Source organism: Brachycentrus maculatus, unplaced genomic scaffold (assembly GCF_059751285.1).
Source record: "Brachycentrus maculatus isolate JH-2025_06_01 unplaced genomic scaffold, ASM5975128v1 h1tg000265l, whole genome shotgun sequence".
Lineage (NCBI taxonomy): Eukaryota > Metazoa > Arthropoda > Insecta > Trichoptera > Brachycentridae > Brachycentrus > Brachycentrus maculatus.
The window spans coordinates 11712-83800 of record NW_028281016.1 but is presented as its reverse complement, the minus strand read 5'-3'; the positions used below and the strand labels follow the sequence as shown (position 1 = coordinate 83800).

General features: G+C 32.4%; 4 protein-coding genes across 4 annotated transcripts in view; 2 read left to right on the top strand and 2 right to left on the bottom strand.

The window, feature by feature from the left end:
• LOC148305691 (uncharacterized) overlaps positions 1-6364 on the top strand; it is a 15960-nt gene extending 9596 nt beyond the window's left edge. Inside the window, exon 2 of the mRNA XM_088266297.1 lies at positions 3935-6364. Within this exon, the coding sequence (XP_088122423.1) occupies positions 3935-4687 (753 nt within the window). The 3' untranslated portion in view covers positions 4688-6364. The remainder of the gene's footprint in view (positions 1-3934) is intronic.
• A 7938-nt stretch (positions 6365-14302) lies between these two features.
• LOC148305690 (uncharacterized) lies at positions 14303-18997 on the bottom strand. The gene is made up of 2 exons (XM_088266303.1): positions 18862-18997; positions 14303-15316 (listed from the first exon to the last, which is right to left on the bottom strand). Exons 1-2 carry the CDS (start codon positions 18877-18879, stop codon positions 14381-14383), a joined length of 954 nt encoding a protein of 317 aa, XP_088122429.1. The 5' UTR covers positions 18880-18997; the 3' UTR covers positions 14303-14380.
• Positions 18998-35891: 16894 nt separating this feature from the next.
• On the bottom strand, positions 35892-43551 carry LOC148305689 (uncharacterized). Its single transcript, XM_088266299.1, has 2 exons — positions 43477-43551; positions 35892-38011 (listed from the first exon to the last, which is right to left on the bottom strand). Exons 1-2 carry the CDS (start codon positions 43492-43494, stop codon positions 36407-36409), a joined length of 1623 nt encoding a protein of 540 aa, XP_088122425.1. The 5' UTR covers positions 43495-43551; the 3' UTR covers positions 35892-36406.
• Positions 43552-49842: 6291 nt separating this feature from the next.
• On the top strand, positions 49843-53386 carry LOC148305688 (histone-lysine N-methyltransferase SETMAR-like). The gene has a single exon (XM_088266304.1). The coding sequence runs from the start codon at positions 49947-49949 to the stop codon at positions 50787-50789; it is 843 nt and encodes a 280-aa protein (XP_088122430.1). The 5' UTR covers positions 49843-49946; the 3' UTR covers positions 50790-53386.
• The last annotated feature ends 18703 nt before the right edge of the window (positions 53387-72089 follow it).

Genomic DNA, 72089 nt, shown 5'->3' with positions numbered 1-72089 from the left:
TTATATTAAAATCATCGTGTTATTACACAAAATTAATGCCTAATATAGTTTATCTAATTTCATTAATTGATTTGGCACTAACTTTGTGGTAATATCTATTTTTTCTTTCAAGGTGTTCTTGGTTAATTGGTCAATACTACTATTTCTTAAAATCTAATATGACACGTATTTCGATGCATTCTGCATCATGTTCAAATACCGTAAACGGTGTTGAAAAGGACGTAGAGTGGGAAAAGAAAACGAAAACTTTATTTTTTCTTTTAAAACTTTATAATCTTAATAAAATAAAACAACTTTGTAAATAAAGAGTGGTTAAAAACAGCAAGATAACAGCAAGATAAAGTTTAACAGCAAGATAAAGTTTAACGATCAAGATAACACTACCCTGTGCAGTGCCCTATGCACCATTGGGGTGCGGATAAGGGTTTTTTTATATTATTTATAAAAATAGAGTTTTATTTTATAAAGTTTATGTTTTTGTTTAAAAAGAGAATTGACCTGAACGCGAGATTCTCGCCTCATTTCCAAACTCTCACAATTGCAAAATTGACTAAATTGAGCTTGTTTTTCCTCCAAATTATATCTTTTTTAAATTATGAAATACACTGTACCTGAAATTCAAGTTATTTGGGCAAGAAGATGGCATCTGGCGAGAATTGGCGCCAAATGAATCCGTCTAGCCCAAAATGTCCAAAATCCAGTTTTCTATTGTCGTCGACTTGAATACAACAACATTGCATGTCGCGACAAGGTTATTCCCCTCACCACAAGGTCAACAGAGGTAACACATGTAAAGGTAAATATCGCTAATGTATACAAGAGTTTGGGTCAGGCCCGACCATGTTTGTGTGTGCTCGATATTTTAATATAAATGGTCATACGTGGGCTTTAAAATGGATATATATTCGAACAATTTTGTTTTGTTTTTGTTTTTATTTTTTAAATTTAAATATACTTACTTTACTTTACTTTACGTGGGGCTTCGGTTTTTTCTTCACCCAAACAAATCACTCACTCCTTTCAAAAACGTTATATATAAAAAAAAAATGATTTTTCAGGGGATCGTTTTTAAAGTTTATAAATATAATAAAATGTATGAAAAATAAATATCAAGCCACCTATTGAACTTTTTACTGTGCAACAGATCTTTTTAGGTTTTTTTTAATTTGAAAAATATTTAGTATATTTAAAAAAATAATTAAACAATACTTTTTCTTCAAAATGTAAAAACAACACTTTCTGCCCTGTAGCGGGTAAATATTATGTTAAAAATATGCCGCTTTTGCTGGGATATAGTACATTTTCTTCTGGGCATTCTGAAAACATGAAAATTTGATTTTTAAATAAAAACGTTTATTTTCATACTTGGTTTAGCGTTTCTTAAAACAGTTCAAAAAATTAAAATTTTCAATATTCTATTGACAAATGATTCAGTGCCCTAAGCACCATTAAGTGCGGATAAAATTTTAAAAATTATAATTTATCATATTTCTGATTAGCGCTTACGATGTTTTGTCTGTAAAGCGTCGATAAGACTCAACAATACGGCTACAATAAAGTATTGTACCACAAAATATTACGAACGTAATCCGATAGATATTGGTTTTGAAATCGGCATTCGCTTCCAAAAGTTCATGTTGATTTTTGTTCTCGATACGTTTCTTACCTTGAATCTGTTAATTGGTGAACATGTTTACATTATAATCAATACACAAGGAATTTTATACGAAATTTCATAAGAAATCGATTCTAGCGAAAAATATATTTACAATGTTTGGTCCATAGCGCTAGAGATTTTTTTAAGATATGTACATAACATAATAAACTTGAATTAGCTATTACGGCCTACATCTTCAAATAACAATGCGCTCGGCCGCGCACAAGACTGCACGATTGTTCAGATTCTATTTTTTTCTAGAAAGTATATTGGATTTTTTTTTGAACATATCGCTCACTCCTTTCAAGAACGTCATAAATCAAAAATCGTAAATTTTCAGTTGTGCATGTTTTCGGAATGCCCAAAAAATGTACTATATCCCAGCAAAAGCGGCATATTTTTAACATAATATTTACCCGCTACAGGGCAGAAAGTGTTGTTGTTGCATTTTGAAGAAAAGGTGTTTTTTAATATTTATTTTAAATTTACTAAATATTTTTAAATGGAGAAAAAACGTTCAGGTTTTACCTAAAAAGATCTGTTACACAGTAAAAAATTCAGTAAGTGGCTTGATATTCATTTTTATTACATTGTATTATATATCAAAACTTTAAAAACGTTCTACTGAAAAATCAAGTTTTTTGATTTATGACGTTCTTGAAAGGAGTGAGCGATATATTATGAAAAAAAAATTGCTCCTTATTTTCAATAATTCTTTTCTTTTCAAATACATATAATTATTTCTAAGATAAACTTATTAATCAATACAAAAACAGTGTTTTTAGAAAAAAAGCAATTTTGTAAAATATTTCCAAGATTTAGACAAAATTATTTTGCAACTTTTCGAATACTGGGTCTTAGCCCCTTAAGCCACACAGAATTCAACCACCGGCCAACCGCCGTAGAGGTAACACGTCTTTCCACGTCCGAATTTTTTAATGGATGGATATCCGATTTTTTTAGAATATATAAAGAAAAAAATATGTTTAACCCCTTACCTTAAATAACTCTTTTTTTTCAAAACCGTATAGTTATTTCGAATAAAAACTATTTTTTTCAATTCAAAAACGGTGTTTTAGGAAAAAATCAATTATGAAAAATGTTACCTAGAGTTAAAAAAATAAAGTTCATTTTTTCAATATATACTACTAAAAAAATCTTATTCCAATATGTATATATTTTTTTAGAAACACGTCTGGCCCCTAGCGAGGCCGGTCGCTTCTGAATTTGTACGCTTGAGATCTCAGCCTTAAGAGTTCAGGGAAGTAACTACGCAGTTAGTTTCGCATAGTAAAAAGCGCATGTGCAGTGCACCATAAAACGCACGGGATTTTATTTTCGATACCGGAAAACTTACATAATTATTTATTTATGCTGTTAACTTCACTTCACTTCGCTTGGTTACATCTTCGTTATCCACTCGCATACCCGGGGAGTCATTTGGGGTAATAATAATGATTCAAAACATTCTGAGTGCGTCTAAATACTTGTTCACAAATCTGGGTTGTGAACTAATTTGTCTTCAAACCCTCATCCGCTCCCGGTGGTGCATAAGGCACTACATCATATAAATGCAGTGTTATCTTGTTCGTTAACACATGGAGGAAAGGTGATCAGCCCTCCGCTTCAGGCACTAGTCTAGGGTAATATTGAATAAATATTAGAGTGGAAAATTAACTTATATTTATTTGACCCCCCCTGGGAATCGAACCCGGGACCTTCAGTACGGTAGCCAAGCGTGCTGACCATTGCGCTACGGAGGCGGACTAACATGTACGGTATATTTATTAATATTTACAAATCTAATTCCCTTTTTCATTTTGAAGTTGTTATGTTGTGTAATGTTTTCTGAAAACTTAGGAGAAAAAATATGCCATAAAACATAATTTTCCATCCTATAATTATGTGTGTCCAAATACTTAGGAGTTATTTTTACGGTTTTTTGTTTTTGTTTTTATTTAACCCTTACTGGTCCAATTTCGAATCTCATTCGACATCGATTTTTTTCCTTTTAGGTCCCATGTTGGATGTTATTCGACATTTTTTTCATCATAAGTATAATTTATTTAAATTCCAAGCTTACATTTTTGTCACTCGTATCTATTACAGCAGTATGTGGAGCAGAAGACAAAGGACTTTTTCCCAATTGGAATGTAAATGTCTACCTAGATTTTTTTTAATTTTGGGGGACCAGAAAGGGTTAAGCCTAGGAGATTTTTTAGTTTTTTTTTACGTTTTAGGTACCTACCTACCAAACTGATTATATTTTCTTTTCAGTTGGCGATTCTGTTCCTGTGTTCCCCGATTCTAGCAGAGCCATACTACTACAACGTGCCATGGCAATCGCAGAATGCCAACTTCAACAATTTACAAGGAATCCCAAAACAGTTAATCGGTCAAGTCAACCAACGACCGACTAAAGTATACCACTATGTTGTTCCTTATCAGAACAACCCAGTTTATGACAGCTACCCCAAGAAGGCTGCAACATACCAGATTTTGAGACAGAAGACCCCAAGGTTTTTGCAGCAGCAAGGATACCAGCAATCCAAAACAAATGATCTGGTTCGACGATCATATCCAAACACTTTACAAACTGGCAACGACCAAAACAATCAAGTTTATAAAACTCCATCAGGCTTTTATAATAAGCCTTATACGTCATACGATGCTCCAATCCACCACGTCCCTGATTCATCGCCTCCGCGTCAGAGCACTTCTGAATATCAAAACTTTTTGAACGGTATTGCCCATCAAAACGGAGTCAATTTCGATCTTCAAGGACAGAAGCAAAACCACGAGAAAGAGACTTTCGTCAGTTCTGAGAGATTAGAACCGGATATTTTCAAAGTCCTTCATGATCTTCTGCTCAGAGAAGAAATCAGAAATAACGAAGAGGAGCTGAAGAGGGTGCCAACAGCCGGAGTACCATTTTCTTCGTATGGAGTGCCGATCAACCATAGAAAAGTTATTGGTGTTGAACTGGAACCTTCAGTACGAGCAGTTACTATCGGTGAAGTGACCATATGAATTATGTATAAACCGTACGAGTTTTTGAATAATTAACTCGAAGACTTTTGTGCGATGTTGTCGACTATTGTTCCGCTCGTATGAAGTGGATGAACGACTTGCAGATCTCTCCCTAGCAACTCTTATCTGAACGCTCTACGACTATTAATTTAAATCCTGTTTTATAGAAATTGTTAAAGAAAAATTTGTATTTTAACACAAAGCCATATTGTTTTCTGCAAAGATACATTTTTTATTCAAACATCATCGGCTACCATACCTACTTTTCTCCTAAGCCTAGAGATAGTTGGCAGCAAACCCTTGCATCTTCCTCTACTCCATCTGGTCTTTAACAATCATCTTCAGCTTCATTTGAGAGGTACAGCCAAATTTCGTACAGATACTTCTGGCAAAGACGTCTTCTACCAATAGATCCCTCAATCATTCCTTCCAGTATACTTTGCAAAAATATGCATGAATATCGAAGATGATATTTAAATAAGTGAATCATTAATTCTGGATGGACCGGATTTATTTTCATCACTTTTGGAATATCTACTGGTGTAAAACTATAGAAGATAGCAATCTAAGCTGTCATAAGTTTGCATCGGGTTTTAACATACATTGTTTTTTTTACCACTTTTGGAACATTCATTAGTCGTGTAAAACATACTATGGTATACATAGAATAGAGATTCTCAAACTTTTTTGTCTCGTATACCCCTTGCCATGTTTTCGAATTTGATTAGACCCCCGCCTTACCTGATATTGATTTTTAGCAAATTCATTAACAGCGAGTGTTTTTGCCAAGAATTTTCACTCATAAATTACATGAAGTTATAGGAACTTGAAACGTTAAGAGTAAATCCACTCACGAGTAAGTATAGGCTTTAAAAAAATAAAAGGTTGATACCTGAGTAGGGTCATGATAAGCGGTGTTGCATAAACCGTAGCTAGATTTCAGAGTCGCTTGAACGTTAAGTTATTTTTTTGTTTAAATCAATTTTTTTTTGACAGCCGGTATATGTAGTGCTACTCACTTTGAAATATTTTAATTTATAACGGTAGTGAAGCGTATTAAAACATAGACACCTTGCAAGTTGCCATAGACCCCTGGGGGTCGAAATAGACCACTTTGGGAATCACTGCTATAGAACATAGCAACCTTAACTGTCATAAGTTTTTCATAGGGTTTTCACATGCAATGGGTTTTTTTCACCACTTTTGGAATATCCACTAGTCGTATAAAACTATAGAATAAAGTAATCTCAGCTGACATAAATTTTTCAAAGGGTTTTCACATGAAATGGATTTTTTTCACCACTTTTGGAATATCCACTAGTATAAAACTATAGAACATAGCAACCTTAGCTGTCTTAAGTTTGTCATCGGGTTTTTTTCATCACTTTTGGAATATCCACTGGTGTAAAACGATAGAAGATAGCAATCTTAGCTGTCATAAGTTTTTCATTGAGTTTTTACATACATTTGGTTTTTTCATCACTTTTGGAATATCCACTAGTCGTGTAAAACTATAGAACATAGCAACCTTAGCTGTCATATTATTTCATCTCATTAAAACCTATTTATAACATTTTTAAAACTGTATTTGATATTTTTTACATCCTTCATCAATACTCTTAGGACTAGATTTACGACTGATTTAGGGTTAAACTGAATAAAATTATTTTAAAATATTTTAATTTGTTTTCCTGTTTTAAAAAAATTGGCGTCGTACGTCAATAATATTTGACATTTGTGAACTAGACAGCTGCAGTATACAAACAGCAGCGAGTGGTAGCCACTTGATGGGTATCGTCTTTTTCACCTAACAAATTGTAAAGGTCCAAATGAACAAAATTTGATGATTAATTTTGTGCCATCTTATATATGTTTGTATACTGCAGCTGTCTAGTTTATAAATGTCAAATACTATTGATTTCTGACGCCATTTGCAAAAATGAACACATTTTCTGATAGAGTGATTAATTTTGTGCCACACTGAAAAGAAGAATCGTTTTTAAAGTTTAATAATATAATAAAATGTTTAAAAAATAAATATCAACCCATATTATTTTTTGACATCTCATCAAAGATTAAGAAAAATATGGTAAAAAAAATATGTCTGGGCATTTACGGGGCTGACGACCGTTAATGCCCTGACTTCCATAATCTTCTTCATCTTTGAAAAATATGAAAATAACTATTGTAATTGGAGATAATCCAGATTTTGTGAACAAGTATTTGGACACACTCAAAATGTTGTAAATATCAAGCCACTTATTGGACTTTTTTACTGTGCAACCGATCTTCTTAGGTAAACCCTGAATGTTTTTTATCCATTTAAAAAATATTGAGTATATTTAAAAAAATAATTAAACAATACATTTTCTTCCGAATGCAAAAACAACACTTTCTGCTATGTGGCGGGTAAATATTAAGTTCAAAATATGCCGCTTTTGCTGGGATATAGTACATTTTCTGGGCATTTCGAAAACATGCCTACTGAAAAATGACGATTTTTGATATATGATGTTGTTGAAAGAAATGAGCGTGATCACTTAAACTAACCTGTGATCACTTAAACAACTTTATTGAGATATCACAAAAAATCTCGATATGAATCTTTATATGTTCAGCACATGTAACATTATGGCCTAATCGCACACAGTAAATCTTGAATAAAGATAATGACTTAAGTTTTTATGAGGTCATGATTACATTTTATCATACAATATGTGAATGAGTGTACCTACGTAATATATGTACATATATTCGTTTGAATCTTTGTATGTTTTTCACTCGAATCGTTCATCTGGCTACCTCTTCACCGTAGCGTCTTTTTTGTACCACTTAATAACTCAAGCTCTTGTTGCCTAAAAACTCAAGCTGGAAGAAATTATAAGCGGCGAAAAGATGACGAATACAGGGTTTTTACTTCAAATTGAACGCCTTACAAATCATAATGGATGCCGTACAAATCAAATGAAACGTTTAACAAATCTAATTGGACGACTAACAAATCAAATTGGACGTTTTACAAATCCAGTTGGACGACTAACGAATCAAATAGGACGATTAACACATTAAATTGAACGACTAACATATCGATTTGGATTACTATCAAATCGAATTGGACGACTAACAAATCAAATTGGATGACTACCTAATTAAATTGGATGACTAACAAAGCAAATTCGACGGCTAACAAATCAAATTAAACGATATACAATTTTATAAAAAGTCGGAATTTTCAAAAATATGTTCACATTATTTTTCTTCTTCTAACCCTTATCCACATTTAATGGTGCATAATGGCATTGCATCATATTACACCAGTGATATCTTGATTTTTAACACATAAAGGAATAATAAGTAATATTTAATAAATATTAGAGTGAAAATTCACTTATATTTCCCGGGACCTCCAGTACGGTAGCCGACAGTGCTGACCATTACACTACGGAGGTGGATATTCACATTAGTACATATACCGTCAGTGTGAATACCAGCCCACATAGACTAGTAATTGCATTAGTCGCCAAGTTGGCAAGCCTGCGCGGCGCGCTGTCATAGTGTACTCAAGTCTTCAGAAAAGATTTCCAATACTACTTTGAATATATTTTTGAAGATTCTAGCTTTTATAATAATAACAATATTTTTTGAGGTAATGAGGGGATCCCGAGGGGTGGGGACGAAGTGTCGGCCTCTGTCCGTACATCCTCCTCCCCCCTCATTAATTGAATAGAGCATTATTTACTTCTTCAGAAATATTTTGAAGATTTTCCTCTATGTGCAGCTGACAGAGAGTCCCTCAGGACTCTTTAACTGCTGCGGGTGAATAGCAGGCTCAGATTCCAAAAAAAAAAATTACAAGATAACGCCCAATTCGATTTATTTAATTTTGTGGAGCGTCCAATTTGGCTTCTAAAACGTCCATTTTGATTAGTTAAATGTCAATTTTATTTTTATGGCTTCCGATTTGTTATTTTTTTGTTCATTTCATTAATCTTATACCAAGTTGATCTGTTAAACATCCAATTTGATTTGGAAGGCATCCAATTTGAAGTAAATAATCTGTGACATCCCGATCGGTTAATCGAAAAAGTACCAGTTAGTCGTTAGTCACATCTCTACACAAAACATTTGTAATCGTCTTAAGACATTCGTGACCGACCTAATGAATACATCGAGTGTAATCTCCAGAGACGTGTTATTGTATTACTTGTTTTAATTTATTGTTATTTTAAACATTAAAAAAGTCAAAATGGTAGACAAAAGACCTGTGACGTAGTCATGTTTTTTATACAGAGTGTTTTATACTAAATGTTTATTCACTTAAGGCCCAACATACGAAAAATCGTAACTATTTTTTTTTAAATCTCGGTAACATGTGATGTAATTGAATTTTTTGAAAATCTTTGTAATTCGTCATATATAAACTGTTTATTTTCAGACCCGTAGATAAAAGCATCTGTGGCTTCCGAAACTAGTCTAAAGAAATATATTTTTCTTGAACGTTTTTCGCAGATACTTTGTGGCACATTTTTTAAACTTTTTAAAATAAAACAACTTTGTTTTAGCCAATTTTTTATTTGTACACTTTTCCCAACCGGTTTCGACAAGAACCTTGTCATCATCAGGGTTTATGTGCTAATTCTAAAACGTTGAAATACTCATAGTAAGGTTTTAGTTAATTACCCTTCCCTTATGACACCAAAAACTTCCACGCACTCCGTACACCATTTGAATATGTGATTTAAAAAATGTGATTCAAATGTGATTTAATTTAAGTGTGGTTAAAACAATGTTGTTTTTTTTATAAAGCTTAAATAATTATAACTAAAGTGACAAAAAAGAAATGTTCTCATTCGCAATTTCATCTGAATTTTTGACCTTCTTTGTTTATTATTATATATGTTTTTATCATTGTGCTTTATAACGTATAGTACATTTTATTATAACATATCGCTCACTTCTTTCAAAAACGTCATAAATCAAAATTCGTCAATTTTCAGTTGTGCATGTTTTCGGAATGCCCAGAAAATTCACTATATCCCAGCAAAAGTGGCATATTTTAAACATAATATTTACCCCCTACAGGACAGAAAGTGTTGTTTTTGCATTTTGAAGAAAATGTGTGGTATAATTATTGTTTTTTAATAAAAAAATATTTTTCAAATGGAGAAAAAACCTTCAGGTTTCATCTGAAAAGATCTGTTGCACAGTAAAAAGTTTAATAAGTGGCTTGATATTTATTTTAAATACATTGCATAATTTTTTTAAAATTAAAAATCGTTCTCCTGAAAAATCAAGTTTTTTGATTTATGACGTTCTTGAAAGGAGTGAGCGATATATCTAAATACAAATACCTACTTAAAACCTAAAACAAAAATGCATATTTTTCTAAATAATTGTCATAATGATTAAAATGTATATAGTCATTTCTGTACCCACATAATGAAGTCAAAATTTACATACTTAAGAACCAGCTTCTTTGCATAAATTTATTTTTTATACAAATGAGCTTTGGACTCAGGCATCATACGAGAAAGGATAAATCAAGGATTACTTATTTTTTGACATCTCATCAAAGATGAAGAAGAATATGGAAGTCTGGGCATTTACGTGGCTGACGACCGACATAGGCTGGTTTAAGTGATTACTTTACACACGTGTAACATTCACCAATTCTACCCATTATTGACAACCACACTACTGAAATTCTTGGAAGTTCTGTATATATGAACCAATTTAGAAACCTTGTTCGTGAATCACTAGAACTTCACTAGAGACATCTATTGGTGAGATGTAAGGAAGCTTTTTATTAAGCATAAACTCTTACATTAGTATGTGAGGTCCGAATCCTGGATTATAATCACACACATGAGTCAAGGATTACTGTTTATAAAAATAAAATAAAATAAAACATTGTCTTCTTTGTTGTTGTTGAGACGTCGACTAAAATGATAAATTTGATTAAAATTTAAAACATTTTTTTTACATCTCATCAAAGATGTAGAAGAATATAGAAGTCTGGCCATTTACGGAGCTGACTACTGTCATAGGCTAGTTTAAGTGATCACTTTACACAGTGTAACATTCACCAATTCTACCCATTATTGACAACCACACTACTCAAATTTTTAAAAAATACTTAAAAACAGCGTTGTATTTCAAATTCCGCTATATTCATGGAACTTGTCTTCTGACCCATATCGGCCAATCAGAGAGCGGGGATAGGTCAAAAATTAAGATGACGTCATTATCGGTTTGTGTCTCGTGTTTTTTTAAATACCGTATAATTTTCTTAAAAAATGGGAAAATTCTCTATTTCATAATATTTAATCTAAAGATAGACAAATCTTTTAAACAATTGTTACCCGGAGAATTTCGCATTTCTTGTAAAATCGACTCACATGGATCTGGCGGATTTTGAAAGTAAGCGACACATTTCAACTATTATGTCACGAAAATCTGTTGACAAAAAAAGTCATTTTGAAACTGTTTTCAGAATCACTAGTCAATATGTATTTGCTACTTAACAATGGCAATAAAGCATAAATGATGTAATTATATAGATAATTAATATTTTTTCCATAACGTTTAAAATTCTGTTTTCGACAACGTCTCGATTTTATTCCGTGCAAAATAGATTCGTATTGTGAAATAGGCTATAAAATTAAAATACTCTCAAGTGACTTCGAAATCTCTCACGAAATATCACTCTTAGATGTATTTAAATGAGTTGACTATTTGGAATTTCGTATTGTTGCCAATCAAAGGAAATTATTTTTAATTACTTTTTATTTTTAATTGAAATTTCGTTCTATTTTTTGTTCACGTTAAATAAATAAACTGAAACATATCCACAACATTTTGAATTTGTACAAATATTTGTCTACCTCCGTAGTGTAATGGTCAGCACGCTCGACTACCGTACTGGAGGTCCCGGTTTCGATTCCAAAGGGGGGGGGAGTAATAAATGTATTTTATTTATTGCTTCGGCATTTACATTGTGGTAAGACATGTTACAATGATTAAGGAAACACTTTTTTTTATACCACTTGATTTTATTAATGACTACTAGTTTCGGAAGCTAAACTTCCATCGTCAGGTCTGAATATAAACTAGTTATTATTCAAACCTGACGATGGAAGTTTAGCTTCCGAAAGTAGTAGTCATTAATAAACTTGAGTGGTATTAAAACAAGTGTTCCCTTAATCATTGTCAATAAATGTTAGTGATTTTTTCACTCAACTATTTATTCAATATTACCCTGGACTGGTACCTGAAGTGGAGGGCTGATCACCTTTCCTTCGTGTGTTAGGTTATGATAACACATCATTTATATGATGCAATGCCATTATATGCACCATTGGGGTGTGGATAAGGGTTGAAGATGAAGAAGAAGATTTATTTTTAATTGAATTTTTGTTCTATTTCGGGTTCAAATTAAACAAATTAAGTGAAAAATATTCACTAAGTGAGATGTCAAAAAATAATACTCTATGTAGTTAGTGATGCTTATTAAAAGGTTTATTTTATATTGATATATCCGGGATTCAAACCCAGACGCACAGATTTTCATCTTGACAGTATACGTGCTTGTCAGCACTAAAGCGGAAATCATTCTAGCTGATAAAATAGCTAGCGTCCTCTGTTGAAAATAGTGCTAAACAATTTCTCAGGTAGCTAGTATCTTCATAAAGAAACTCTAAGAAAACTCTTTTAGGAAGTGGAATAATGATGGTATATAGGTACCTACCTACAAAAATAACTTTAAAAAGCAATTGATCAATTGAAACTGTCATAAAAAAAACGTATGGAACTTGCTTAAAAGGTGTGTAGTACATTTCGTAAAAGTATCTTAATAAATAATTTGTAGAAAAAGTCTTTTATGTATCCGGATCTAAACAAGCGTCAACGTGCTAAAGATTTATGTAAATATTAAAGGTTTTTTTTTATATTCTGGTATTTTTGGATACCAACTGTGTGGGATCTAAGATTCTTAATAAATGAACTTTTAACTTTTTATTTACTTTTGTACCGGATTTTAGTTAGTTTCATAAATTCAAGTGTTTAGTTGAAAAAATAATAATAATACACAGTCTTTGGTACTTAATATATATAACTAACTAACCATCACGCCGCTTCCCCGCAGGGGTAGGCAGAGAGAGTAGAACGCCACACCCCTCTGTCTTTGCAAACATTCTTCGCCTCTTCCACGTTCATGCATCTCCTCATACATACCCGCCGTTTGTTACGACTCCTAACCTGACTACTTTCAAGTATTTGGCATACCTGATCGTGCCATGTTTTTCTCGGTCTTTCTCTGCTCTTTTTTTCCACTTACATTCGCCTCATAAATTTGTTTTACCGTTCTTTCCTCACTCATTTGTTCTACATGTCCAAACCATCTCAAAACACCTTTCTTAATTTTATCGATAATGCTTATCTCAGCTTTGCAATCCTTCCTTATTTCACTATTCTCACATCTATCATACATCGTTTTATCGCATATTCTTCTGAGAGATCGCATTTCGACTGCATTCAGTTTACTTTCATCCTTCTTTTGCCAACTCCATGTTTCACTTCCATACATTAGAGTTGGAACCAGGACTCCGTTGTGCACTGCCAGTTTAGCTTCCGCTGATAGATTTTTATTTGCTATAACTGATTTCAGTGCACCATTCACTTTGTTCCCAGCATTCACTCTCCTTTCTATGTCTTTATCAATCTTTCCATCCCTAGAAAACATACTATCCAAATATACGAAATCATCTACCTGTGCCAAAATCTCTCCGTGCTTACTTTTTATTTACTTTTATACCGGATTTTAGTTGGTTTCATAAATTTAAGTGTTTAGTTAGAAAAATAATATTATCAGAATCCTGGGTCTTGATCTTGATCTCCAATACAAGCAATAAGAAGAAACCAATGCAAGCAAAAAGCAAGAAACCTTTTTTACATGTACAATTTTCTATGATTAAAAATAATCTATGTTTGGTAAAGAAAAATTTTTGAAAAGGAATAGCAACCTTGTTCTTCAAACTTCAACGCGTAGATAAGCAAGAAACCTTATTTTCAAATCTTCATTCGTTAATGAGGGAAGAACACTTGTTTTATTAACATCAACGCTCAGTGAGAAAAGAAGTAAAGATGTACAATGAACAATATTTATATATTTAATGGTACAAGTAACCTTATTTTGTAAACTTCAATGCTTTCTTAAGCAAAAAACCTTGTTCTCAAATGTTGGACAGGCAAGAATACTATTTCAAATAACTTCAATACAACCTTCATTAACAAAAGAGAAAAGCGTGCAAAATGTTGCATATCACATGACGTCTTTAAAAAAAAGACAAGCATTTTCTCTTATTAGATAAATCAACGATTTTATTATTGCAAATAGAGTATTGCGATAGTTTGAAGATTATTTTTGTATTATTAACTAAACGATTAGCATACTGGTCTAGCAAAATGTGTAGGATAATTTAGTATTATACATAATACGAAATCAGTTTATTTTTTTCACTTAAAAATGCGAAAAAAACAGATGGAAAATACTTCTATTTGCATAATATCTCGTTTTGATAATGGCAATACGACACAGGTGCTAGAGTTATTAAAACATTTTGTTTGGAAATACTGGTTTTATTGTATGAAATTAGAAATATAATACTTATTTACATATTTGTAGGGGTAGAGGCTTTAAAACGGTGCACCGTACTGCGAGTGTGGTCTCTGAGGTCTGGACTGCTGGACAAATGATGATACTGGTGTGCCATAGTCTACAGACGGTCTTGCGATGAATGTACCGAATCCAGAACCTCTCTGCTGTCCAGAACTTCCGCTGCTGAATCCAGGGCTATAAGATGGTCCGTTTCCATAAGTTTGCGAAGGGATAGAGAATGACTGAACGCTTGGGGCGGAATATGACTGGACGCTTGGAGCGGAATATGACTGGACGCTTGGAGCGGAATATGACTGGACTGGAGCTACGTATGACTGGACTGGTGCCACGTAAGACTGTTGTTGAGGAGCCGCATACGATTGCGTTGGAGCTTCATACGTCTGGTATTGGCTGGTGAACGACTGTTGCGCTGGAGCTGAGTATGACTGAACTGGGGAGACGTATGACTGGGATGGGGAGACGTAAGACTGGGTTGGTGCGGCGTACGATCGCACAGGAGCTTCATACGTTTGGTATTGGCTGCCGAACGACTGTTGCGCCGGAGCTGAGTATGACTGGACAGGGGAGATGTATGACTGAGATGGGGAGACGTATGACTGGGCTGGGGAGACGTATGACTGGGATGGGGAGATGTATGACTGAGTTGGTGCAGCATACGATCGCACAGGCGCTTCATATGATTGGTATTGGCTGCCGAACGACTGTTGGGCTGGAGCTGAGTATGACTGGACTGGGGAGACGTAAGACTGTTGAGGAGCGACGTATGATTGGGTCGCGTACTGTGGAGAGATTGGCGCTTGGTAGGACGTGAAGGATGGAGAGCTCTGACCACTGAAGCTTCCGCCACCGCCGCTTCCGACTATGACGTCAAATGACGACTGTTTTGGCTTCGGGTAGTCATATCCTGTTGGAGCCTCGGCAGCAACCAAGAACACGCACGCCAAGAATGATATCTGAAAAAAAGGAGAATCTTTATTTCAAATTGCTTTTATTTGATGTGACTATAGAGTATTATTTATTGATTCGGCATTAACTTTGTGGAATGACTTGTTGATTATGTTTTAAAAATTAAACACTTGAATATACCACTTTCATTAGTTTTATTTATATATACGACTAGTTTCGGAAACTTACAGATGTTTTCATCTTCTGGTAAAAATTAAAACATAATAATTTTGTTTGAATTTTTACCAGAAGATGAAAACATCTGTAAGTTTTCGAAACTAGTCGTATATATAAATAAAACTCATTAATGTGGTATATTCAAGTGTTAATTTGTTTTCAAATGACCACAGGGTATCGATCTATCGCGTCCAAACAAACGAACCACTTCTTTTTATGGAATAGTTACAAGAAAACTAACTAACTAACTAAGCATCATGCCGCTTCCCCGCAGGGATAGGCAGAGAAAATGGAAAGCCACACCAATCTGCCTTTGCAAACAATCTTCGCCTCTTCCACATACATGCGTCATTTCATAACATACCTCCAGATTATTCCCACTCATGACCTGACCACGCCCAGTTTTTTTAAATACTTGTTCCCAAGTTTTCCTTGGACTTCTTCTGCTTTTCTTAAGAACAAATTCTCCTCATATTTTTTTGTTACTGCTCTTTATTCACTCATTGAATTCATATGCTCAAACCATCTCAACGCATCTTTCTTAATGCTATGGATAATACTATTCTCTAGTGAAGTTCTAGTGATTCAAGAATAATGTTTCAAAATTGGTTCATTTATATAGAACTTTCAAGAATTTGAGTAGTATGGTAGAATTTGTGAATGTTACACGTGTATAAAGTGATCACTTAAACCAGCCAATGTCGGTCGTCAGCCCCGTAAATGCCCAGACCTCCATGTTCTTCTCCATCTTTGATGAGATGTCAAAAAATAATATGAAAATAACTCCTGTATTGGAGATATTCCAGATTTTGTAAACAAGTATTTGGACACACTCAAAATGTTGTAAATAAATTATCTGGTCAAATTATAAGCTTAAGCGATAAAAATGAAAATGATGATAATTATCTCAGAATTGCATTATTTCCTTATTTTACTATTTGAACATCTATCACACATTCTGAGAGATTACATTTCGACTGCATTCAGTCTACTTTCATCCTTCTTTTGCCAACTCCATGCTTCACATATGAATACATACGATTGGTATTAAGACTCTTTTGTATACTGCCAGTTTAGCTTTCGCTCAAAGGTTTTTATTTTCTTTAACGGATTTCAGTGTACCATTAACTCTGGTTTCAACATTCACTCTCCTTTTTCTATTCTAATATGTTTTTCCATCCCTAGAAAAATATAAATCCCAACTTAGTAGTGCACTTCTTGGTAAATGCAACTTTTACTTGGTAGATACCACATTCACTTGGTAAATACCACTTTTGCTTGGTAAATGCTAATTTTACTTGATGATTCTACTTTTACTTGGTGAATGCCACTTTTACTTGGTAAATACCACTTTTACTTGGTGAATACCACTTTTACTTGGTAAATACCACTTTTACTTGGTAAATACCACTTTTACTTGGTAAATACCACTTATACTTGGTAAATACCACTTTTACTTGGTAAATACCACATTTACTTTGTAAAAACAACAAATTGATGTAGTCTATTGTGACACGTGTTTGATGCATTCAACATTATTATCAAACACCGTATGTGAAGGTTAGTCTAAATTTAAAAGTGTTGTATAACCATAGAAAAACTTGCGAAAGAAAACAGCGTTTGTCATATTATAAATCTTTTTGAATTGACATGCAGATGCAAGATGTGACATTTATTTTTCACATAAACATATAACGACAATACGTGAAGACTAATAAATCATTTACGAACATTATAAAAACACTAAATTAAACTATTTTATAACACGCAGTCAGACATTTTTTTAAATCACGTAATTTCGTACGGATTTTAATGTTATGTATGCTAAAAATTCTCGAACTGTTTTACATATTGTCGGTTTAATATGTTAAAATGATATGCGAGTAAAATAAAAATTAACTGACTTACCATCACGCTGCTTCTCGTCAGGGGAACGAAAAAAGAGAAAATAGAACGCCACACCAATCTTTGCAAACAATCTTAACCTCTTCCACATTCCTATCATCCCCTCATACATACCCTCCGATTGTTCAGATCTGATCTTTTTAACGAATGTGACTACGTGATCATATAATCATATAATACATTATATCGCTCACTCCTTTCAACAACGTCATATATCAAAAATCGTCAATTTTAAGTTGTGCATGTTTTCGGAATGCCCAGAAAATGTACTATATCCCAGCAAAAGCGGCATTTTTTTAACTTAATATTTACCCGCTACAGGGCAGAAAGTGTTGTTTTTGCATTTTGAAGAAAAGGTATTGTTTAATGATTTTTTTTAAATACTAAATATTTTTCAAATGGAGAAAAAACATTCAAGTTTTACCTAAAAAGATCTGTTGCATAGTAAAAAGTTCAATAAGTGGCTTGATATTGGTTTTTAATACATTGTGTTATATTTTTAAACATTAAAAACGTTCTGCTGAAAAATCAAGTTTTTTGATTTATGACGTTCTTGAAAGGAGTGAGCGATATGTAACACCTATTTTATATTATATTTATATCATAAATGTTTGTTTGTCCGCCTGCGTTGTGTAATGGTTAGCGCGTTTAGCTAACAAGCTGGAGTTCCCCTGGAATATTACACTGGACTGGTCCGTGAAGTGAAGGAGTGATCACCTTGCCTTCGTGTAAGTAACTATCAATATAACACTGCATCAATACTATGCAGTGCCCTATGCACCATTGGGGCAAATAAGAGTTAGAAGAGTATCATGGATATTTCTAAATTTATACAATATTGTTACTTAATGTCATTAAACAAGTAACAGTTCAAAATAATAAAATTAGCAAGTGGTATTTTTGCCTAAAATAACATCGCTACCATGGTCAAACTATATATATATATATATATATATTTTTTTTTAACAACACTATTCACTTTATATTTTATAGTATCACCAATGACATGTACGACTGTTTTTATTAAAATATATAAGTATATATTTATATTTTTAAAAAATTATTTTTGCTTAATATTTTGTTTATTTTAGTATAGTGTTGGTTTTACAAAAGTCATGTTTTTTATCTTGTATCGATATTACATGCGTTACTATGTAGATGAAAATTGACAAACTGAACAATTAGTTTCAATTACACTCTCCTTATCATTCATCATTCATTTTGTGTAATACCGCTTTTTTTTAAAAGTAGTATTACACAAAGTGAACGATGAATGATAAGGAGAGTGTTATATTACCATACCACAAATTTAACAATGCTTTTAATATACAAAATTTGGTTCTGTTTCATACCACCCAGGATTTTAATGTTCTCAACTGGAGACAACATATTATATATATAGTTTTGTATTTTTGCCACGCTAGAAGAATATAGGAATACTAATAAGGTAAGTAAGTAGGTAGGTACTTACAGATTTCAGTACATCCATGGTGATCGGGTGACTACTTGAGACTGGCTTTCTGGACAATGTGAGCGATCTTTTATATGAAAAACGTGATATATTGGAGCCCCTACATTGCTGAATTGGCGGGAAACTGACATGACAGTTTTACGTAAATATCTCTCGGCGAGAGTGAGTCTGATCTAGCAAACAAAAGGCTGTGGCTGCGTTTATCAATTTGAGTTATCTATATAAATACATTTATTTTTAGATTTGGCGTTTAATGTATGTTTTTGCTCCATTTTAATGTATGTTTTAAATGTTAAATAAAAAACACTGATTTTTTACTTATTTATTTTTTATACAAAAATGTTAATATTAGTATATAACCACTCACCGATCGGTGAGTGGTTATATACTAATATTTTTAAAATTTTTGTAAAAAAAAAGTAAAAATGACTAACCACAAAGTAAATGCTTTAAATAATAATAATATTGAGAATATACTGATTTTTTTGTCTACTCGTAAGTTGTATTTTATTGTTAAAAAGACAAATTAAAATCAATTATACTATAGTTGTTTCTCCTAGTTATGGCATATTTAAAATGGTATAACTAGGTGAAATGACTATCACAAAATTGATTTTGATAAGTTTTTAACAATAAAATACAACTTAGTAGACTCGAAAAATCAGTGTTTGATCTAACGTTTAATATTTTATTTATTGTTTCGGCATTAACTTTGTGGTAAGACATGTTACAATGATTAAAGAATGACACTTGTTGTAAGATTAGAATTGAAGAACATCATAGCGGTCTTGTTAGTAATTATTTTTCGGAATTTGCAAATCACATAATTGATACTAATCACTCATTTCACTCTCATAAATTAGAATTATTACACCTTGTTCCATATAAAGGCCAAATTATGAGTCATCTTGAAAATATAGGAATCCAAAAAAAACTAAATTCTCATAATAATTTATTAAATAATATATTGTTTCAAAATTCTTCACCTTTGCTTTCTATTTTTCCTTTGTTTTCAAACTCCGCCCCTTGACTAACCCCCTCCCCCTAACTTTCCCCTCTCCTTATTTATAGAACAATTTTATATTTTATATGTTAGTTATTATACAGACCTGAATGATGGAAGTTTAACTTCTGAAACATGTAGTCTTTAATAAAATTCAAGTGGTAAAAAACAAGTGTTTTCTTAAATCATTGTAACATTTAATACATAAATTAAAATGGAGTTCTACATAAAAACATTACAGGTGAAAAAGTTCAATTTTATGGGTGTAGACTTCTGGGGGTCAAACGGATCTTTGGTGGAAGTGAACATGGAAATAGAAAAAATAAGTAGTATTATTTTATTAAGTCATCTCAAGATGTAAAATTCTATACAAAAAAACCCTTACTTGAAAAGCGGCAGTCCCAGAAATGATAAGATGATGACGTTGTCCCTGTCGCGGGTAGTAAGTGGATTACAAACCATGAACGAGAAAAATCTGGATTAAATTATAAGAGAAGAGACGGTTGACATAGACGAAGAATATTTAAACCTTTCTGTTCTTTCGTGTAATTATCCATGCGTGAATAATATTAAAAAGCCATGGCAACATTATACATCCCATTTTTTTTGACATCTCATCAAAGATGAAGAAGAATATGGAAGTCTGGGCATTTACGGGGCTGACGACCGTCATAATCTGGTTTAAGTGATCACTTTACACACGTGTAACATTTACCAATTCTACCCATTATTGACAACCACACAATTCAAATTCTTGGAAGTTCTATATAAATGAACCAATTTTGAAACATTGTTCTTGAATCACTAGAACTTCACTAGACACATCTATTGGTGAGATGTAAAAAAGCTTTTTATCAAGCAAAAACTCTTATATTAGTATGTGAGGTCCGAATCCTGGATAACTATCACACACATGACAAACGCCAGAAAATATCAAATGTCAAAAATAAATAATATGAAAATAACTCCTGTAATTGGAGATAATCCAGATTTTGTGAACAAGTATTTGGACACACTCAAAATGTTGTGAATTATACATCCCTGTTTAACAACTTAAGAAATACCAAACCAAGATGAAAATACCAAAATGAAAATGCCACTTAACCTTATGCATGCAGTACTATCATCTTAAATATTTACATTAACATAATGGCACAGATGTATGTTTTTTTATATTATATTACCTAATAATGCAGTCTTCTTCTTCTTCCTGGCTACATCCCAGCTAGTTGTCCTTGTAAACTGCTGGGGTCAGCTCTCTTCGTCCTCAGGTTATAGGTCCTTCTGTCCTGGATATGTCACCTAGGCCATGCCTTCGAATCATGTTATCTTTCTGCTTCACCCATGAATTCCTTGGTCTTCCTCTAGATAACTTTCGAGGAAGATCCATTTCTATTGCCTGGTTAACTACATGTTCCGGTTCTCTGCGTCGTATATGCCCATACCATCTCAACTGTCTTTCCTCTACCTTCCTATTAATGTCTGTTATGCCCAGGCTTCCTTTTGTCCTTTGTGATAATCCTTAGTCCTTTGAATATCGTCATAAAGAGAGACTCCTGTAAAAGATTATTTTTAGTACCAAATTGAACAAATAGAAATAATAAAATTATTACAACGAAACTCCCTATCAAAATGTTTTTAAAAAATGCTAGCTCTTGTTTCTGATTTAAAAACTGTCCCTTGGGCGTTGGTGACGTGCAGTTAGATAATTTGAAGAAAAATAAATCACGTTTTTCCACTCGTAGGTTTGTCAACGGCTGGGATCAAATTTCTGTACATATTTGGTAACCAAATTAATCGTTGGCAATCATTTATTATTTTATCTAATTTTAGGGATGGGTCCATTTCAAATACACCTTATTTGGAATATGAATGCAAATATCTCTTTCATAATTTTAGCTATTTTTGAGACGCTATAGAATGTCTTTTGTAATATTGATAGCCCTTGAAAAATATTGCCAAAGAAATTATTATTTGATTGATCTACGCAAATTTTATTTAAAAAAATCCTTTCATCAGATTATTTACATTATTTTCTTTAAGAACTGACCTTCACGTTATATGATTCAAAGTCATAATCGCTTTATGACATTAATTTTATATCAATACATATTTGGCTAATTTAAAAAGCGCGATTTTCACGTAATATCGTTCCAAGGGCGTTGATTATTTTTCTTATGTAAACCGATATCTCAACATAAATGAAGAAGAATATGGATGTCTGGGTAGTAACAGGGTTTACAGGTTTTACCTGTCATAGGCCGATTTAAATTATCACTTTACACGCTTGTAACATTCACCATCCTACCCATGATTGACAACCACTAAGCTTAAATTTTGATGAGTTGTATTTATGCTTCAATTGCTCCAAAACAATTTAAGTCACTATCGTGATGTATTCAAAATAAGATAGTGATTTTCAAATGATATTTTTCGCATTATAAAATGGTTGTTTTATACAAAAGAGCATTTTATTGTTATTCCCACATTTATGTTTTTTTCTTGCAGGCGTAAACCTATCAGCGAAAGCTAAACTGGCAGTACACAATGGAGTCCTGGTTTCGACCCTAATGTATGGAAGTGAAACATGGAGTTGGCAAAAAAAGGATGAAAGTAGACTGAATGCAGTCTAAATACGATCTCTCAGAAGAATGTGTGACAAAAGGATGTTTGATAGATGTTCGAATAGTGAAATAACGAAGGAATGCAAAGCTGAGACAAGCATTATCGATAAAATTAAGAAAGGTTTGTTGAAATGGTTCGGACATGTATAATGAGCGGATGAGCGAGGAAAGAACGATAAAACAAATTTATGAGGCGAATTTAATTGTAAAAAGGAGCAGAGGAAGACCGAGAAAAACTTGGCACGATCAAGTATGCCAAATACTCGAAAATGGTCAGTTTAGGAGTCGAAACAATCGGCGGGTATGTATGAGGAGATGCATGAACGCGGAAGAGGCGGAGAATGTTTGCAAGGACAGAGTGGTGTGGCGTTCTAATCTCTCTGCCTACCCCTGCGTGGAAGCGGCGTGATGTTAGTTAGTTTGTTTTTAGGCGTAGGAAGGACAAAGGTTGTAGATGTGATAGATCGCGTTGCCAGACTGAAATGTCATCCAGAGTTCTGCGGTGGAGACCATGGACCAGGCTGGCTCCAGAAAAGATGGGCCGATGACATTATTTTTTAATTATTGTTTCGGCATTAATTTTGTGGACATGTTACAATGATTAAAGAAAATACTTGTTTTATACCACTTGAGTTTCATGAAAGACTAGATGTTTCATTCAGTTAAACTTCCATCATTCAGGTCTGTATAATAACTATGTACATAACTACTGTTACTAAACAGACCTGAATGGTGGAAGTTTAATTTCCGAAAAATGTAGTCTTTAATAAAACTCAAGTGGTTTAAAACAAGTGTTTTCTTTAATCATTGTGACATTATTTTTTATTATTAAATATAACTTTTATATATAACATGTCCGCCTCCGTAGTGTAATGGTCAGCACGCTCGGCTACCGTTCTGGAGGTCCCGGGATCGATTCCCAAGGGGGATAAAATAAATATTAGTGATTTTTTCACTGTAATATTTATTCAAAATTACCATGGACTGGTACCTGAAGCGGAGGGCTGATCACCTTTCCTTCATGTGTAAACGATCAAGATTACACTGCGTTTATATGACACAGTGCCCTATGCACCATTTGGGTGCGGATAGGGGTTTTTTATTTATATATAACATAACAATTTGTATATCCTCTCACCAGTCTGATGATGTCGGTAACGACGAAACCCGGTCGCTGGTCCAATAAAAATAAAGTGGAAAAGCTAAAAATGTTGGTTTTAATCTAATAATATATTAAAATGCAGTTCCATCACGGAGTGTCAGTGGATAATATAAATCTATTAAATATAACTTTGTTTTAAAATCACTATAAATATTTATTATAACTTAATTATAATATCTACCGGTTCTGAAGCTAACCGCTTCTTTATCGAGACTTGATAAAGAAGCAATTAGCTTCGAAACCGGTAGACATTAAAATTAAGTTATAATAACATATTTTAAGTTATTTTAAAACAAATTTACATTTTTATTATAAAATGGAAAATCACAAAGTTAGTGCTTCAAATATAAATTACATTTTTTAACCTATTTATATTTACTAACTTCACTGTTATTATGTTTATTTAGACCCCAAAGCAATTGAACCCGTGACCATCAGCGCGCTAGTCAAACACGCCGACCATCACACTACCATTGTACCATTTTAAAATATATTTTCTCTCATAGGTCAATATATAAACAGTGATACATCTGCATAATCTTGTGTTTAGGAACTTTCTTCGAAAAAGGTCACCAGATGTGAAAAATTCTAAAACATGTTTGTCAACCACGTAAATTTTATTTATGACAGACACCATTACGTCTGCCGGTACATCTTTGATCTACTAAATGACATAAAAACAATCTTCTTCGTCTTATCTTTCATCATATGTACTTTTTAAACACATCACGTATACATTGTGATATTCTTTTAAAACAAGAAAATTTTAATACTACACATCACATTATTTTTTAACATCTCATCAAAGATGAAGAAGAATATGGAAGTCTGGGCATTTACGGGGCTTACGACCGTCATAGGCTGGTTTAAATGATCACTTTACACACGTGTAACATTCACCAATTCTACCCATTATTGACAACCACACTACTCTAATTCTTGGAAGTTCTATATATATGAACCAATTTAGAAACCTTGTTCATGAATCACTAGAACTTCACTAGAGACATCTATTGGTGAGATGTAAAGAAGCTTTTTATTAAGCAGAAACTCTTATATTAGTATGTGAGATCCGAATCCTGGATTATAATCACACACATGAGAAACGCCAGAAAATACCATTTTCATTTTTATTATTAAGCTTATAATTTGACCAGATAATTTATTTACAACTTTTTGAGTGTGTCCAAATACTTGTTCACAAAATCTGGATTATCTCCAATTACTACACATCACACTGCGATTTTTAATATGTAAGTTATATTACTGAAAATTTCCTTATATATAGCTCATTTCTTTCAACAACGTCATATATCAAAATGCTTGATTTTTCAGGAGATCGTCTTTAAAGTTTAAAAATGTAATGAAATGTAATAAAAAATAATTATCAAGCCACTTATTGAACTTTTTAGTGTGCAACAGATCTTTTTAGGTAAAACCTGAATGTTTTTTCTCCATTTGAAAAATATTTAGTTTATTTTAAAAAAAATAATTAAACAATACCTTTTCTTCAAAATGCAAAAACAACACTTTCCGCCCTGTAGCGGGTAAACATTAAGTTAAAAATATGCCGCTTTTGCTGGAATAAAGTACATTTTCTGGGCATTCCGAAAACATGAACAAATGAAAATTGACGATTTTTGATATATGACGTTCTTCCAGGAGTGAGCAATATCTTTTTCCTAGCTCCATACCAACTTATCGTCTTTTTTAAAGAGTTTTACGTGATTTCTTCCTAGCAATGAGCAAATGCTGAGAAGTTCCTGATTGGCCTAGAATATTTTATTCCTTATTTTGTGGGCCAATCGGGGACAAAAATCCACTTAATGATCTATAAACCTTGTACATTATAAGCAAGGCAAATAATAAATACAATTCCCATCTAAACCTAACTAAAACCTAACTGTCTTAGTTGACTGTTGGGGTCAGCTCTCCTCGTCCTCAGGTTGTAGGTCCTTCTATTACATGACATTTGCACTAATGCACATATCGCTCACTCCTTTCAAGAACGTCATAAATCAAAAAACATGATTTTTCATTAGAACGTTTTTAAAGTTTAAAAATATAATACAAGTTATTAAAAATAAATATCAAGCCACTCATTGAACTTTTTACTGTGCAACAGATCTTTTTAGGTTAAACCTGAAGATTTATTCTCCATTTGAAAAATAACTAGTTTATTTTAAAAAAATAATTAAAGTAAGCCTTTTCTTGATGCAAAAACAACACTTTCTGCCCTGTAGCGGGTAAATATTAAGTTAAAAATAAGCCTCTTTTGCTACATTTTCTGGGCATTCCGAAAACATGCACAACTGGAAATTGACGATTTTTTATTTATGACGTTCTTGAAAGGAGTGAGCGATATGTATGTATATTTTTTTTTTACGTTGTATTACCAAATAATGTTGTCTGCTTCTTCTTTCTGGCTACATTCCAGCTAGTTGTCCTTGTAGACTACTGGGGTCAGCTGTCCTCTTCCTCAGGTTGTAGGTCCTTCTATCATGGACCACGTCACCTAGGCCATGCCATCGAATCGTGTTATCTTTCTGCAGCATCCATGATTTGTTTTGTCTTCCTCTAAATCTCTATCGAGGAAGATTCATGGCCATTGCCTAGTTCGTAATATGTTCAGGTTCTTTACATCCTATGTGCCCATACTATATAATTTGGACATGCTAAAATTTCCTCGTCTTCCTCTGCTTCGAGTTTTAGCTTTATTCGCCTCGTAAATTTGTTTTACAGTTCTTCACTCATTCGTTACACTTGCTCAAACCATCTCAACACTTCTTATAATATTTTAACAATTTAAACATACCAATATGAAAAGCTTACAAAAATGATAGAATTATGTATACGTAAGCTACAAAATATATGATAATAGCAAAATGTATTGAAAAAAACTTGAAAATGAAAATAATATATTTTTAAACAAAGATTTGGAAATACCCAAAATTTCGTCAAAAAAATACCTGCTCAAATAAAATAAGCTTCATAAATATTTAAAGTCATGTTTTCAGGCGTCTCCCAGTATGTAAATAATTCGAGAAGAATATTTGCACACATTAAAAATAAGGGTCTCCGTAAATAAAAAGCTTACTCAAATCAACCATTGATACTACCAGGAACTCACACGTGAAGCTACTTGTGAATTATATGATACGAGTTACAAAAAAAATATTAATGTGGTTGTCAATCACGGAAAGAATGGTGAATGTTACTCGTGCATAAAGCAGTCACTTTAACCAGTCTATAGCAGGTCATAAGTCCTTTAAATACCCAGACTTTAATATTCTTCTTGATCCTTGTTATGATTTATTATGAATATAATAATAAATTAAAAAAATATATTAGCTTCAAGGCTAATTTTTTATAAAAAAAATGCTCAAAGACTTAAGAGGGATTACGTTTTGACGAAATTTTTTTAATAATCGTCTAAAACCTAACAAATTGGAAAATATCTCTCTGTCAACTAATCCCCGATAATTTTCAAATTCCGCTAATTGCTTATGAGGAAATAAGTTTCTTTTTTTAATCATTATTAAACTTACGCAACAGTAAACAAGCCGTCATTAGTTATACAAACGTTCTTAAAAACTGTGAGAATTCAGTCAATTTTTGATTAGCGTTTTATTAAAATGCACATATAGTACATGAACGTATGTGTACACAGTTTCGCAAATATCGAATAAGAAAACCGAGTTAAATCATAAATTTAAAAAATTTTAACCACTTGGTTACTAGGCTTTTGAAAAAAAACACGATTTAAACTTAAAAATACGTCAAAAGTTCAATATGTTCGATAATATCGACGGCCCCTACGTAAAGTACTCTATCAGTTACTTTATCTGTTACTTTACAGGAGAGAGCCTAGAAGATTTTTCCAAAGTTTTTTTTTATTATTTATTAACGGTTTTATCTGAAATTCTAAACTAGTATTCTACATTCAAAAATACGATAAAATAATGTATTTAATCGTTTTAAAACTTTATGTTTTGTCAAAATTAAGTAGTTTTAGGAGTTCAGTTCATTTTGAAAATTCAAAATTGCGTCTTATACGCCTGAAAACTAGGCGCAATTTTTTTTTTGTTTATTTATATTTGTAGATAACGGTCAGTAGATAACATACACCAAATATCTCAAAATTGACAAAAATGTAGTTAAAGCACTTTATGTAGGGGACGTCGATATATAAACATTGTCGATCTGTGCCATTGTTTTATCTTCAGCGTGACGAAAATATCTCTCGGATTTAATTTTACTAAATCTAGGCAACGTTATAAAAAAAACACAACCTAAATGACTAACAAGTAAATGCTATTCGCTTAATGTCCACCTCCTTTTTACGCCGTACTCATAACACTGAAGATCAAACGACTCACAGACATAATTTCCAACATCCGGTGTTGAAAGAAATAATGTAGGGGTGCGTGTAATTGAAAAAGGTTCGTGAAGCATCCATGCATCAAACATGTATTATATTTGTATCAATTTATTGTTTTGGGTAATTCAGTGTATATAATTTTATTTGTGTATTAATTGTTAAATCAAACATAGATTTTTCAGTCAATTATTGTGACAATTGTTTATCCTAGTTATGACATTTTCAAACGAATGGTATTTGTTTGAAAATGCCATAACTAGGCAAAACAATTATCACAATTTTAATTTTTATGTGTTTTTTTTAACAATTAAATACAACTAAGTAGACTGAAAAATCTATGTTTGATTTAACAATAAAAACATTAATTAAAATTAAGTTCTACGAATTAAACGCCAAATCAAAAAATACATAATTTTACTTTAGTTTTATTCAATATAATCTTTATTTTTATTAAAATATTTAGTACATTTATTTTTTAATCACTACTTCACTCGTTTTTCCTTAGAGCCATAACAAATCATGATTCCTTGATTAGGAATACAAATATTGACGATTTGCCTTGATGCTTTCCTAAGCAGATAAAACACTCGGCTCCTTGTCATTTTCTGCATACAAAGATCTATTATAAAAATGTATATTTAGGTAATGACAACACGTAGCACAGCTACATTGTGAAACTTTCAACTAATCTTCGAAGGTCTCAATAGATATATGTATTGTATATACGTTAATATATAAAGTAAATAACACACCTTCAAATGTAAACAATAATTTTTATCTAGCAATCATTGAGTTATCATATCGCACACCTAGATCAAACTGTATCAACTCAAAAATTATGATTTTTTAGAAAATCACTTATTCGGGTTCTACAAGTATCAAGTATGTAATTGTAATCCAGGATTAGGAATTGCATCCAATTTTTAAAAAATCTCTGATTAATAAAAGCTTTCCCTATTCTAACATAGATGGCTGTTGTGCCCTCACGTGTGCTGGGTCGCCAAATCGATCAATATATCTAGAAGTTCCAAAAATTTGAGTGGTGTGGTTGTCAATCATGGGTAGCATTGATGAATATTGCACGTGTGTAAGGTGATCACTTATCCACCCTATTACAGGTCGCAAGCCCTGTAAATGCCCAGACATCTATGTTCTTCTTCATCAATGTTGAGATGACAAAAATACATAGTGTATATTTATTGATTTGGCGTTTAATTTGTAGAACTCCATTTTAATATATGTATTAATTTTAAAGTTTTCATTTGATAATGCCCTAACAAGGCGAAACAATTGTCACAATAAAATACAACTTAGTAGACTCAAAAAATCTGTGTTTGATTTTAAATTAATACATAAAAAAAATAGCTAGAATTGTCACTCTACAGCTGTGAACTTAGAACTGGACAGCTCGTAATATGCAAATAGGGCTCTAACGCAGAGATAATATATCCAAAGGATTATACTCCCGGATCTTTAAACTTGATTGTTTGATATAAATGTAACCGTTTACCCAACATTCACACTTACATAACGCCAAATAAACCGGACTGCAAACATAATTAATTCTATTCCTGAAACATTTTCTTAACGGCAGGTTATTCCAAAAATATTAGTGCCTGAATATTTTTTTTAATTGGTCGAGATTATTCAGCATTCGAGTTTCATTGAATGGCATCTCATTGAGAAGTGACATTAATTAAAATATTACCATGTGATTTTTATGAAACCACTTTGATATGAACAGCAATGAATGAAAATAAAATATCATGTTTTTTTTTACGAAAATGTTTTTTATGGTAAAACTCCGATATAACGGACCTCTTTTTTATGAATTTATCTTGATTGTAAAATAAGTGAAGGAAATACGGTGCAACCTCTCATAATAATAATAAAACCCTTATCCGCACCCCAATGGTGCATAGGGCACTGCTTCATATGAACACAGTGTTATCTTGATCGTTTACACACGAAGGAAAGGTGATCAGCCCTCCGCTTCAGGTACCAGTCCAGGGTAATATTGAATAAATATTGCAGTGAAAAAATCACTTATATTTATTTGACCCCCCTGGGAATCGAACCCGGGACCTCCGGAGCCGAGCGTGCTGACCATTACACTACAGAGGCGGACAGAACCTGGAACCTCTCATAGCGAGCATTATTCGTTCTAGAATCTTACTCGTTAAGCGAATTTTTTGTTTTTGTTTGGACTGTCGTGAAAGTTCCGGCTCACAAGTGATGTCGTGAAAAGGGGACTTGCCCTTTCTCTGTATCTCGTTTTGCGAAATGTCACTCGTTAAGGGAGCAACTTTTTCATTTCAATAAAATGCTCGTAATGCGAATTACTCGTTATGAGACGCTCTCGTTATGAATGTTTCCACTGTGCAGTATTATTTTTTTTTTAGAAAAATATTTGTATTTTTAATTATTTACACTAATGCTTCCATTTCATGCTACTTCTGTGAGCCTAAGCGGCTCATTGTTAGAAATAGGTATCAAATTGTGGTAGACTGGATTTGAACCGAGAAACTCTGACTTAAGAGTCCGCGACACTAACCACGGGACCACAACCCGACACCAACCCGTCGAGTGAAAATCATTTAAATTTGATATGACCAGTACACTATTCGTAGTCAATCAGTTATATTATGTTATATTAAAATTTATTTATCATACTGAGGTTTATATATATGTACATAATGTATTGAAATGTCACAATTTAATGTTATACATACTTTAAAATCCAAGAATCTGGAAGTAGGAAATGATCATCTTACCTTCATATAACTATTGATCAAATTAACCCCGCATCAATCAATGCGGTGCCCTATGCACCAACAGGGTATCGATTAAAACCAAATAAGTTCCTTTATATAAATGATAAATGAATAAAATCAAAATATTATCCTACTTATATGTACAATCGGTAGTAAAAATAATATACGCTATATATTTGTGTCAAAAAAATATATTGCAATTTGCAACGTATGGAATTTCTGATAAAATGTCATCTTGCACATAATCTCAGTTTAAATGTGTTACATTTGTATGCAATATGCTTATAAAATACAAAATTATCATTTAACTCTCTGGTTCTCAAATATTTTTATTCCAGTGCCTTCTTGGAAATTGTAAAAGTTGCAAGACGCCTTATGCCATCTACAATACATATTTTCAGTATGTTATCCATGTATTTTTTTTAATCGCTAGTATAATGGTAGTATACACTAGTACCTACTATCCTACCTACAGACAAGCGACTTAAAGTAGTTATCCCTTTTCAAAAAAATGAAAATAATATTTTATAAATACAAATTTCAAGAATAAGTGCAATATGGATGTTTAATATGGACAGAATAGTGAACGGTACACAAGTGTACAAAGTGATCCCTTCAGCTAGCTAAATGCCAGGTCGTAAGCCCTGGGATGCTTCTGATCAGACTTCTATATATGTTCATATCAAGTTGAGACACTTAAACAAATACTTACATCGAAACATATCGCTCACTGCCTCTAACAACGTAATATATCAAAAATCGTCAATTTTTAGTTGTGCATGTTTTCGAAATGCCATGAAAATATACTGCATCCCAGCAAAAGAGGCATTTTTAACTTAATATTTACCCGCTACATGGCAGAAAGTGTTGTTCTTGCATTTTGAAGAAAAGGTATTGTTTAATTATTTTTTTAAATAAACTAAATATTTTTCAAATGGAGAAAAAACCTTAAGGTTTTACTTAAAAAGTTCTTTTGCACAGAAAAAAGTTCAATAAGTAGCTTGATATTCATTTTGAATACATTTCATTATATTCTTAAATTTTAAAAACGATATGAAAATCAAGTTTTTTTGATATATGACGTTGTTGAAAAGAGTGAGTGATATGTCGCTCACTCCTTTCAAGAATGTCATAAATCAAAAAACTTGATTTTTCAGGAGAACGTTTTTAAAGTTTAAAAATATAACACAATGTATTAAAAATAAATATCAAGCCACTTATAGAACTTTTTATTGTGCAACACATCTTTTTAGGTAAAACATGAAGGTTTTTTGTCCATTTGAAAAATATTTGATATATTTAAAAAAATAATTAAACAATACCTTTTCATCAAAATGCAAAAACAACATTTTCTGCCCTGTAGTGGGTAAATATTAAGTTAAAAATATGCCACTTTTTCTGGGATATAGTACATTTTCTGGGCATTCCGAAAACATGCACAACTGAAAATTGACGATTTTTGATTTCTGACGTTCTTGAAAGGAGTGAGCGATGTGACAATAGATTTTAAGAAATAGTGGTATTTACCGAGTTAAATTCAAATAAATAAAAAACAAAAAACTTGTGTAATTAATACCTTGCAATAAATTACTTAGAGGATCGATTTTTTATACGATGGTAAATTATTACAATGTAGATTTTATCCCGAAATTCAAAACCGCTTCGACAAAACAAGTTAGAAACGTTTTATGAGCTAGCATATGATCAAATAACCCGAAACAGGATTTCAAATATCTCTAATCTTACGATCCATTTAATTACCTTTGCTTGTAGATGGAATTTTACTTAACAATAGATAGTGTAATTGGTTACAATAACTTACATAACGCTTAAAGAAATTACTTTGTGAATTATTTTAAACGATTTTTTACCGAAAACATAATTGATTTTAAAGAAAAACTATAACTTATGTTATAGGGGAAAACAAGAGTGTTATTGACACTCTCCTATTATTGGCACTAATATTTGTTTCAAACTTTTACTTCAGCGTGCTATCCTCAAAGTTTCATATGGTATACATTATATAAAATACAATGAAGAAGTTAACATATAAACACATATGTGGAATTCATTAATTGGATTTTCTTATTGTCAATCTAACTATTTTAATTTTTTTATGTAAAGCCGTATAAGCTGCCCAAAGAATTAAAAATAAATAAATTACATAAATAAATAAATTTTGTCCGCCTCCGTAGTGTAATGGTCAGCACGCTCGGCTTCCGTTCTGGAGGTCCCGGGTTTGATTCCCAGGGGGGGTCAAATAAATATAAGTGATTTTTTCACTCTAATATTTATTTGATATTACCCTGGACAAGTACCTGAAGCGGAAGGCTGATCACCTTTCCTTCGTGTGTTAATGATCAAGATAACACTGTGTTAATAATGCAGTGCCCTATGCACCATTGGGGTGCGGAAAAGGGTTTGAATGAATAAATAAATAAACAACTTCTATCGCATGTAAATTTTCAGCACCATCTTTGGATTAGTTGATAAAGTTTTTTTTTTATTGAGTAGAGACTAAAACTGAACTATGAACTCTAATGATTACTTCCAAATTATTTTACATACGAATCAACGCTTGAAAATATAATTTTTAAATTTTTATATAACTTACATTTTGATCAGTTTATTGGTGTCAATCAGAAGATAATAACAGCTTCCGAAATATGAGTAGGATTTAGGTTTTGATTGATCTGGTCGTGCCGAGTCATTTTTGGCCATCCTCGTTCTGTTACCATTTGCCAAATATGATTTTTTGTCAGTTTCCCAGTGTCCATTCGCTCCACATTTCCATACCCCCTAAAAGAACTTTTCTCAATCTTTTCAATTACTTTTCATCAATTGATTCGGCAGTCACTTTTTAGTAAAATCTATCCATTTTTTTAAAGTCAAATTCCACAATTGTAAATGTAATACCACTATGATTATTTTTTCAAACCCTCATCCGCACCCGATGGTGCATAGGGCACTACATTTTATACACGCAGTGTTATCTTGATAGTTAACACATGAATTGTGATCAGCCCTCCGCTTCAGGTACCAGTCCAGGATAATATTGAATAAATATTAGAGTGAAAAAATCACTTATATTTATTTGACTCCCTGGGAATCTAGCCCGGGACCTCCAGAATGGTAGCCGAACGTGCTGACCATTACACTATCGAGGTGGAATGCCACTATTATTATACACATTTTATAGTGGTATATACTAAGTAAAACTTTTCAATTACTCCTAGTTCAGACTTATATTCATATCTAATATTTATTTTTAATTACGTCATGCAACGATTTTTGTCCTTTAGTCTGAGAGAACGCATATCAACTGCATTCACAATGTATGTAACATAGTATACTTCAAATGATCCTCAAATAAACTTTGAGTAAGAAAAAAAAAACAATAAAACGTTGAAACGTTGAAACGAATGATATACCGTAGGGCTCAAGTCAAAGTTCACGTAGCACATCAAAGTTCAAGTAGCTCCGTTCTACGGTATGTACTTGTAAATCAATATTGACTATATAATAAACATACTAACCATCGACAACCTAAAAAGAGTTTACTATGATATCGTACACTCACTACTACAGTATGGCATTATTGCATGGGGAGGTTCATACAACAACATACTGAACTCAGTGAAAATAGTACAGAAAACCATAATTAAAGTTATCTTGAAAAAAAAACATATTTCCAACAAAATTATTATTTAAAAAAATTCAAGTCTCAAATATAGAATCCGTTTATAAAAAAAACGCAGTTTTTCAAATACTAAAGGGTGACAACTATTTAAATTTAACAATAAATTTATCATCGAGATTCTCAAACGATTTTCCTACTCCAAAATGCAACACCGAGCAATTTCAGCAAAACTTCAAATATTTGGCAATCAAACATTTCAATAAACTCCCTAAAGAAATGAAAAAAATAGATGATATAAAAATACTTAAGGAAAAAATTAAAGCTCTATACATTTAAATCTTGAAAAAATATACAAAAAAACTATTATATATTTTATTATATAACATTAAACCACGAGTGTAAGTCCCTCTCCAAGCACAAGAGCACAGTCTCTTTTATGGAGAGGCACAGCGATTCGAAGTATAAAAGTTCTCCATATGTATAAATGATTCAAATGTATTATGTTATAAATAAAAATGTAAATTTATTAAATTAATAAAAAAAATAATAAAAAAAAAAATTATACCAATTTTCCTATAATGACGATAACTGGAATTTTTACCCTATGTATTAATAATATCAATTGTGTTTTTCCTCTATAAATAAACATAATTGAATTTATTTATGTTTTTTTTTTCATCTTACTCTGCTTTATAATTTAAGCATAAGACAAGTTGATAGATCTGTTTTAAGTATCATAGTGATTTGTATAATTGTGATATTCGTGTTCTTTTGCTGTTGACCTCTAGACGACTGAAAGTTTATTGTAAGGACATTTTTGATACTTTTATGGGTACGTGAGGTCAAACACAGTCAAGTTCAACATTTGATGTGACATAAACTTCAAGGATTCAAAGGAACCTTTTTAGGATTGAGCTGTAATACTCGTATACTTGGCCTGGTCAATTAATACTGACGCCATAAAATAGATTGTACTTCATGATATAATTTATATTTGAAGCAATAACTTTGTGATTTTCCATTTTTTAATTAAAATATAAATTTATTTTAAAACTATTTTTTAAAAATTAATCACTTAAATGTACTACTTGAATGTGTTTTATTTATGGTTTTATATACGACTAATTTCGAAAACTTACAGATGTTTTCATCTTTTGGTAAAAAAATATTATAGTGGTGTGGCATTCTATTCTCTCTGCCTACCCTCTGGGAAGCTACGTGGTGGTTAGTTAATTATTTAATAAAGTATATGGTATATAAAAGAAAATAATAATAATAAACTGATTAATGAAACACGATATATATCTTTGCAGAATCTTTTAATTATAATATAACGACTCACAATAATTGACTATATGTATTTTAGTGTAAAATACCATTGTGTATGAGTATATTTAACAAGCTGAATTAAGCAATTTTCTTGAATTTCTTATCAATTTTATTGAGTATTTTAAATGAAGAAGAATATGGAAGTCTTGGTGTTTACAAGGCTTACGACCTCTCATAGGCCTGTTTAAATGATCACTTTATACACGTGTAATATTCACCATTCAACCCTTGATTGACAACAAAGCTAATCAAATTTTAGTAAGCTTTTTTCTTAGAGAGAGTAAGAGATCTTTTTTGATGTATCCAAAATCCTTACCGAATTATTTTAAATACTGAGAGACGCCTGAAAACGTAATTTGAACAGATCACCGGCCTATGACAGGTTGTGAGCCCTGTAAATACCCAGACTTCAATATTCATCCTCATCTACGTCGAGATGTCGAAAATGTAAAATAACTCCAGAGTGGAGAAATTTAGATTTGTGAAGAATTTGGACACACTTAAAATGTTGTGGACATCAAAATATGTTAACAGATAAAATATAACACCAAGCTGTTTTTACGAATAATTTTTGAAATTTTCGTTTTTAATTTGATCGAACTCATCTTCTTTTTCTACTTCCTTTAGTGTACTTAATGGAACTGTGGAGTTCCGTATGTCGATTGTGGTACAATGGGTTTATCAGGAACTTCATAGGAAGTAGCAGGAACTGAATATCCCAAGCTGCTTCCTGAAGATGACTCTCTGAAGAGGCTGGCCATCATGTTGACTATGGTGTTCTCGATTTCAGCGTCTGATATCTGCTCTCCAGCTGAAGGATCCAAGGACACAGTCACTGTGTAAGTCCTAGGGTATCCTTTGCTCTTAACAACGCTGGATTTGTGACCAAAAGAACCTGATTTAAAACCAGACGAGCTGGAAGATCCATCTATAAAATTGGATTGATGCCCCGTGGCAGGAAGTTGCTGATAGCTAAAGGACGGGGCTTGGGCGACGTTGAAACTTTGAATTTGAGCTCCTTGATAACTCGTTTGAGGAGTTTGCTGAACCTGAACTTGCTGTCTAAATGTTTTCACTTCTTTCTGATAAGTTTGGACAGGAGCAGTTTGATATTTGATTTGAGGGGCTTGCTGATAATTTTGCACGGGAGCTTGCTGGTAAGACTGCACGTCTTGCTGGTAAGTTTGGGCTGGGGCAGCTTGAAACGAAGGGGCAGGAGCAGCCTGGAAACTGGCTTGAGGGGATTGCTGGAATTCAGCTTGTTCATAGACTTTAATATCTTGCTTGTTGATTTCTACTTCGGCAGCTTGATATGACGCTTCAGGAGCACGATAACTAGTCTGAGAAGCTGATTGGAAACTTTGTACTTGAGGTTGTTGATAACTTTGGACTTGAGCCTGTTGGAAAGATTGTACAGGAGCAGTTTGGTATGTTTGAGCTGGAGCAGTTTGGTAAGTTTGCGCTGGAGCAGTTTGGTATGTTTGTCCTGGAGCTTCTTGGTAAGTTTGTGCTGGAGCTTCTTGGTAAGTTTGTGCAGGTGCTTCTTGGTAAGTTTGTGCTGAAGCTTCTTGATATGATTGTGTTGGTGCTTCTTGGTAAGTTTGTGGTACAGAAACTTCTTGGTAAGTTTGTGCTAAATTTTCTTGGAAAGTTTGTGCAGGAGCATCTTGGTAGGTTTGTGCTTGATTTTCTTGGAAAGTTTGTGCAGGAGCATCTTGGTAGGTTTGTGCTTGAGTTTCTTGGTAAGTTTGTGCAGGAGCATCTTGGTAAGTTTGTGCAGGTGCTTCTTGGTATGAAGGTTCAGGAGCATCTTGGTAAATTTGTGCTGGAGCTTCTTGGTACTTTATTTGTGGAGCTGGTTGGTACTTTTGAACCGGGGCTTGGAAGCTTGGTTCTGGCGCAGCTTGGACGGGCAGGGCAGGTGGGGAAGTTGGTATGGATTGATACGTCGGCAGGGGAGCGGATTTAGGTACAGTCTTATAGTTTTGAGGAGGGTGCAAATTGGCAGGAACGGAAGGAACATCATAGTTGTAAGCAGTTTCCGAAGACCCAGAACCCTGCTGGATACTCAAGGTCTGATCTACTTCTGGAAGTGGTGCGGGGACAGGAGATGGGGCGTAGTGTGTCTGCTGCTTCGATACTTCCTTTTCACCGAAAGAGGTGGATGTCGGCTTGGGGTAGTCATAGCCAACAGGCGCCTCCGCGATGACCAAGGCGAAGAAAGACAAAGCAGCTATCTGTAAAAAATATGACGAAAAACGTTAATTGAATCTCCAATTACTGGGAAAAAATGTGATTTATTTTACTCTACTTTTATTTATAGGGGAATTGTACAGCTTTACATTTAGTAAAAGTATATAATAAAAAATAATAATAATAAAATAATAAAACCCTTATCCGCACCCCAATGGTGCATAGGGCACTGCTTTATGTGAACACAGTGTTATCTTGATCGTTTACACACGAAGGAAAGTCGATCAGCCCTTCGCTTTAGGTACCAGTCCAGGGTAATATTCAATAAATATTACAGTGAAAAAATCACTTATATTTATTCGACCCCCCTGGGAATCGAACCCGGGACCTCCAGAACGGTAGCCGAGCGTGCTGACCATTACACTATGGAGGCAGACTAAAAAATAGAATAAAAAATAGTTACATTAATAATAAAAAAAGCCAATTACACAATTCCACATTTATTTTATAATAACGATCAAATACATCAAGAGATTAAAAATAAAATAAATAATAGTGTGTGTGTGTGTGTGTGTATGTGTGTGTGTGTGTGTGTGTGTGTGTGTGAGGAAGGGAGTAAAAGGGTGAGGGTGATGAAGATCAAATGAAAAATTTAAAAGAAAAATTAATTTTGATTCCTATTAATATTTCTTCATATCCAAGATCCAATTTTAAAAAAACGTGTTTTTCACTCACTGGGTTTTTTCGATCTGAGGGTACTTTTTACAATACTTGTTTTTACAATTATGGTATAAATATTTTTTTTTAGATAAAGACATAGAAAGGAGAGTGAATGCTGGGAACAGAGTGAATGGTGCACTAAAATCAGTTTTAGCAAATAAAAATCTATCAGCGGAAGCTAAACTGGCAGTACACAATGGAGTTCTGGTTCCAACCCTTATGTATGGAAGCGAAGCATGGAGTTGGCAAAAGAAGGATGAAAGCAGACTGAATGCAGTCGAAATGCGATCGCTCAGACGAATGTGTGGCAAAACGATGTTTGATAGATGTTCGAATGATGAAATAAGGAAAGAATGTAAGGCTGAGATAAGCATTATCGATAAAATTAAGAAAGGTGTGTTGAGATGGTTTGGACATGTGGAGCGTATGAGTGAAGAAAGAACGGTTAAACAAATTTATGAGGTGAATGTAGTTGGAAAAAGAAGCAGAGGACGACCGAGGAAAACTTGGCACAATCAGGTATGTCAAATACTTGAAAGCGGCCGGGTCAGGAGTCGTAATAATCGTCGGGTATGTATGAGGAGATGCATGAATGTAGAAGAGGCAAAGAATGTTTGCAAAGACAGAGTGGTGTGGCGTTCGATTCTCTCTGCCTACCCCTGCGGGGAAGCGGCGTGATGGTTAGTTAGTTAGTTAGTTAGGAATAAATAAGGTCAATAAAATAAGAGAGAAGGTAGATAAAATGCGGTCAAAATGCGATCTTTTAGAAAAAAGTGTGGCAAAACGATATATGATAGATGTTCGAATGGTGATACGAGCAAAGAATGCAAGACATAAGCATTATCTATCAATATAAGAATGGTATGTTGAGATGGTTAGGACATGTGGAACGAGTGAGTGAGGAAAGAACGGTAAAATACATTTATGAGGCGAATGTAATTGGAAAAGTAAGCAGAGGAAGACCGAGGATACTTGGCATGATCAAGTATGTCAAATACTTAAGAGCGGTTCATTAGTCGAAATAATTGGTGGGTATGTATGACAAGATGCATAATTGTGAAAAAGGCGAATATTGCTTGCTAGGACAGATTGGTGTGGCGTTTTATTATATCTACCTACCCCTGCGTTGGTTAATTGATGGTTAATTAGTTGTTTCGAGAATATACATTAAAATTTTACGCATATTTGAGTAAAGAAGTTCATATTCAAATCTTATACGCACAGGAAGTGATTCAGATAAAATTAACGTATTTTTTATCCATTTAATATTAATTAGTTACCTTTTGTAATCGTAAATACATGAGGTAACGTCCTTCAAAGCTGCAGTCCCCAAACTTTTTTATTGCCACGGATCTCTCAACGTTTGATAATTTTGACGGACGTAGATTCTTTACACATAGGATTTTTTTGACATCTCAAACAAAGATGAAGAAAACAAGACTTTTATATTTACATGGCTTCCGACCTATCATGGCTTGGTTACACACTTGTAGCATTCACCTATTTTACCCATGATTGACAACCACACTACTCAAATTTTTCGATCTCCTAGATATATTGATCAATCTCGTAACACACTACGCGTGAGTTCACGACAGATGTCAGAAATGTAAAAAATTACTCCTAATTGGAGATAATCCAGATTTGTGACCAAGTATTCGGACACACTCAAAGTTTTGCATATATTTTAAATTGTTTTGATTACATAAGTCCGTTTTTATTCGAATGTAATTTGGCGTGAAATGGTTTAATTTAATTGGACAATTCGTGGGTGTAAAGGCAAAAATCGTTAATTCGAAAATATGCAACTTCGACTTAATCATGCGGTATTATAATGTTTTCAACATTCTATAAGCTGGCAAATGCACTAAGTAGTTTCATGTTATATTTATGTGGTTTTAAAAGTGAATTCTATTTTATGTTTAATAGCGGATATTTTATTGAGGCTTTTTTTTAAGATGGGAATTGCATTTATTACTTACCTTGCTTATTTTGTACAAGGATCATTTCGTGGATTTTTGTTTCTTCTAACTAATTAAATATGTTTTTTATTTGAATTTGTGTTGAGAATAGGAGGGATAATCTAATGAAACTAATCTAGTGAAAAATTTATTCAGGCTGAACGCTTAAAATAACAGGAATTATTACAACTTATTATTATTTTAGAGTTAACGTTATTTGTCAATATACCCACGAATTATTGATTTTTTTGTAACTGAAAAATTATTTAGTATTTTATTAGGTATGTTTGCTTTTTAACTTATTTTTTTATCTTTAACCCTAGAATACTAAGCTATCGTAAAAATTACGGCAGCAAAATGACGATTCCTGGAAAACACAATTTTTGCGTCAGTCCACGCCCCTTGCTTCACAGTAGCATCCTGATATGTACCTTAATTATTTTTTTCATTTAAACGTGATCTCTTTAACCCTAAGAAAGTTACTGTGTACTACTTTTAAAATAATTAAGGTTTTGATTGTATTCTATATTTGTCTTTTGTGTATTTTTTATGTTTTTTTTACGAACGAGGTCACTCGAAGGATAGTTTAGTAACCTAGAGTTAAGCATGGCCTTAGGAGGCCCGGTACTATTTAATTTACGGACTGGTGCCAGTAGGCGACCCAAAGGTTGGGGACCTCTGCTTTGAACCATCTATTTTAAGCTTAATTGAAAACTCAAGTTGACGTAAATTTCAGGTTTTTTCGGCCACCATTTACCATAACGTTTGCACCTGGATGCTCAAGGCCAAAAAGTTGATTCAACTTTTTAAAATGAAATAAAAAGTTCACAAAGATGTATCTGGTAGATACTAATAGTATGTGAAGTAACGCAAGAAAGCACATCCCAGCAAAACACACAAATCATAATTGACACTTAGCAAATCATATTTAACTATTATATTATATAATGGTGAGATGAAAAGAAGCTTTTCATCGAGCAGAAACTCTTTTATTAGTATGAGAGGTCTGAATCCAGGATTAAAATCGACATTACTTTTTTGTAGAAGACGTCAGATAGAGCTCAGTGAATTCAATGTTATAGAAGATTAATTTAATTAATATGTTTGTTATAGAATAAATTTTAAAAGTCATTCCTTTGATTACAGGTGAGTTTTGGTTAAACAATTGTGTATTACCAAAACTATGATATGAGATATAACTTAAAACTAATATAATAAAAACCTTTGATTACAGAGCAACACATGGGAGTTTATTATTTCACACCTACTTGAAAGCAAAATATAACCTCGATATATATACATATATCCTCCTTCCTAGTTCCGTATATTATTACCTCGAAAAAAATGTGTATCTTTATTAAACTTTTTTGACAAATTTTCTGTGTGTACTTAAATCATGTGTTGTTTATTAAATTTTGTAAGTTTTCATTGAGGATGTAACTCCGAAGAAACAGGTGGAATAGTACGTTAGGTACTATATGTGTTTTCGTATAAGTGTGTGATTTTTTTCCATTACACTTGAAAAATCACATAGACCTTTCCTATATAAATATTTGGTCACTAAAAATTGTTATGCCATAGTTTTACACTATGGTGTAAGAAGAAGTTTCATTAATGATTATGAAAATGTAAAATATTGTCGAAAAAACTCGTATTTCTACAACAAAAAATACATTTGAATGCAAAATTCATATGGTAAATACATAAGGAATTGATCGATGTTATATGATTTAAAAAAATGACCTGATGCATTTGTATATAAATATACATTAACATTATCATGTCATTTTAATGTATATATCGCTCACTCCTTACAACAACGTCATATTTCAAATATTGTCAATTTCAGGGTAATATTGAAACAGATATAAGAGTGAATAGAAACGAATATTTATTTTGAACCCCCTGGAAATTAAACCCTGATAACTGATATCGTAGTATCGCTGTTTTTAATAAATATCAATTATTTTATAATATTTTTTTACCCAATTTAAATTCAAATTTTTTATTCATATTATATTATAATAGAACAATAATTTGAGAATAGTAAAACAAATTAGTGAGGTGAATGTGGTTGATAATAGAAACAGAAGAAAACCGAAAAAAAGTTGGTGTGATCAAGTTTTATAAATGCTTGAAAGTGGTCAGGTCACCGGTTGAAATAATGGGAGGGTATGTATGAGGAGATGCACGAATGTGAAAGAAGCGAAGATTGTTTGAAAAGTCAGATTGGTGTGGAGTTCTATTCTCTCTGCCTACCCCTGTAGGGAAGTTGCCTGATAATAAGTTATCCATATATATTATAAATGCAATATTTAATAAAACTTCCTACTAAATATATCACAGTTTTCCAGAAAATATTGTAAAGAAATGATAATTTTCGACGTTTCATTAAAAAAAAACATTTTATTCTATTCATAATTATATACTTATAGTATTAATTTCAATAATAATAAATATTATTTTTGAAATATTGGTGATTCTTTTTCAGGCAAGTCTAAGCGGCTAGCGATTATAGAAATTAAGTTAAAAGAGAGTAGTACATCGAACCACGGTCGCTGACTTGAAGTCACTGATGCTACTACAAGACCACACCCCAGATCATAAACTTACTCCGTTTCGAAAATAAATTAAATCAGTAGGTAAGTACCTACGCAAATTAAAAATAAAATAACATTTTTTCGTAGCTTTGCAACCCTTTCCGCGTTCCTTGTTCAAAATTTTCAAATTTAAATGTCAAACACTTGTTTACATCACTGTAGACTGTCACGACGTCACTATTATCGAGGAAATGTCAACATAATTAATGAAACTCTGTTAAAACTTACAAATTTCGCGGTCGCCATGTTTTTTTCTGTATTCCACCACAACTGTCAATATGACACTGGGTACAATCGGTCATCCTACATGCTTTATATAGACTTACTCGTCTGAATCGATAATTTTATATATTGAATAGATTAAAAACAAAGCTACGTTTTTTTTTAATATTACTACTTCTCACAAGGAACTATCACGAGAGGTGGTATCATATATGATAAAAATAATGATGGACATTGGTATAAACCAAGCTAGGACACAAAATGCCGGACGCTCTTCTTGTGGAACGGAAGGTCTGCTGATGACAGTCAATAGTCCGCCTTCTCCTGAGGAGTTTTACGTGGTTTCCTCCCAGCAATGAGCAAATGCTGAGATGTTCCTGATTGGCCCATACTAGATTATCCCTCCTGTTCCCGAAACAGATTCAAATAAAAACATATTTTTTTAGTTAGAAGAAACAAAAATCCACTTAATGATCTATAAACCTAGTACATAATAAGCAAGGTAAATAATTAATACAATTCCCATCTACTATAAAAAAATACTTCTACTACTACCATCACACCATTTCACCGCAGGGGTAGGCAGAGAGGATGGACCGTTATCCTCTTCTGTACTGACACACGCTCCTAGCTTCCTTCACATCCAGACATCTATTCATACATGCCCTCCGATTACGCAGACTTTTGACACCGCCAGATTTTAGGTTCTGATTGATCTGATCGTACCAAGTCTTCTGTCCTCGTTCTGTTTTCCCGCTCACATTCACCACATATATTTTCTTAGTCATTCTCTCGTTATCCATTCGCTCCACATGTCCATAACACCTTAGAGAACTCTTCTTAATCTTTTCAAATATCCCTTGTTCAGCATTGCATTCCTTTCTTATATCTTCGTTTTGAAATCTGTCATACTGGGGGGTCAAATAAATATAAGTGATTTTTTTACTGTAATATTTATTCAATATTACCCTGGACTGGCACTGGAAGCGGAGGACTGATCACCTTTCCTTCATGTGTTAACGATCAAGATAACACTGCGTTTATATGATGCAGTTTCTTATGCACCATTGGGGTGCGGAAAAGGGTTTGATGAAGAAGAAGAAATACCTTTAATTTAAATGGTTAAAATCTATGACATATTTTATTGAATATCGTAATTAATTTTTGAGAATTATAAAAAGTACCTAAATTTATGAATGAATGGGAAGTCTTTTATTATGATGACCTCACAAAGCCACGTGATATTTTTTTTTAAATTGAAGAATAGCTAATTGCTAATGTATTCTAATTTATGTATTTAATTACTGATCATCCATTTTTTATTCTGTTTTTTTTTTGTTTTAATTTTAAAAAAAATCATTTCCTAATTTATAATAGCATACTATTTTCTATTACGAAATTTTAAATGTGTACAAATAATTGTTCACATATCTGGATTTTGTCCAATTAGGAATCATTTTCTTACATCTCAATGAAGAAGAATATGGAAGTCTGGGCATTTATGGGGCTTACGACCGTCATAAGCTGGTTTAAGAGATCACTTTATACAAGTGTAACATTCACCAATTCCACTCATGAATGACAACCACACTTCTCAAATTCTAGATATGTTGATTTAATTCGAAACATATAGTTTGAATTCACTAAACCAGCCTATGACGGTCGTAAGCCCCGTAAATGCCCAGACTTATTATTTTTTAATAATTTATTATAAAATAATTTTTTGATTTTTTATTATATATTTTTTTTATTGGAAAACCAACAGAATATTTAACAAAAATAACATAATATAATAAAATTAATAAAATAACATCCCAATTAGAGGTTTTCACTTAAGTAATCTAAAAATAAAAATAAACTGTCGTGTAATACTTGAAAGTGGTCAGGTTAGGAGTCGTAACAATCGGCGGGTATGTATGAGGAGATGCATGAACGTGGAAGAGGTGAAGAATGTTTGCAAGGACAGAGTGGTGTGGCGCTCTATTCTCTCTGCCTACCCCTGCGGGGAAGCGGCGTGATGGTTAGTTAGTTAGTTAGTTAACTGTCGTGTACATAAAAGTATATTTATATAATAAACTTACATTACACAATAGATTTTTTTTTTCATCAAATCATAGAATTTTTCTTCATCAACTAGTCGAATAGACATCAACAATATTAAAAGAACCATTATTGATGTCTATTTCATTAAGCATTACATTGCACTATCGCAGGCTCGATTTAAAAATCATTGAGATGAAATTCTTCTTCATCCATCATTGAGATGAAAAAAAAAGTATTATTATTTTATTTTATTTATGGGAGGTTTTGGCCCATTCGTTAAATCTGATAATCGGTCATCGCTTGACCAATGACATACTGGCTCCGGAATATACGAGATTAAACGAGGATCAGGACCTCCTTTCAGACCTCTCCAGCATAAACTTTCCATTTCCCACCAAAATCTTAACCTTATTAACCTCCCCTAACAAACTTGTTTGTAAAATAATTTGTAAATATCTTAAAATTAATTGTATAAATTTGTAAAGGTGTATGATGACTTACTAAAATAACTCACTAAACAAACTAACATTACTAATAAAACTAACCCCACTAACAGGAATACTAACACTTATAAGTCAAATGTAAAAAGTGGAAATAAAGAATAACTCGACACTGGCTATAACACCCAAGAAGGGTGAAAAGCCATCAAAAAGAAGAAGAAGAAGATGGATCAGGACCGTCGAGGCGCTGTTTAGAGCTGCCCAAGACAAGGACATTTACTCTCTAGTGATGACACTTACTGCACAGAAGAAGTCAAGAAATTGAGTTCCTCTAGAGGTACGCGACATCAGGAAGATCTGACATGACACTCGCGGAAGAATAAATATAATACTTTGTGCCAAAGAAAATTTTTAAAATCCTAAATACAGCATATTGATACGCTGTATATTAATATTACATGAGACATTACTATTTATCATTAGAATCCTTAAGATATTATATGGTAGATAGCTCAAAAAAGGTAACTTACCATCACGTCGCTTCCCAACAGGGTTAGGCAGGGAGAGAATAAAACATTCTTGCACTCATTCCGCGATTATGCGATTATTCCGACTCCTGATCTGATCAAGCCGAAATATTTGACACCCTTGATCACGCCAAGTTATTCTCGATCTTCATGTGCTCCTTTTTACAACTACTGTTATGGAATGAATTACCTTTCCTTGTAAAAAATGCACCTTCTCTTATAACTTTTAAGAAACGTCTGAGACATTACTATTTATTATTAGAATCCTAACTTCCCATCAAACCTCTTCCCTTAGTTTTTCCCTCTACCTCATTCCCTTAACTCCCTTTTTCCTTTGCTCTCCTTATTATCATATTTTGTATTTTATGTTTTCTGAAATGTCAATTTGTAATTTATGTTTCTTTAAATGTTCAGGTACTATCTACCCTCTGATTGCAAACAGCTATATATATGGTATCAAACGTTTTGATCAATATCACTAGTCGATATGGATGGTTGGAAAATATTGCATTTTAGCTATAAGCCTGCCAGTTTACTTATTTCTTTTCTGTACATAAAGTTTAAATAAATGAATAAATAACATTAAAAGCGTTTAAGAATAAGTTTTGAGCTTTAGACTCAATTGGTTGTGGGGGAACTCGGAAAGTTATTGCGACAGGTATGTACTCTATTAGATTCACATACAATTGACTTGGGAAATTCCATGTGTTTGGGATTTAATGGTATGACAAGGCTCTTAATAAAATCAACAAAAATAATTTTATCGCCCGTAGAAAATTAACCATGAGTCAACAATTTATTTACATACACGTATGTACAATAAATTAATTATATACATCTGACATGACTCTAAAGGGTGCAATACGAGTTAGTCCGGTATGATATATATACATATATATATATATATATATATATATATATATATATATATATATATATATATATATATATATATATATATATATATATATATATATATATATATATATATATATATATATATATATATATATATATATATATATATATATATATATATATATATATATATATATATATATATATATATATATATATATATATATATATATATATATATATATATATATATATATATATATATATATATATATATATATATATATATATATATATATATATATATATATATATATATATATATATATATATATATATATATATATATATATATATATATATATATATATATATATATATATATATATATATATATATATATATATATATATATATATATATATATATATATATATATATATATATATATATATATATATAAAGTATTTTTTTTCATAAACGTCTCCAACTTAGCCTTAAATTCCCATTTAACATCCTTATTTTTAAATATAATACTTAACATTAAATGTTATACTGTCCGTCTCCGTAATACAGTGGTTACGGCCTTTGGCTACCGTGCAGGAGGTACCAGGTTCGTTGCCCTACGAGCTCACGTAAAAATATATGATTTTTCATCGTAATATTAATTTAATATCACCCTGGAATGATACTTTTAACGCAAAACCGATTGCCCTGCCTTCACGCAAATAACAATCAAGGTAAACACTGCGTAGATTCGATACAGTGCCCTTTGCGCCATTGGAAGCGAATAGGAGTTACAAGTAAAGTGAAAAGTATTGAAAATTATATGTAAATAGTAACCAAAACAAATTGATGAAAATGTCAGTTTTAGTCAATAATTTGTTTGATTATGTAGGTAGGTACCTATATAAGACCACCTGAATAAATAAAATAAAATACGTGTTGAGCTAGTACCTAGTACCTACCTTTAAGCGTTGCCGCACTCGTCGCTTTTCCGATAGGAAAATTAACGTGTGCGGAAACACTTTTCGAATGATCTTCGTGTATTCGTAATTCCGAATTCGAAAGACTGACGTGTACGGCAGCGCTAACGAAGTATTCACGTCTATTTAAATAATATGACATACGTGATGCGTATTTGATTTTCAAATTATGTAAATTACATCATACTTACTTTTCTTAAACTGGTTTTGTACGATGTGTTTGGGTAAATCTTGAAAGGTATTCCCACAGACCGCAAATTCCGAGGCGTTGGACAGATCCGCCTTTTGCCTAGATACCTAGGTGATAATAAACAAAATAATGAATTGCCTGCGTACAGAAAGTGGTCACGATCTTTACAAAATAAATACAAATTATCGTATCCATCCGGTGACCATCGAAATACTATGGAGGCCTGGATATTTACAGGGCTCATTGGCTGGTTAAAGTGTTCCATTAATTCAACTTATTCCTCACATGATTGACAGCCACATTACTAAAATTTTACTAAGTTGTATATATGGTTCATGTGACTAACTAAACAACAAACTATCACGCCGCTTCCCCGCGTGGGGTATGCAGTGAGAATTAAATGCCGCCCCAATCTGTCTTTGTAAACAATCTTCGCCTTTTCTACATTCATGCATCTCCTCATGCATACCCGCCTATTATTCCGACTCCTGACCTAATCATTTTAAGTACATACTTTATCATGCCAAGTTTCCCTCGGTCTTCCCTGTCACCAACCACACTCGCCTCATAAATTAGTTTCACTATTCTTTCCTCACTCATTCGTTTTCTATGCCTAAACCATTTAAACACAACTTTCTTAATTTTGTCGATAATGCTCATCTCAACCTTGCATTCTTTCCTTATTTTTTCACCATTCGAAGACCTATCATACATCGTTTTGCCGCACATTCGTCTGAGAGTCTTACTTTCATCCTTTTTATGCTAACTTCATGCTTCATTTTCATTCATTAGGTTTGAAACCAGTTGTTATGGTTCATATGACAACAAAATTCACGTTTTTCTTTGAAGACTCCTAGGCATTCTGCTATATGCTTAATATTAGCAGGTAAGAAGAAACCTTTGACTATGTATGTGTGAAATCCTGAAAAAAAAAAACAGAAATCAATATTTTAAAATTCCATATTTTTTTAAATTTTTATAAGTATAAAAATTCATTTATAGCGACATCTTTGTACACACATTCGAACTAATTCCAAACTTATCCAACTTAAGAAAAACCATAGATGAATAAAATAAGTACCTATGAAATGGCGGCATTATTGTGTTGCCGTATCAAAAAAAGAAATTAAGTAAAATTTTTTTTTCTCTCAATATAATGTTTGGTTTCAATTGCGGATGTTTTTACCTAAAAAAATATTTTTCTGCTTGAAATGTGTACAAGAGTTTTAAATCTACTTATTTTGTCCAATATTATTTTGATATAAGTCAGGTAGGTACTTTCTAAAGATATTTTTTTTTATTTATATGGCAATATCATCAGTCATCTGTCACTGTCAAAATATTGTATGTTTTTGGTTATGTTGTAGGATGTTTATTAATATATAATGATACAACTTATTTAACTGTGATCATTAGTATATCTTTGAATAAAATGTTTGATAATACAGATAATTACAGTCACTTGGATGAAGATGTGTTTTACATCCTTGAAAATATCCCTGGCAAACTAAAAGATACCGACCCTGACAGTATAAAAATTCATTCCGATTATAATTGCCAACAAATTGTGCACTGCGTTTGCATTGATTCTTGTGCAAATAAAGAGTTCTGTAATTGTCTTGTGAATCAAGACGTAAATTATGAAAATCGATGTTCTGAACTAGTGGCAACCAACGATACATTGACAAGGGATAAACCTATACTGGAGTGCAACCAATTATGTTCCTGCAGTGTTGATTGCCACAACAGGCTGGTACAGTTTGGTCCTAGGAAAAATTTAGAAGTGTTAAATTGTTCCGTGGTTTATAAAACAATTGGTTGCAAAGGTTTTGGACTTTACACAAAATGCTTTATACCTAAAGGCGGTTTTATTTGTGAATATGCCGGTGAAATTTTGACAAAAACAGAAGCAGTTGAACGTAGTTTATTCAATAAAAATAATAACCTGATGAATTATATAATTTGTATTAATGAACATTCCGGAAATAGTAAAATTCAGACTTTTATCGATCCGAGTAAGTTTGGCAACATTGGTAGATATCTCAACCACAGTTGTGAGCCGAATTGTGCTATTTTGCCAATCAGGGTTGACAGTCTAATACCAAAGTTGTGTTTTTTTGCCGTGGATAATATAGATATTGGTACAGAACTGACATTTGATTACGGTTCCAAGTCTAAACCAGTATTTCGTGATGAAAAAACAGAACATAGAATAGAATGCCTCTGTGGAAGTAAGCAGTGCCGGAAATGGCTACCCAGTGAATCTTACGATTGAAAAATCTAATTCTTCTTTTTCTTTATCCATGATCCCTTCCCAGGTGGAGCATATACCTACAAAATATTCCATAATAAAAAAAATTGTGCCCAGTCATATATATAATCAAAGGGACAATCCAATCTTGATATATAAACATTTAAAATTACTGCCGGTACGCGGAATATTGTGGATGAGTATCATCGTTGAACAACAAACTAGACAAAAATATCGAAATCCTTTAGTACACAACCATGATACACGATTTACACACAACGAAGGTTTGATAGTCCCAAGTATTAACAATAAATATGGGAATCGAACACTGCAATATATCGTTCCGAACATTTTCAATTTGTTGCCGACGGATGTTGGAGGTCAAAATAAGATATGGAACAAAGACAAAATAAAAGAATGGGTAAATGATCAAGAGTTAATTTTATGAAAATTGTAAAATGTTTATATTCTTAATTTTTTTTCTCTTTTTTGTGTCTATATTAGGTTAAAATCGTTAAAAACAATAAAAAATGTATTATAAAAGAACTCCACCGACAAGATACACAAAGTGGCTTGGTGGAACTCTGCAAAAAAAAAAAGGTTTTAATAGTGTATAAATTGTGATTTAAATAAATGTATATAAATAATAAAAAGATTTAAAATAAAAAATATATTTATATTTTTATCTGTCACAGGTATATAAAAACACACACTGTTTCCTCAGCTTGCTCCCAGGGCAGTCCAGCATCTCTAAATTCCGCTGAGTACAGTCAATGAATGGTCTTTAGCGGCGCCGTAATCCTAAGCCGTAATCCTCAGGGTTGGAAGAAGAGACTTTAGGGGTTGATGCTCTTATGTGTCTTCTTGGGACTTGTCTCAACTCCACTTCTTCTTTCTTTTTCCCGTGTCGCAAACTGAATGATGATTGATTTGCTTCTTTCATGGTCATTCTCCACCCGTCTCTATCCTCTGCATCCAATTCCACATATCCGCTAGAGCGCATGTCGGAGATGATTTTATCAATGTAGTTTAAACTTGGTCGTATTCTGTAGTTTATATCTTCTTACATACCCTCTGCAATCGTAAGAAGCAGGCCTGGGTGTCTTATATTATGGCCCATCCATTTTGCTCGCTGTTGTATTACTTTATTTAGTAAGATCTAGACTCCCCAGCTCTGCTTGATACCTCTTAGTTTCTCTAAATGTTCCGACCAATGAATCCCCGGTGTCGGGTTGTGGTCCCGTGGTTAGTGTCGCGGACTCTTAAGTCAAAGTTTCTCGGTTCGAACCCACTCTACCACAATTTGATACCTATTTCTAATAATGAGCCACTTAGGCTCACAGAAATAGTATGAAATTGAAATATTTGTGTAAATTATAAAAACACAAATGTATCTCTTTTAAAAAAATAATGCACATGCGCCTGTAGCACTACACCTCAAACACCTACAGCCAAACTTCTTCTTAATCCTTTATTAACGCCCATTGTTGCTTGTACCCCTAAATCAGTGCAGTGTTATCCGGATTGTAAATTACACGTCTTTTGACCTCTAGAGTCTTAAATAAATTCCTTGCGGCTTGTATTTCCCACATATACAAGCTGGTACGAGTGACGGAATGGATTTCTGTCTCCCCTAGCCGTTGCTATTATTCTTCTTTTCGTGTCATGTCTGTCCCCCTGACGGCAACTATCACTTGAGAGAAATTGTCCTTATCTTGGGCAGCTCTAAACAGTGCCTCGACAGTCCTGATCCCCGTCCAATCTTGTGTATTTCAGAGCCAGGAGATCTGCCTTCTGCCTACACCTCCTCGACCCTCTTTTTTGCCTTTTATGATTAGGTGCAATAGCTCGTACTTCTATCCTACCCCTTTCTTTCTTTTGAACTCCTTTCTTCTAAACTTATTTTCCTATTACATACTATTTCCTTTCCTATTTAGCAGTGATATCCTTCACTCTGAGCTCATGTTATTCATATATTATATTTCTACAGTCTCTACCCAAGAAAAAACTTATTTCCTCATGTTTTCACATGATTGTAAATAACTTACATTGCTAATAAATCCAGTCACTTTAATATGATATACAACTTTTATACGAGAAATTTTATTTTAAGAATTTGTATATTGTTCAACCTCTCCGTGCATACTGCCCCAACTGTGGGGCCATAAAATATCAGGTCAGATGGCGTGTGGTCCACCGTCTGGGGCATAGTGATTATTTCTCAAATATTTCCAGATTATGTCGGGATTTGAACTACCAACGCCATCTATTGATGATACAACAAAATTAAATAATTTATCAGCTATTTACATGCTTTACCGACTGAACTAACCATATTTTAAAATGTCATTTGTATCGTACTATTTGAGTATTTACTAATTTTTTTTTGTTATGCTGTTTGATTCCTGAATAAAATAAAATAAAATAAAACTACAAAAAATATGTTATAAAAAAACTCTGATGTGATGGGTAAATCCATCAATGCTGATAAAAATATTGAACCCATTTTTTTTTCATTTATTGAATGAAGTAAGTAATTCATTCACCCATTCATTCAAACCCTCATCCGTACCCCAATATTACATGGGGCACCGCATCATATATACGCAGTATTATCTTAGTTGTTTATACCATGTACATGTAACATATTATGTCAAAAGTTTAATAAATATAATTTTTATTTTTTAAACTTTCTTTTATTATAATTTATAAGTTCTTCTCTGCTTCTATTACTAACCATATTTATGATTCGAATATGGCCGGCAATAGAAGCAAAGGAAGACCGAGGAAAACTTGGCATGGTAAAACATTTCAAATACTTGAAGTGTGTGTGTCAGATCAGGAATTTGGGATAATCGACGGGTATGTATGAAGAGATGCTTTAATGCAGAAGAGGCGACGATTGCTTCCAAATACAGACTAGTATGGCATTTTGTTCTCTCAGCCTACCCCTACGGAGAAGCGGCGTGATGGTTAATTAATTAGTTTAAATGTAAAATATTTGATAATCAAGCAAGCCACATCAAGAAGATCCTGCGAAAGGATTGACATCTGCTGATATATATCTTTATAACATATTATGCCAACAATTTGTATAACAGTTTTGAGAATTAAATTCAGATTTATATATATGAACCAATTTAGGAACCTTGTTCTTGAATCACTAGAACTTCATTAGAGACATCTATTGGTGGGATGTAAAGAGGCTTTTTATCAAGCAGAAGCTCTTATATTAGTATGTGAGGTCCGAATCCTGGATTATAATCATACACATGAGAAACGCCAGAGATTACCATTTTCATTTTTATCATTGAAGCTTATAATTTCACCAGATAATTTATTTACAACATTTTGAGTGTGTCCAAATACTTGTTGACAAAATTTGGATTATCTCCAATTACAGGAGTTATTTTCATATTATTTTTGACATCTCGTCAAAGATGAAAAAGAATATGGAAGTCTGGGCATTTACGGGGCTGACGACCGTCATAGGCTGGTTTAAGTGATTACTTTACATACCTGTAACATTCACCAATTCTACCCATTATTGACAACCACACTACTCAAATTCTTGGAAGTTAACATACAAATAAAAGAGTTATTTTCAAAATAACTCCTGTAATTGGAGATAATCCAGATTTTGTGAACAAGTATTTGGACACACTCAAAATGTTGTAAATTGAGATTTGCTGTGGCACTCTATTTTCTTTGCCTGCCCCTGCGGGAAGCAGCTTGATGGTTAGTTAGTTATATGTACCTACAATCCTAAGGCGGCCCTGGATTGAATGCCTCAAATACTCCTCCACCCCCCTCAAAAAGAAAAATTGTGGTATTAAACTCTTCTTCTTCTAACCCTTATCCGCACCCAACGGTGTATAGGGCACTGCATCGTATTGACGCAGTGTTCTTTTGATCGTTACTTACATGAAGGCAAGGTGATTACTTCTGCGTTTCAGGGAACAGTCCAGGGTTATATTGACAGGCGCCGTAGTGTAATTGGGTAGACGCTCGACTGCGATTCGATTTCCGCCAATTGCAAAATAAATTCAAGAAAGATTTATTTTCAATTGGTCTGGGTGTTTGTGATGTATTTTTCACATTTGCTTTCCATATCCTTACTATCCTACCTGCAGACAAGCAACTAAAATAGACGTTTGCCGGGTATTACTTAAAAAAAATTACATAAAAATTTGAGTGTAAATCACTAATTTATGTATTAATTTTAACTCAAACACAGATTTTTTGAGTCTACTAAGTTGTATTTTATTAACAAAAAACACATAAAAAATTATATTGTGACAACTGTTGTCTCCCATAAATTATTGCTGCACATGTTAAAACTGTCACATAGAATTGTATAGCTACATAAGGACCGTAGTCCATTTGATCTTCACATTCGTTTGATAATGCCCTAACAAGGCGAAACAATTGTCACAATATAATTTTTTATGTGTTTTTTGTTAATAAAATACAACTTAGTAGACTCAAAAAATCTGTGTTTGAGTTAAAATTAATACATAAATTAAAATGGAGTTCTACAAATTAAACGCCAAGTCAATAAATAAATCACTAATCTTTATTTCCCTCCCTGTGAATCGAACTTGGGACCTCCATCATAGTAGCTACACACGCTAATCATTACGCCACGGAGGCGACGATTTAATTGATCCATATTACGTACACGATTTTTTTCAAAAGGGGAAGATTCAAAATAAAATCCTAGGCTCGTTTTTTCAATGGTGTGTAATTAACGCATGGCTAGGACCGCGATTAAATTCAGTGAGTCGACGTTATCGTTCTGGGGCACGTCATTTTTGGCGGGAATTGGGATTGATTGAAGATGGCGCGCGTTTCCGGCGGAAGCCGAGACACAAGATGGCCGCCGTGGTGTTGCAAGTCTGGTCAATTTACATGATTACGCGGGTACCTACATACATAATATTATAGCGTAATGGTGATTGCGTGGCATGTGCCCGCCATCCCACATAACCATTGTCTCATTCTTGAGGGTATCTACATTTATTAGATGTATTAATTTGTATGTACTAACTTAGAAGCAGTCCGTGGACGTCCGCTGTTTATTTTATCTCCGAGAAATTCCTAGATCTTAGTGTCGCGTTGTGGTCCCGTGGTTAGTGTCGCGGACTCTTGAGTCAGAGTTTCTGTGTTCGAGCCCGCTCTACCACAATTTAATACCTATTTTTAATAATGTGCCGCTTTGTTAATATCTTGTTCTTTTAAAAAACATAGTATTTGAATGAAAAAGATATTTTACTTTATAAACGACTTTTTCTTTTAAAATACGTAGTTCAAAAAATGTCAGCCAATCCATTTTATAATAACAAAAATGTATTAAATGTTTTTATTAATATTTATAATAAACCAGTTGTACTCGACGACGCGTTGCTGTGACTCAGTCTGGTTAAATAAGAAAACAAAGAAAAGAAAGCACACATTTCTAATATGTTTGATTTCACAATGCTTAACTCATATTTTTAGCTTTTTTAAAACATAATCTATGAACGACAAAAACCCTTTAAATCGAACTGAGTTTCTTTATGAACAAGGCTCAAAAAGGACTTTAAATTCCTTTCATATTTAAAGCGGGCGTAATAAATAAATAAGCCGAGGAACGGAATGTATGAGTATTTAACCCTTTCAATACTGTAGAGAAATATCGCTCACTCCTTTCAAGAACGTCATAAATCAAAAAACTTGATTTTTCAGGAGAACGTTTTTAAAGTTTAAAAATATAATACAATTTATTAAAAATAAATATCAAGCCACTTGTTAAACTTTTTACTGTGCAACAGATCTTTTTAGGTAAAACCTACAGATTTTTTCTCCATTAAAAAATATTTAGTTTATTTAAAAAAATAATTAAACAATACCTTTTCTCCAAAATGTAAAAACAACACTTTCTGCCCTGTAGCGGGTAATTATTATGATTAAAATGTGCCTCTTTTGCTGGGATATAGTACATTTTCTGGGCATTCCGAAAATATGCACAACTGAAAATTGACGAATTTTGATTTATGACGTTCTTGAAAGGAGTGAGCGATATTGTCCCAGAGAATTTCTAATAATTACTAAAATAATTAAAATGCTTACAAATGCATTGGTATCTGGTATTTTAGTACTGTACGGTCATAGGCTTGTAAACAATTCCAAACTAGTTTGTTTTTTTTTTATTTTCTATACATTTTTTTCAGTCTAGATGTTGCTAGTAAACAGTAGACACGTGTCACGCTTATTAATAACTGTGTTGTTATATCGCTCGCTCCTTTCAAGAACGTCATAAATCAAAAAGCTTGATTTTTCAGGAGAACGTTTTTAAAGTTTCAAAATATAACACAATGTATCAAAAATAAATATCAAGCCACTTATTGAACTTTTTACTGTTTAACCGATCTTCTTAGGTAAACCCTGAATGTTTTTTCTCCATTTGAAAAATATTTAGTAAATTTAAAAAAATAATTAAACAATACCTTTTCTTCAAAATGCAAAAACAACACTTTCTGCCCTGTAGCGGGTAAATATTAAGTTAAAAATATGCCTCTTTTGCTGGGATAAAGTACATTACTGGGCATTCCGAAGAAACGCACAACTGAAAATTGTATATTTTTGATATTTGACGTTGTTGTAAAAAAATTGTAAAAAATTGTAACTAAATTTCCGTCAACAAATTCCACTATGTTAAATGGTTATTATTGTTTTTTAATTCAAATAAACCCTGATGACGACAAGGTTCTTGTCGAAACCGGTAGGTTAAATTGTATTAATAAAAAAGTGGTGAAAACAAAGTTAATTAATTTTATAAAGTTTATAAAATGTGTCACAAAGTGTTTGCGGAAAATATTCAAGAAATTGTCACCAAATTATTTTTAAGTGTTTTTTACCAATAAAATATAATTTAGTTGACTCGAAAAAACAGTGCAAAATTTTTAAAATTTAATATAGTAATTAAAATGGAGTTCTACAAATTAAACGCAAATCTAAACATCTAATTTAAATGCTTTTACAAAATATTTTATTTATTTATTTATTTCAAAACATATTACACACATAAGTCATATATACATATATTATTCCCGATGAGTGTTTTCTATTTCTCATTTTTAGACATGGGATTAAGGTTAATAAGACTGGAACGCAAAGAATAAACCCCTTATCATTCCGTCTCTACTGGTGTACCCCAGGGATCAGTCCTAGGTCCTCTTCTATACCTTCTATATACGAAAGACATAGAAAATATTATAAAGTCACACGGATTGTGGTCTCACTGCTATGCGGATGACACTCAAATTTATTTTTATTGTAGGCCGGAGGAAAAATATAAACTTGTTGACTCTATTAATGAGTGCATTGAGAGAATAGGAGAATGGATGGCTGAAAACAGATTGACGTTAAACCCGTCCAAAACGGAACATCTCTGGATAGCCACACCTAAACGACAGAATTTGATTGATAACACGACACCACTCAATCCAAAGAGTACAACTACACCGGCCGTCAAACTGCTCGGCGTGTTCTTAGATTCTGATCTCTCCCTTGAGACTCAAATTAGCAAAACAACAAGTACATGTTTTTATCAGCTAAGGCAAATTAAAAGCATTCGCAAGAATCTGCCAGTTGATGCTGCCCGTCAATTAATAAATGCGTTTGTAATATCGAGAGTAGATTATTGTAACGGTATATACACGGGTCTACCAAACAATAAAATGACTCGACTGCAATCAGTGTTAAACGCAGCAGCGAGACTAATTTTTGGAATTTCTAAATTCAGTCACATCACCCCACTACTTCACAAACTCCACTGGTTACGCTTTCCCGAAAGGGTGGAGTATAAACTCTGCCTACTCATGTATAAATCAATACACAATATGGCTCCAGAGTATCTTAAGGAGCTGTGTATTCCAGATGAATTGGTTGATAGACGTCTCACGCTTCGATCGGCTACAACATCTGCAATGGGCAAAGTTATCTTACCAGCTCGCAACCAACGCACTAAATTTGGCGAGCGTGCCTTTGCTGTTGCAGGACCGACGGCGTGGAATGCTCTTCCACCAATGGTTAGAAATAGTGAGAGTGAGATGATCTTTAGAAAAAGACTAAAAACACATTTGTTTGCTAAATCATTTCCACCATAATATTTTCCCCAATTCATTCACAGTGAAGCGCCCTTGAGGTATTTTTTTACGAAAATGGCGCTATATAAGTTATCCAATTTTATTATTATTATTATTAATAAAGTAACAATATTTTTTTTTAAATAACCAAAACTAATACATGGCAAAATATAAAAACAATAAACAGGTATAATAAATAGGCATAAGAAGCATATTTAAAATAAATAAATGAGAAAAACACAAGGTAAGAAGCACATTTAAAATAAACAAATTAGAAAATATAAAAAAAGAGAAAATATAAAAAACATAAGGTAAAAACAAAATAAAAAAATATGACTGATCACTACATTTATATGAGTTTAGTTATGGTTATTTTTACTCTCACATTCGTATACCTTTTTTATTTGGTACATTAAAAATATAAAACGACTGCTCCTTCGACCATTTTTATATTTGATGAAAACAGACATTTTTTTTAGTTTTGAAGCGGGCAAATTGGCAGACAAAACGGAGATGAATTCTTAATAATTTGGCGGCCTACCAAGACACATTTTAGTGAATCTTAAACCGGTGCAGACACCGCAGACACGTCTATTCATTTATTATTTATTTATTACTCTACTGGGATATTGATATTTATATATGAGTCTGAGTCTGCTGTGAGATGCGAGCGAAACAACAGAAAAATGTTGACAATATTTTGACCTTAAGGGTTTACTCTCAAATAATAATGTTTTTTAGAATATGTACTGATATTTTACTGTATTACTTTTAATATGTATTGAATAACTCATAATCTTTAAATAACTTTATAGTTTTTTAAGAAGAGACCTAATGAAATGTACACAAGTTTCTTCCCCAATTATTTTACATACTAGGAAACGCTATGATAATAAGATTTTCAATATTTATTTTGACGATGTCGACCCTTAGAGGTCTTACCTGGTGGGCGCCCTGGCCACCCAGGGGGCCTGGAGAGAGCTGAGGGGGTCCTGAAGAGATCTGAAAGGGACCTGGGGGAGTAGGGGAGCCCTAGGAAGCAAAGAGCGTACGAGGAGCTAAAATTTATAACCTTTTAGAATTTAGAAATTTGTTATTACACGATGTACGTACTCGTATGTTACGTATCTAATTTGTTAGATACTATTTTTTTGTTGTTGATAAAAATCACCTTAAAATTCATCTTTAAAATCATTTTAAGCATCTGCGTATCTTGTTTATAACACTATAATAAATATATATGTATTACAAAAAGGTTCACTACATTTTTCTGATTTTTTTTAAATGTACACATATTTCCAGGGGGGCTATGTGAAATTTTGTTTCTAAAAGAGGGTAATTGGTGAAATAAGTTTATTTAAAAAAGTCCTTTAGTGTTTAGTGTACCCTGCTTATTAAATACAAGGTTAATTACAAGTAAGAGATTTTTATATATCACTAAAGTGTTTTAAAGACATATTGCATGGAAAATGTAAATAAGTTTGGGTACCTTTGAGGTAGTATTTTATTTGATATAATTATCAAAAATTATTGTTTTTATTATTAACCTGTGGTCTATGTAGACCATATTAGGAAACTACGGTCCATATGAAATGAGCATCTCCAGATAAAGCGAGATTAAAAGCAAACATTTGCTGAAATTATGAAGAAGACCTGGCACGTTCTGTGAAATTACTCGTCCAATATTAATCTTGCCTGCATGTGTAATCCTAAATAAGATATTGGTACATATACGAGAACATACTCGCATATTTGAAGGACAAAATGAGGTTATTTTAAAATAACGAATCTAATTTTGGGAAATCAGTTAATATGAATATTGAAAGCATTAACTTTGTGGATCATATTGATATATTATTTCGAGAAATAAAAATAATTTAGTGATAAATGAAACCATGAAGAGGGCAACAGGTTGTTGCCGAAACTAGTTGGTTAATAAAAATGTGAGTGGATCAGAACACAAAGTATTTTTATTTCTCGAAATAATAAATCGGTTAATAGAGTTTTATTTTTCTATTTTCTGGGTAAACACTACCCAGAAATTCATAAATAAACTTACCTATTTAAGTACATTCATTTATTTATTTATACATATACACACTTAAAAAATATTAATTTGGCATTAACTTTTTGAAATAACATTTTATACAACAAAAAGAAAAAACTCGTATAATACCACTTTTTTGAGTTTATTAATGCAAACACGACTAATTTCAAGTTTTTGCCTAGAATTTTCACTCATGAATTACATGAAATTATAGTGACTTTCAACATAAAGAGTACATCCACTCACAAGTAGGCATAGGCTGTGAAACTTATAAAGTTGAAGCCTGAGTAGGGACATGTTAAACGGTGTTGCATAAGCCGTAGCTAGATTTTAGAGTCACTTGGACGTTAGGTAATTAAAAAAAAAAGTTTCAAAGTTTCAAAGTTTCAAAAAAAAAAATTTCGAGAACATCTGTAGTTTTTAAAACTAATCGTATTTATGTTAATAAACTCAACAAAGCGATTTTACGCAACTGTTTTTTTTAAATATTTATTATTAATATATAATACATATAAAAATTTTAACGGTATTAACTGAGTAAATATTTTTATTTTCCATTTTTATTTTCAAAATTAGGTAACGAGTTTAATTTTAAAACTAACAAAAATGTACGACAAAAATGAACAATTTCCAAAAATTAAAAAGTATAATTTTCACGAAAAAAGGCAAAAAATCATAGTGGTAAGTAAGTATATAGTTATATGGTCGGGTTTTACAGAAAGTATATTTATTACACAAACTTGAGGGTGTTAAGATTAAAGTAAAGGGTTGGCACTCAGCTAATATTTACAGCTTCTGGGAACGGTGGCGGTGGCTCGCAGTTAGCACTTATTCTGTAAATGTCGGGGAACTGTAATATTAGTGCCACCGACCCTGTAACTAGTAACTACCACCCACCAGAGCCGGAACAGGGTTTATTTGACATGGTTATTTTTAAAATACTGCAGAACTTTTTTATAAAACAATTATTATTCCACATATAGATTACTGCTTAACAATATTATTTTTTGCAAATGAAGAAAATTTAAATAAATTAGAAATTATAGAAAATAAAGCGATGAGAATAGTTCACAAGAAAAAAAGATATTAAAGTATAGAAAAAATGAGAGAAGAACTAAACTGGTTTGTATAAAAAAGAGACTTAAATTTAATATGCTGATCTATAACCAAAATATTTTTAAGGATAAAACTGTTTTAAACAAAAATTGTCATAAACATATTACTAAAAATAAGGATAAAATAAGACTGCCATGTTGAAAACAACCGAGTCGCAAAATTGTTTAATGTATAAGGGTTTGAAAATGTATGATGAGATGCCTGAATGTATGAAGAATGAAAAGAGTCTGAAAGAATTTAAAAATAAATGTTTTGTTTACTGTAAGGAGATGTAAATATAAAGATGATACAAATTAAGTGTAAATAATAGTTTATATTAGTTGTTATATAAGCTAACTCAAAAAATTAAAAACTATATAAGTATCTCCATAATTCTAAATATTAACGTATGTAAAAAGAACTCCACCGACAAACATATAAGGTGGCTTGGTGGGTCTCTGCAAAAAATAGCATGTTAATTATGTTTATAAATTAGTAAATAAATGTTTAAATTTATATTTAACAAATTTAACAAATATGTACCACTGTTGAACTTCCATATAAGGAAGTTCGTAAATTCACAATATTTGGAGTAAGTGTAAATCTTTGTTTAAATCTGGATTTGGCTCCACTTGGTAATTAATTATGTGTTTGAAAAAATTGATTTCTCAAAAAGATGATGAAAATTATGAATTTCTCCATGTTACACATGTATAAAATGAAACCAGGCCATAACAGATAGTAAGCCCTGTGAATGGTCAATAATAATAACAATCTTTATATGAACATGTAGCTCTAAAATTGAATAAACATTTGGACACACTCAAAACATTGTCACTAAAAAAATAACTAGTAAAATTTTTAGTTCAATAAAATTTTAAAATGGTATTTGATATATAATCAGCGGGTATGTATGAGGACATGCATAAAATCTAAATGATTATTTGCAAAGACAGACTGTCGTGGCATTCTATTCTCACTGCCTACCCTTGCGGGAAAGTGGCGTAATAATTAGATCAATTGTTTTGTATATATATATATATATATATATATATATATATATATATATATATATATATATATATATATATATATATATATATATATATATATATATATATATATATATGTGTGTGTGTGTGTGTGTGTGTGTGTGTGTGTGTATTCATATCATATTATTAAAATTAAACACTTGAATATACCTCTTTATCGAGTTTTATTTTTATTTACGACTAGTTTCGCAAACGACAGATGTTTTCATCTTTTGGTACAAATTAAAAACTTAATTCGTTTTTAATTTGTACCAGAAGATGAATACATCTGTCGTTTTCGAAACTAGTCGTAAATAAAATAAAACTCAATAAAGTGGTATATTCAAGTGTTTAATTTTAATAAAATAATCATGTCATTCCACAAAGTTAATGCCGAATCAATAAATAATATGTATACATACTCGTATAATCGAACCTGGTACTTCCAGCCCAGTAGTACATTTGTTTCACCTCCATATAGTGATAAGCACGTTTATCTATACTCAAATAAATACATTAAATGAAACTTTAAATTGGTTAAATTATAAAATACCCCGTACCGGTTCTCATAAGTGACCGACTACCGTATATAGCGATATAAAGTAAGTTGGAGCCGAATGCATTGTACTGAATCGGCAAAGTGAGTGCCTTTCCGTGTAAGGGTGGGAAGGAGGAGGCTCTCAGTACTTAACCGGATTATAGTTTTGACTCTTTAGCCGTTCGGGAAATGGGAAAATGAAGCCTTAAATCAAATCACTTCAGTTGCAAAAATACCATTATTTTTTTATATATTAATACGTGGTGAGTTCAAAAGTCTACAAAAATGTGCAAAGAAACAAAAATTTACACGGATTTAAGCTCTAAATGTCTTCAAGTTAAAATAGATATTAAGTTAATATAATAGTATTATTTATTGATTCGGCATTAACTTTGTGGAATGACATGTTGTTTTTTTTCAAAATCAGCTGCGAATTTGCGAAATGCAAAGGTTTACCCACAATGTGTGTGAAAAATGCGGAGTAGCTTTATGCTACACGAAAGCTAAGAATTGCTTCAGAAACTTCCACCTCTCATATTAAAGGCTGCCAGCCTATTATTATCATTATTTTGATCTTTTTATTCAGTGTTGCCTCAAGGCAACACTCCCTATTTTTTAGTTTTGTTCCATAATTAATAAAAAAAAATGAAATTCCCGAAACACGTGTATTTTACTTTTGTCTTTACGTCTCAAATCCAAAAAATGGAAAACATTCGAGCTTATGAGTGATAGAGGGTTAATACTTGTAATAAACTACTTAGTGAGCTTTATTTTGTATTATACACGACTAGTTTTGAAAACTTACATATGTTTTCATCTGCAGGATAAAACTTAAAGTTAAGTTGTAATTTTTACCTGTAGATGAAAACATCTGTAAATTTTCGAAACTAATCGCGTATAATAATAATAAAACTCATTAAGTGGTTTATTACAAGTATTTAATTTTTACAAAAATATATATAATATAGATAAGTATTTACTATATATTATCATTATTAAAATAATTTGTTATATCGGGTACTGGATTATTCATCTGCCACCGTAGTGCAATGGTCAGCACGCTTGGCTACCATATTAGGTTCCATTCCCAGAAGGGGGTCAATGAAATAAAAGTGATTTTTTCACTCTGATATTTATTCAATATTACCTGAATCAGAGGACTGATCACCTTTCCTTCATGTGTGAACGATAAAGATAACACTGCGTTTATATGATGCAGTGCCCTATGCACCATCGGGTGCGAATAAAGGTTTTATGAAGGATGAAATGTCATCAGTTGAGGGATTTATGAAATATTTATTACGCCTAAAAAAAGGGAAAATATTTTTCGCAACATTATGCAGATGGGCAAATAGAGACAGGTTAGCTTACTGATAAAAAAATCTGACATATCGCTCACTCCTTTCAAGAACGTCATAAATCAAACAACTTGATTTTTCAGTAGAACGTTTTTAAAGTTTAAAAATATAACACAATCTATTAAAAATAAATATCAAGCCACTTATTGAACTTTTTACTGTGCAACGGATCTTTTAAGTTAAAACGTGAAGGTTTTTCTCCATTAGATAAATATTTAGTATATTTAAAAAAATTATTAAACAATACCTTTTCTTCAAAATGCAAAAACAACATTTTCTTCCCTGTAGCGGGTAAATATTAAGTTAAAAATATGCCTCTTTTGCTGGGATATAGTACATTTTCTGGGCATTCCGAAAACATGCACAACTGAAAATTGTCGATTTTCGATTTATGATGTTCTTGAAAGGAGTGAGCGATATATGGACATTGTTTTTTTTTTAAATATAATTTAATTTGTAATCAAAATAAAGTTTTGAAATAAAATATTAATATGTTGTTAAATTGTGTCAATAAATGAAATAAAATATTAATATATTGTTAATGTCAGAACAAAGCTCTTATGAATTACCTTGAAAATTTTCATTTCGGCCACGTTTTATTGTACATACTTATATGATAAATATTTAACATATTTTTAGGAAACTCGCGAAAACACCGCGGCATGAAAAATCGTTCTGCACAGAGGTATTAAATAAGTACCTACCTGAAACTGATGAAGGGAGGTGCGTAGGTACTCACACATTCGCATATCCATTTAAAACAAACGCGTCCATTATTATGGCAACACATCAATCAAAGATGATTTTGACAGCTGAATGGGCGGGAAATTCTTTTCACGTGGCAGGTCGCCAAATTGTTCCGCCGAGCGTGTGTTTACGCCATTCTGGCCAAACTAAATGATATTCAAATTTGGTGTTTTGTACGGGCTGGATTGAATGCGAGCGCAGATAAATCAGAGATAAACTCAGTCTGCCATGAGTGCCAACGAACTGGTACCATGAAACAATCGTACTTGAAAAATCGACACACATTTTGCGTACACACAGGGGCGTGCTTTCCATATAGGCAGAAAAGCAGTGCCTATCCTAACTTACTCGCGTGATATATAAAAACGCAGCCAGTACCTACCCTACCCTACTAAGTAATACCTAGCTTACCTTATTACCTACCTATTTTTTTTATTTATTTATTTGGCAGTATAATTTTTTAAATAATAACAACTGTAGGTAAAATAACTGTGAACAGACTGTACCTTTTCTGCCTACCGTAATTTATTCTCTGTGTACGCCACTGCGTATACATTATCTTTTGCATATTACGTCTGGGTCACTTGATTATAATTTATTATATAATAATTACTCACCCGAGATTTCGAAGTGAATAGAACGCCACACCAATCTGTTTTTGCAAACATTCTGTGTGGCGTTCTAATTTCTCTGCCTAACCCTGCTGGGAAGCGACGTAGTAAGTTAGTTACCTATTTGAAATCATCTTCTTCAAACCCTCATTTGGCAGTCCATCATATAAACACAATGTTATCTTGATCGTTAACACATGAAGGAAAGGTGGTCAGCCCTCCGCTTCAGGCACCAGTCCAGGGTGATATTGAATAAATATTAGAGCGAAAAAATCACATTTATTTATTTGACTCCCACCCTGGGAATCGCACCAGAGACTGTAGCCTAGCGTGATGACCATTACTCTATGAAGGCGGATTATTTTTGGAGATATCTAGCATATAATATCTTTATATAATGCATTTGAAAATGCACTCCACCAGATAAAACCAAATGAGCACACAATATTGTATAACAGGAAGTGACGTCAACCCTTTTTACTTTGTATTGTTCATTTGGTTAAGGGAGCAGTATCATGTTTAGCCTGAAGGTAGTAATGTTACCACTGCCTTTTCCTGTTTGACCTTATAAGGTGCAAGTACGAACAGTGACCGAAGAAAATAAGGAGGACTTGACATGAAATGAAATTAAAATTCAATATTTTTTTTTTATATTATTTTTTGACATTTCATCAAAGATGAATAAGAATATGGAAGTCTGGGCATTTACGGGGCTTACGACCGTCATAGGCTGGTTTAAGTGATCACTTTACACACGTGTAACATTCACCAATTCTACCCATTATTGACAACCACACTACTCAAATTCTTGGAAGTTCTATATATATGAACCAATTTAGAAACCTTGTTCATGAATCACTAGAACTTCACTAGAGACATCTATTGGTGAGATGTAAAGAAGCTTTTTATTAAGCAGAAACTCTTATATTAGTATGTGAGATCCGAATCCTGGATTATATTTTTTTTTTAAATTACCCATCGTCTATATGACCCTGAAATCTAGCTACATCTTATTATGTTCCTACTTAGGGTCCAACTTTATAATTTTATAGCCTATTCCTACTTATGAGTGGGTTTACAAATAATGTTTAAAGTTACTATAATTTCATGTATTTCATGAGTGAAAATTCTAGGCAATAAATTAGGCTTTTTATAAAATTCTTCGTATGTAGGTACTTACTTAAATACAACAACACTTTGCCAACCTTTTAGGTACGTACTTTTTTACGTACGTTTTTTTGTTTTATTCAAATATATAATGTTCAAACCTTAATATCTCCCTTAGCTCTCTACAGATTTCAATAAAAATGCTGTCGATAATCTTGTGATTTTTCATATTAATTTACTAGCCAATAATCACACATCGTGATATTTATCCATTACCCTACTTAATATTATATCAACTAACCCGAATGTTTGATTTGTTTAAAGTTGCCTCGTCCTCTGGTTCATCAGTCTGCGTTCGAAGGATGTAGTTCGTGCAGCTGTCAAACGTCAGTTGCAGATCGCTTTCGGGTGCGTCCGATGCCATATCAGGATACATTACAAGGCAGAAGGATCGCTTTTTGTTTAAGTAGAAACATTTACCAAAAAGGAGGCTGGAGTCGGCTGTTAAGACTGAGTTACTCCCTTGTCAATGAATCAGTTTTAATGAGCATTCCCGGATCTGATACAGAAGCATCTAGCTTCCTGACAGACCTCTCTTGCAAAGCAAATTCGTATTTTGAACTAAGTTGCGAAAATTATTAGAAAATATGAAACAAATGCAATTATTTTTGTTTTTTACCACTTGAGTTGAACTCAAGTGTTTTTCTTTCTTCATCATCTCTCACCATAACTAATAGAACAAATAAAATAGCGCTTGTTTTATTAACAGCGAAATGCGATCTCCCAGAAGAATGTGTAACAAAACAATGTATGAAAGATGTTCGAATAGTGAAATAAGGAAGGAATGCAAAGCTGAGATAAGCATTATCGATAAAATTAAGAAAGGTGTTTTGAGATGGTTTGGACACGTAGAACGAATGAGTGAGGAAAGAACGGTAAAACAAATTTATGAGGCGAATGTAATTGGTAAAAGGGGCAGAGGAAGACCGAGAAAAACGTGGCACGATCAGGTATGCCAAATACTTGAAACTGGTCAGGTTAGGAGTCGTAATAATCGACGGGTATGTATGAGGAGATGCATGAACGTGGAAGAGGCGAAGAATGTTTGCAAAGACAAAGTGGTGTGGTGTTCTATTCTCTCTGCCTACCCCTGGTTAGTTAGTTAGTTAGTTATCAACAACATCTTGAGTGTGTCCAAATATTTGTTCACAAATCTCGATTATCTCCAATTATAGGAGTTATTTTTTATATTATATTTTGACATCTTAACATAGATATCTTCATCAGACATTAAAAAAAAACATAAAAAATACAAACACTTTAAAAAATAAACTTCACAAACTCTAATAACATTTACAGACTATGTATATAATAGAAAGCTAAACGATATATACTAGATATTCCCCTAGTACGGTATAAAATATATGTTATATAATATATATTTTTTAAATAAACATAACATGATACTAACAACAACAACAAAAATAAAATGAAAATCCCTCTCCAAGAGTCTATTTTTGTAGAGGCTCAGCTCAACTAAAATTATAAGTTTTTAATTAATGTTTCACTTGGTAAATTCAACTATTTCTTAAAATCTACTGTGACACATCGCTCACTCCTTTCAAGAACATCATAAATCAAAAAACTTGATTTTTCAGGAGAACGTTTTTAAAGTTTAAAAATATAATACAATTTATTAAAAATGAATACAAAGCCACTTATTGAACTTTTTACTGTGCATCAGATCTTTTTAGGTGAAACCTGAAGGTTTTTTCTCCATTTGAAAAATATTTAGTGTATTTAAAAAAACTAATTAAACAATACCTTTTTTTCAAAATGCAAAAACAACACTTTCTGCCTTGTAGCGGGTAAATATTGAGTTAAAAATATGCCTCTTTTGCTAGGATATAGTACATTTTATGGGCATTCCGAAAACATGCACAACTGAAAATTGATGATTTTTTTATTTATGACGTTCTTGAAAGGAGTGAGCGACATGTTTCGATGCATTCTGTATCATTTTCAAATACCGTATGTAAAGCTAATTCTAAATTTTAGAGTTGGGTCCTTGGGACGTTTAAGGTTGAAGAGGGGGTAGGAGCTGTTTCTTATTTTTATTTATTTATTTAATTGTTTTTTTTTATCGGTGGGAACATAGACAATAGGGGGAAAGCTTTAGTCATTGTCATATTGTTAATTATGGATTTATTGTTATTAATTTATTTATTGCAGAGGAAGACCGAGAAAAATATGGCACGATCAGGTATGCCAAATACGTGAAAGTGGTCATGTTAGGAGTCGTAACAATCGGCGGGTATGTATGAGGAGATGCATGAACGTGGAAGAGGCGAAGAATGTTTGCAAAGACAGAGTGGTGTGGCGTTCTATTCTCTCTGCCTACCCTTGCGGTGTGATAGTTAGTAAGTAAGTTAGTTTTTTATTTATATTTTTATGAATTCCTATTTTTTCAAAATGTTGTAGTTTATGGCTTTTCGTATTAATTATTTTTAGGATCTCTACGTTATTGTAGTTAAATATTGTGATCATTATCTATTAAATGGTTAGTGAATTTCGAAAAATTATTATTTCTCAAACATAATTCATATTCCCTGATTCTTGTTTAAAATTATACGATTATATTATAATAATAATAATAATAAAACCATTATCCGCACCCCAATGGTGCATAAGGTATTGCGTCATATAAACGCAATGTTATCTTGATCGTTTACATGAAGGAAAGGTGATCAGCCCTCCGCTTCAGGTACCAGTCCAGGGTAATATTTAATACATATGACAGTGAAAAAATCACTTATATTTATTTTACCCCCCTTGGGAATCGAACCCGGGACCTCCAGAACGGCAGCCGAGCGTGCTGACCATTACACTACGGAGGCGAACATAAGTTCGTATTAAGTAGAAATGTATAAGAATTTTGTTAAATTGTAAAAAATATAACGTTATTAAATAATAAATAAAAAGAGAAAAATAAATAAAAATCTATATCGAGATGTCTAAACGTAATAATAAAAACCTTTTGACGTACCTACCCGGCTATCAGCTCGTAATGGTAAAGTAATTTAAAACACATTAAGTCCCTACCATTGTTAATACGGTTGCCTGAACAAATAGTATAATCTCATACTACCCCAGGTACCTTCAAGGTGTTAAAATAATAAATCTACTGGCTGCCAAAATTTACCTGCTAAAGATAAGAGCGTAATCGGGTACTTGTAATGTGAATGGAACCGACGATAATTATATGTAATAATATACGTTTATTGTATTTATTTTGTAGAAGTACGTGGAATTCATAGGGTGGAAAATTCTATGGGGGAAAATTATATTAAATACGAATTTAACACCTTCATCGAGAAATATTTTTGAGTGATTTCCTAAGATGCTCAACAAATTAGTCTCACATATTTTTTAATATTTTAAAAATATTTTTCAAATAAATAACAGTGTTTATTTAAATTAATTCAAAGTGGGGCAAAATATATAACAATTTAAAAAAAAACAATAATGGATAGAATGATGAACGTAACACAAGTGTATAAAGTGTTCACTTAAGTCAGCCAAATGCCAGGTCTTTAGCCATAAGATGCTCAGACTACCATCTTCTTTCGTATTTAAACGATATGTCTTTCATATTATTTTTTGACATCTCATCAAAGATGAAGAAGAATATGGAAGTCTGGGCATTTACGGGGCTGACGACCGTCATAGGCTGGTTTAAGTAATATCTTTACACACGTTCAACATTCACCAATTCTACCCATTATTGACAACCACACTACTCAAATTCTTGGAAGCTCTATATATATGAACCAATTTCGAAACATTGTTCTTGAATCACTAGAACTTCACTAGAGACATCTATTGGTGAGATGAAAAGAAGCTTTTTTTATTGAGCAGAAACTCTTTTATTAGTATGTGAGATCCGAATCCTGGATTATAATCACATACATGAGAAACGCCAGAAAATATCATTCTCATTTTTATTATTTTGGCTTATAATTTGACCAGTTAATTTATTTTCAACATTTTGAGTGTGTCCAAATACTTGTTCACAAAATCTGGATGATCTCCAATTACAGGAGTTATTTTCATATTATTTTTTGACATATCATCAAAGATAAAGACACACTCAAAATGTTGTATATATCTTTCGTCTCAAGATAAAACACCTACAGGTATAAAACATAAAAAAATATTGAGTAACAAAAATATTTCTGATTTGTTTAATTTTAAATTACTTGTGGTATACTGGGAAGGGGGGATTTCCCTAAAAGCGGTTTGTTTATCTGCCTCTATTAGCGCGGTAAACTAAAAGCATTTTGCCAGCGAAAATGAACGGTGTAGAGGCAGTCCTTTGTCCCCAATGAATGAAAAAATTCCACGAAAATCAATTCGTTTGGGACTCGATCCACTCTGCCTATAATTTGGTTGATTCATGAAGCCAGGGAATTCTAGCTTTCTGCGAATTAAATAATTTTTATGGCGAATTCATCATACCAATTTCTGATGGACAATAATTTGTAAATACACGTATAGAAACACATACATTAATTTATATATATATATATATATATATATATATATATATATATATATATATATATATATATATATATATATATATATATATATATATATAT

Excerpts from the sequence above, each read along its gene's own strand:
- LOC148305688 (XM_088266304.1), top strand. The coding sequence starts at position 49,947 with ATGTTTGATAATACAGATAATTACAGTCACTTGGATGAAGATGTGTTT.